The sequence below is a fragment of the Akebia trifoliata genome, chromosome 15 (assembly GCF_017979445.1).
Source record: "Akebia trifoliata isolate Shusen 1 chromosome 15, ASM1797944v1, whole genome shotgun sequence".
Lineage (NCBI taxonomy): Eukaryota > Viridiplantae > Streptophyta > Magnoliopsida > Ranunculales > Lardizabalaceae > Akebia > Akebia trifoliata.
The window spans coordinates 24,018,991-24,091,079 of NC_141389.1; the positions used below are offsets into that span (position 1 = coordinate 24,018,991).

General features: G+C 33.4%; 4 protein-coding genes, 1 non-coding gene and 1 pseudogene across 16 annotated transcripts; 3 read left to right on the forward strand and 3 right to left on the reverse strand.

Moving 5' to 3' along the window:
- Positions 1 to 3,804: 3,804 nt before the first annotated feature.
- LOC147384691 (E3 ubiquitin-protein ligase UPL4-like) lies at positions 3,805 to 12,786 on the forward strand. The gene is given in 16 exon segments (XM_086426367.1): positions 3,805 to 4,574; positions 4,668 to 4,778; positions 5,457 to 5,573; positions 5,670 to 5,828; positions 5,938 to 6,102; positions 7,388 to 7,543; positions 7,632 to 7,753; positions 7,950 to 9,391; positions 9,394 to 9,980; positions 10,072 to 10,302; positions 10,399 to 10,503; positions 11,050 to 11,130; positions 11,218 to 11,286; positions 11,364 to 11,492; positions 11,596 to 11,682; positions 12,388 to 12,786. Coding segments are annotated over 16 exon segments (4,299 nt in total). The 5' UTR covers positions 3,805 to 3,902; the 3' UTR covers positions 12,454 to 12,786.
- Positions 12,787 to 19,595: 6,809 nt separating this feature from the next.
- On the reverse strand, positions 19,596 to 25,162 carry LOC147384692 (uncharacterized). 11 transcript variants are annotated; one of them, XM_086426582.1, is made up of 11 exons: positions 24,869 to 24,984; positions 24,666 to 24,769; positions 24,005 to 24,208; positions 23,660 to 23,898; positions 23,455 to 23,540; positions 23,190 to 23,323; positions 22,946 to 23,061; positions 22,558 to 22,830; positions 20,819 to 22,461; positions 20,548 to 20,659; positions 19,596 to 19,772 (listed from the first exon to the last, which is right to left on the reverse strand). In XM_086426582.1, the coding sequence occupies exons 3-11, from the start codon at positions 24,201 to 24,203 to the stop codon at positions 19,611 to 19,613; spliced, it is 2,964 nt and encodes a 987-aa protein (XP_086282708.1). In that variant the 5' UTR covers positions 24,204 to 24,208; positions 24,666 to 24,769; positions 24,869 to 24,984; the 3' UTR covers positions 19,596 to 19,610. The 11 variants fall into 11 exon arrangements, with proteins under 11 accessions (XP_086282708.1, XP_086282702.1, XP_086282701.1 ...); XM_086426576.1 differs by lacking the exon at positions 24,666 to 24,769 and having other exon boundaries at positions 23,211 to 23,323; positions 24,869 to 25,162; XM_086426575.1 differs by lacking the exon at positions 24,666 to 24,769 and having other exon boundaries at positions 20,548 to 20,653; positions 24,869 to 25,162.
- A 13,063-nt stretch (positions 25,163 to 38,225) lies between these two features.
- LOC147384693 (anthocyanidin 5,3-O-glucosyltransferase pseudogene) lies at positions 38,226 to 42,165 on the reverse strand (annotated as a pseudogene).
- Positions 42,166 to 51,731: 9,566 nt separating this feature from the next.
- On the forward strand, positions 51,732 to 55,654 carry ARP1 (RNA-binding (RRM/RBD/RNP motifs) family protein). 2 transcript variants are annotated; one of them, XM_086426692.1, is made up of 6 exons: positions 51,732 to 52,174; positions 52,275 to 52,413; positions 52,496 to 52,619; positions 52,693 to 52,735; positions 52,849 to 53,077; positions 55,403 to 55,654. In XM_086426692.1, the coding sequence occupies exons 1-6, from the start codon at positions 51,992 to 51,994 to the stop codon at positions 55,453 to 55,455; spliced, it is 771 nt and encodes a 256-aa protein (XP_086282818.1). In that variant the 5' UTR covers positions 51,732 to 51,991; the 3' UTR covers positions 55,456 to 55,654. The 2 variants fall into 2 exon arrangements, with proteins under 2 accessions (XP_086282818.1, XP_086282817.1); XM_086426691.1 differs by having other exon boundaries at positions 51,733 to 52,174; positions 55,383 to 55,654.
- A 12,460-nt stretch (positions 55,655 to 68,114) lies between these two features.
- On the reverse strand, positions 68,115 to 68,185 carry TRNAG-GCC (transfer RNA glycine (anticodon GCC)). Its single transcript has one exon. It is a non-coding gene; the product is annotated as a tRNA-Gly (tRNA).
- A 2,280-nt stretch (positions 68,186 to 70,465) lies between these two features.
- On the forward strand, positions 70,466 to 71,706 carry LOC147384696 (non-specific lipid-transfer protein A-like). Its single transcript, XM_086425941.1, has 2 exons — positions 70,466 to 70,884; positions 71,512 to 71,706. Exons 1-2 carry the CDS (start codon positions 70,544 to 70,546, stop codon positions 71,519 to 71,521), a joined length of 351 nt encoding a protein of 116 aa, XP_086282067.1. The 5' UTR covers positions 70,466 to 70,543; the 3' UTR covers positions 71,522 to 71,706.
- Positions 71,707 to 72,089: the final 383 nt, after the last annotated feature.

Here is a 72,089-nt window from a genome sequence, read left to right on the forward strand (position 1 = left end):
TTTTTTTTTTTATCGCTGTTGAACCTGTCCCATCAATTATTTGGGTACAGATTGGATGAGACCTTGTCAAATTAGTTGATTAGATCTTGATGGAGAAATGTTTTTAGTCTTACTGAGAGTCGTTTTGCTCAAATGGATTATTACGATAGTAATCTCGAACCACAGCCCTATGCATTTTATTGGAAAATCTCAGATCCAATATTTAAAAAAAAAAAAATTACTTAGAGGACTTTCACGGGACTTCTTTCTAAGTAGTCTCTAAATTTTCATTAGTTGCTTGGCAAAGACATTTAGTAAACTTTTTCTTTCTAAATGGTCCTTATGCCTCATCTCTCATATTTATTACGAGTGAATGTTCTAATTATCTGAATTCATTGTTTCTATTTAAAATTTAAATTTCTGACACTTTAACCGAGTTTGGGAGACTCCATTCGGCTAGAAATGATTTAAGAAAAAAGAAGAAGTCATTTCCAAGAGTTTTTTCAAATATTTTGAAGATGTATGTAAGAAAAATTATAATTTTTTTACTTTTTTTTTTTTTTTTTTTTAATTTTTGGATGAAAATCGATCAATAACGATTCTTTTGGGTTGAAATTAATTAAAGAAGTCATTATTTTAGTTGATCATTCCATGTATTTTAGTCGAAAAATTTTGAAAATTTAAATGGATAAGTTTTACTAGTGTTGAGTTCACCACTTTTCTTATTTTAAAAAACAGTGAACTCGATAGTAATTAAACAAGCGTTGAGTTCGACAGTAAATAAAAAGTTGTGAACTCGATAATAAATAGTGGTGAGTTCAATAGTAAAAAATGCAAACTTGACACTAAATAAAAAAATGTTGAGTTCGACAGTACTCGATAGAAGGATCATTAAAAAAGAAAAAAGTTTACTAAGTGTCCAGTCAAAGTTAACGAGCATCCCTTAAGGACTATTTAGAAAGAAAGTCTTTTGCGGGGGTTCTTTAAGTAATTCTCTTTTTCTAATAAAAAAATAATTTTGACTTTGAATATGACCAACCTTACTTCCACCTAACTTTAAAAAAAATAAAAGTAAAAAAAATAATAATAATTTAATTCAATGGTGAAAAATATTTTTTTTTTCGAAGTTCATTGAATTTTGTCCACTACAACCTTTAGTTTCTAATCATGTGTCATTTTTATTTTATTTTAAATTCATGGAATTGTGTCCTCTACAACCTTTAGCGTTTAATCATGTTTTTAGATGTCATAAGGGAAGCCCAAGGACCTTTTCAAAGCATGATTTTTAAACTCGTCTGAGACCGAGATGTATCGTCCGAGTTAACTCGATATCAGAGCTGAACGAGACCAACTCACAAAGCTATTTTTTGATCAAGTTTTACGTCTCACGTACAAATTTTTGAGTTATCTCACGAGACGTCTCAAACGTATCGAAAAACTTGTCCGAGACAATTCGGTATCGGACTTGAATGAGACGAGATGCGATTCCAAGTTTAAAAACCATGTTTCAAGGGTGAAATCCTTACTAGTTTAGTAAGGCTAGTCGGACTCATCTCAATATTAGGATCTTTTTCAGATTAATAACAATGGATCGGGTCAGATCGGATCCAATTTTATATGCAAATACAAATAAACTTCATATTTTCTTGAACCGCCCCGAAACCCATTGGTTGAAACCGTTTCATTATGGACATTTATTTTCATCCGTCACTCCAACGTTTTAATTGATTGATTGCACATCTTTTGATGATCGTATCTTAGTGACCAAATATGTCGGTACTGATGCTAACAAGTCTGCCACGTGTAACTCTATGGACGTATAGGCCCCTCCATTTGTACACACTTTTTTACTTCTTTCTCAGAACTTTTAATAGAAACAAACAAATAGAACTAATGGACAAAGAATTCGCCGTACCAATTTAAAATCTTCTCCAGAAAAGTCATTCCAAAATTCAAGTATATTTACAAACTCATCCCTGAAATTGTGAGAATTGCTTCAGAACCTTATTTTTTTTAATTTCATTACAAAATCTCTCATTTACATTTTAAATTATGATTTTTTTTTTGTTTTAAAGGAGTTGAACCTGGTCATGGGTTCAACTCTCGTCACAACCTTTACCACTTAGTTAAGTGGCACCTTCTTTACATCATGATAGTTTCTATTGACACACCAAGTTTTACTAATGCCACACTAATTTTTTTATATAAATCATCAGAGAATTGCACATAGTTGTTGTGACGTTAGTAAAAAGTTGGTGTGGCAATTGTAACTTTTTAAATTATGAATATAACTCTTATTTATTGAAGATAAAATACAAATGAAAATTATAATATCCGGCATAAAACATTCGACACTATTAAAGTTATATAAAATATTATTTTAATTAAAAGATAAAAATATCGTTAATTAATTAAAAAGCAAGTTTTTTCTTTTTTTAACAAAAACATTAGGATTTTGTTAGACTAAAAAACTGTATATTTTACATATAAAAATAGGTAGATGTCATTTTATAAATAAATTTAGGGAATGATACTATGGCCTCGATGTTATTGAGTATCAATTTCCCAATAAAAAATTGTCACATCGCATAAATGTTAGCCCATTGATCAAATAAACTTTTTTAAACATAAGAAATCAGTTTTAGTGATAATGTCTAGTCATTTGATTTGATTATTTCCTAGAGTTGTGCTGGAGTAACATTAAAATTGACATCAATTCACGCATTGCTGATGTGGAGATGAGCTCAGAACCATAAATGATTTTCACTCATATCTTGATGAAAAACATCTATGGCTCCGTACATACATCTGCATCAGTCATCGATGTCAATTTCAGTGTCACTTCAAGATTTTCCTATTTCTTATAGTAGACTTGAAATGCAATTATTCTTAATTATGCAAAAGATGAAAAGTAATTTGTTCCAATAATTAAGAAAAATTATAATCAATTTTAGTACATTTTTTTATAAAGTGTGGTGAAAAAAAAGAAAAAAACCAATGAACTTCGATCCAATTGTCTTTCTATGTTCACTTGGTGATGATTATATTTTTAAAAAAAATGTAGTTTTGGTCAATTAAGGTCATCTTTCCCTCTTGAGAGCTACTATTGGCACCACAACTTTTACTTATTACATCCCAATTTATTAAATTATTTATCACACCCTACTTAAAGATTAAAATACACCATTCAAACATTACAAAAGTTAAGTTCAAATTATTACTTCAACATTACATAACATTATAACACATTCAAACAACTTCAACAGTTGCTTAATAGAAATCTAAAAAAGCAAAAGTGAGAAAGTTTCTATTGGGACCCCAAATTTTACTTATTCTCACTCATTGACTTATTTTTTAATTCTAATTGGGGTGTAATAAGTAAAAGTTGGGGTACCAATATCAGCTCTCTAAAAGTAATTGGTGTACAACGTTGGACTTCTAGTCTCTATACAATTATAAATTATAATTATGCCCTATATATTTTATCAATAGCTAGGGATATTTCTGCCATTTAACAATAAATAAGATTGCCAAGGGAGATTATGCAACTAAGTTTAGAAAATAAAGTTACAAAATAATTTTTCTAGTTTCAAGGGAAACTATGTAAATTACTTGAGCTTAGGGTCTCCTCGATAAAAGACACAGAAAGTCCACACCAAACACGCCCAATTCACTTCAATCCAATGGACCATCAATCATCGAAAGACTTTATAACTCCCAATCAACGGTTGTGATCAAATAGCCAACTTCACTCAGTGCACCTTAAATGTACAATAAACAACACTCCATAGAAGAGTATAAGAACTACGAAATAGAAACCTTTTAGGATTCTAATCTCGACTTCCCGAGAGATACTCTCTCACTCCTATTAGAATTAGAAGTTTCAGTTTTACAGAATTTGAAGCTATATTAGCTTCTCTTTAATGGAAAATCGGAATCGAAAACGAACCGAACTAGAAATTCGATTACGATCTGATAAGAGACCTTGTAGTTCCTCTGATTCCAGATCAATTTCTTCTTGTTCATCTCTGCAAAATCACACAATTTGCGTTAATTCAATCTCAAAACCTCCAGATTTCAACAACATGGAGGCTTCAATTTCTTCTTCGTTCTCTGATCGATCCGAAACCGAAGAAGATGATACTGATAATGATAATTTTAATGATGATGATGATGATGGTGATTATTCTGTTAGTGATACAGAAGAAGATGAATCGGATCAAAACCAGAGAAATTTGCAAAATCAGGATAGATTTGGTGGTGATGAGGAGAAATTTCTAGCGATTTTGGCAAGTTTGATGGATGGAAATGCTGGATCTGATACTCATCTTGTTGCTCTAACAGAACTCTGCGATTTCTTATCTTTTAGAGTGGATTTCGTTCTCACTGGTTTCATGTTGGAATCTCTTGCTCCAATTCTGGTCGCATTGGCTAAGAACGAATCGAATCCGGATATAATGTTGCTTGCAATTCGAGCGATTACTTATCTCTGCGATGCGTTTCCTCGATCGGCTAGGTTTCTTGTTCAGAACGATGTGGTTTCTGCTCTTTGTGCAAGATTAATGGCTATCGAGTATTTGGACTTGGCGGAGCAAGTATGATCAGTAAAAAAATAAAAAATTTGCTATAAGCTTTATGTAATTGTTACTGGGAAGTAATTTTAATTTGTTGAATTTTACATTTTGTAGTGTTTGCTAGCATTGGAGAAGATATCTCATAATCATCCAGTTGAGTGCTTACAAGCCGGGGCGATCATGGCGGTTTTAAATTATATTGATTTCTTCTCCATAAGCATTCAGGTATAAAAAAAAGTTTCCATTTTGTTGTGATTTAGTTGAGCAAATTGTAGCATAAGGTGTAATTTCTAGTATGTTGGAAAAGGATTTATTTTTATATTATTGAGTAGATTCTCATTAATGAAGTGGATTCTCTTGAAATAAAAATACAAAACCTTGGTTTTATTTGTTCATGATAATTTCTTGAAATGGGTGTGATTCAAAGAAGCATTTTAGTGTTGATGAGTGCTAACTTGACATGCCCTGTGATTTCATGCCTGTCAACATGGTTTAAAATATTGGAATGTATTTGTATCGGCTGAGACTGATACGGAATATTGAGATTGAAACATTGAATGTTTCAGGGATGTATCAGAATGTATCGAATATATCGGCCGATGCCTTATCATTAACCGAAACATTCAATCGATATAATATTTTAAACTTTGCCTATCAACATGTACCCAAATCACAGGGTGTATCGGGCACGTTTTATAAAACTTTGGGTGGATGGGTGCATCAATGTTCTCTTGGTAGGGAGGAGGCATGACCCTTTTATGGCAAGTTCATGGGATCAATCCTGTTTGCTTACCATGCTTTGCGACTTAGTCCACAATATGTTCCCTACCAAAACTATAATAATTGATAAACGCTTAGCGGATTGGTACTAACTTATAAGACTAATTTTTTCTACTTCATCAGAGGGTTGCACTTTCCATTGTTGTGAATATATGCAAGAAACTTCCATCTGCGTGTTCTTCACAATTTGTGGAGGCTGTTCCTGTTTTATGCAATCTTCTCCAATATGAGGACCAAAAGGTATTCATATATTACATTAATTTAATTAGTTTCTTTGTTCCTTGATATTAATTTTTCCACTCATCGTTACATTTTGTAAAAATGTGAATCCCACAGCTAGTTGAAAATGTGGCTACTTGTTTGATACGAATAGTGGACCGTATGAATCATTCTTCTGAGATGCTCAATGAACTTTGTAACAATGGCCTGATTCAACGAGTCATTAATCTTATTGCTATGAACAACGGGACCACCCTTAACCAACCAATTTACACGGTACGTGAACCTCTGTATACTTTGTTTATATTTTCTTTTTTGAATTAGCTTCTACTTGTCACGTGAGGATTTTTTTTTTTTTTTTCATTTGGTTCATAATGGTTTGCAGGGTTTGATTGGACTCCTTTCTAGACTTGCATCTGGTTCTGCTGTAGCTGTCACGAGTCTTTTTGAGCTCAATATAACCAGCACGCTGAAGCATATGTTGTCTAGTTATGACATTTCACACAGCATAGCTTATTCTCTTGTGGGTGGTGATGTACAATCTGATCAGGTTTCTAGTCCTACACTTTACGAGCTTCGTACTTTGTCTGCTTTTATTCTCTTAGTTATAAGAAAAAACAACCAAAATCAAAGCAAGGAAAAAAGAAAAAAACAAACCAAAACCAGCCCAACTACATTACACAGAACAAAGCTCTTCCCACTTGAAGAAGTCCTCTAAAAAAACCCTTCGAAATCTTTATTCAATTTGCTCCAAGGGAATAGCAAGCCCAAAATCTTGAGTATGACATCATAAGATGATTTCTCCACTCCCTGGAAAACCCTTTCATTGCTCTCTTTCCAAAGCCCCCAACAAATAGCAAATGGGAGAATGGACGAAAGATACCTTTTCTTCCCAGAGAATACATTAAAGCTCCAACCCGAGAACAAATAAAGAACTGAATCAGGAAGAACTCATTCCAGATTTTCTTACTAAAGGCACAATGAAGTAAAATATGATTCCCTGACTCACCATTCGGCCTACACAGAAAACAAATGTTTGGCATAGGCAAACCCCTTTTGATTAAGTAATCCAGGGGTAAGATTAATTTTCTTACTTATATTATACATAAGGAGGGATATATTTAGAATGCTGTCCATAAATGAGAGCTACCACCTCAGAGACATGGTGAAATCTTAATACCTCAGACATGGGATCAAACCTGCTTTTACAGTTAAACCTATATATATATATATATAGATATAATAAAAGAGAACTGGGAGGCAAATTTGAAGAGTTTCCTATGGGGTCTTTTGTGACCAATGCATCCCAATCAAACTGAGGAAACTTTTTATAAAGTGATGCTAAAACCTGCTCTAGAGTGCGAAATGTGCAATCAAGAAACAATATTTCATAGAACAGGTGTAGTCGAGATGAGGCCATTAAGATGGATATGGTAATCAAAAAACAACATTTCGTAGAATAGGTTCAGTCAACATGAGGCCATTAAGGTTGATGAATGAGGAGAGTTTGATTGATATGGTTTTAGTCACCTTGCATAGAAGACCATTGATGGAACCAGTAAGCAGGAATGTACAATTCATCATCTATACTTTATCCCAAGAACTGGGGTGGGGTCAGTGACATGAATCCTATTTTTTGTAGTGTCGTCATTGAATTACTGAAGGCACAAATTTAGATAAGCAACCTAACTATTGAATGAACTATAAAGCGGTCCTGAACAGGCAAAGTGGTGCACTACAGGTTGCCTAGGCAAAGCTTTGCTACACTACTTAACGATTGCTATTAGGTTTTCTATATAAGGTATCTGAGAGATAACAATACTATGTTTTTACAGGTTCGTGAAGTTCTGAAGTTAATTAATGAGCTTCTTCCTCCTATGGTGAGAAAAGATGAAGATAATCAGGTGGTGGAAGATAAGGAAAATATTTTATTGCGTCAGCCTGAACTACTGCGACAGTTTGGGATAGACATTCTTCCTTTATTGATCCAGGTTGGTTCTTTTATAGCTGAAGTATTCACTGTGATTTTATTTTTGTTTTCCACAGCATAGTAACATTTTCATTTATTTTTTGCAACAGGTGGTTAATTCGGGTGCAAACTTACATGTTTGCTATGGTTGCCTTTATATCATCAACAAGTTATTTTATTTCTGCAAATTAGATATGCTTCAAGGCTTGCTCAAAACCACCAACATATCTAGGTGAATGATATCTCCTTGTCTCAGTTTCTGTGGCTAAATATGGCATTTTTTTAGAGTTGCAATCCAGAACGGTGTCCCATTCCTATAGCAAAATATGACGTCTATCATTTTCATATATATATATGGTGTCTATGTGGCATGTGTTTGTTGGACAATATGTCGAACCTAATCATTTTCATCTGCAATTATTTGGCAGTTTTCTGGCTGGGGTATTTGCTAGGAAGGATCACCATGTTTTGATTTTAGCTCTAAAGATTGTCAAGACTCTCCTGGAAGATCACTGTGATCTTTTGTTGAACTCTTTTATGAAAGAGGGTGTCGTTTATGCTATCGATGCACTTCTAACACCATCAATGTTTAGTACCCACCTCTCATCAAGCTCAAACCAAAATTTAGCTGAAAAGGACGACATTAGATGCTTATGTTATGCTTACAGTAGTGATAAGCCTTCATCTTCAGGAAAGGGAACTTGCAAGCTTGAGAATGATTCTGTTCACTCTATGGCGAAGCACATAAAGGTCACCTTCTTTGCTACAGAATCACATAACTCTAAAATAGGATTGACTCAAATTCTTCAGAAGCTAAGAACCTCATGTGGAGATTTATCTGAAATGGTGAACATTTCCATGAATAGTGATATTTGCACTGAACAAGAAGAGAACATGTCCCACATACTTGGTCAAATAATGGCGGAACTTACGGAATCCATGTCCACGTTTGAGTTTATTGAAAGTGGTATAGTGAAGTCTTCTGTAAATTACCTAACAAATGGCCGATATCTGAAAGAAAAGGAGGATCATTGTGAGTTATTGAATCATTTGCGTGTTATACCAAAGAGGTTCGAAACGTTCGCTAGGTTTTCTCTGTCATCAACAAGTCAACATTGGGAAGACATGCCTCTAGCTGTATTAGTACGGAAACTTCAAAATGCATTATCGTCCTTGGAAAATTTCCCTGTTATTCTTAGTGATGGTTCCAGATCAAGAAACAACTATGCTACTATTCCAGAAGTACATCGTTCGAAGGTTCCTTGCATAAGAGTTCGTTTTGTGAAGGAAGACGGAGAGGCATCCCTAAGCATGTATGATGGAGGTGTTGAAAATCTTGAACCTTTTTCTTCTTTTGATGCCGTTGAAAGTTTTCTGTGGCCTAGAGTTAGGTCAGCAGATCAACTTCAGGGCGTGTCAGAAGATACACAGAAATTGATCTTTTACTTAAATGGGAGACAGATCGACCGAACATTAACAATCTATCAAGCAATCCTCCAACTACAATTGAAGGCAGAACAAGATATGATTGTGGGAGAAAGATTCTGGGATGAAGTGTACAAAGTAACATATAGAAATGCTGTGGAACCTCAACAAGTTAATCATCAAAATCTTCTTCAGAATGTTGGACTTTGTTGCGACTTGGGCAACTCAAGCGATTTGTATGAGATATTGTTTCTGTTGAAAATTTTGGAAGGCTTAAACAAATCGGCATTTCAACTGATGTCTCGTGCAAGGAGCAACATTTTTTCAGAAGGGAAAGATGATGACTTGGATAATTTAAGGGTGACCGTCCAAACAGTTCCAAATACTGAGTTTATGAGCAATAAATTAACTGAAAAATTAGAACAACAAATGCGGGACTCTTTGGCCTGTCAATTGGTTGTATGCCTTCATGGTGTGGCCAGTTAATGGCTTCATGCCCATTCCTATTTGGTTTTGAGGCAAGATGTAAGTACTTCACGTTGACATCATGGCCAAAATCAGCTAACTATAATTCAAATACTTCAAATGATAGGCAATCACTTGTTGGTAGCTTACCACGTAAAAAATTTCAAGTTTGCCGATGTCATATATTGCATTGTGCCTCAAAAATGATGGATTTTCATGCCCATCATAAGGTTATTCTTGAAGTGGAATACCACGATGAAGTTGGTACGGGCCTGGGTCCTACAATGGAGTTCTATACCTTGGTTAGTGCTGAGTTTCAGAAGATTGATCTCGGTATGTGGAGGGAAGATCTTAGTGTTTGCACTTCAGAATCTGGACTTGTGGTGGCTCCTTTGGGGCTTTTTCCTCGTCCATGGTCAGATGGAATGAATATTTCAAATGGGATAGAATTCTCCGGAGTTATAAAAAAGTTTGTCCTTCTTGGACAAGTGGTAGCAAAGGCACTTCAAGACAGAAGAGTTCTCGATCTGCATCTATCGAAAACCTTCTATAAACTTATTCTCCAACAGGTTTTCTTTCGACTATTATTTGAAACTTTTAGTACATTTGCATGTAACTTTTCCCAATAATGCTAACTTCGAATTATGTTTGTTTACATAGGAGCTCGATATATATGATATCCAGTTATTTGATCCTGGACTCGGAAAAGTTCTGCTGGAGTTTCAGGCTCTTGTTGGTAGGAAGAGAATTTTGGAGTCAGTTTCTGGGACGAATACGACGCTTATATCTGGCTCATGTTTCCGGAACACTAGAATTGAGGATCTTTGTCTTGATTTTAGTCTTCCTGGGTATCCTGATTATTTGGTTACATCTGAATATGAGCATAAAATGGTAGGCATATGTTCCCCTTGTGAGGAACGTTACTTTCTTGAGCATTTCTTTAGTTATTATATACAAACTAAAACATATTTTGTGCGTCTTTGCTAGGTAAATATGATGAACTTGGAAGAATATGTTTCAATGACCGTGGATGCAACCATTAATAGTGGGATTGTTAGACAAATGGAAGCTTTTAAATCAGGGTTTAACCAGGTCTGTTCCATTGTATGTGTTGTTCTATTAGCACAACCTATCAATATGTCAAACATATACCACAATTACATGCTACATCTGATTAACAAACAGGTATATTGGCATGTAGACAGTCCCTGTACATAACAATGAACCCTTTAAGCAATAATAGTAATAATTATATATAAAAAAAGAGAATTTAATAGACAATATACATGATTTTGTAGATCGAAACATTCAAAGTAAATGTACATGGTTATTATGGATTGTCTAATGAGATTTGGAGCCTATTTATATAAACTTTGCATGTATGATTCTTATCAATCACCAAGAAGTAGCAGGAAGCTTGTACCTAGAAACAATGAATTATAATCCACAAATGTGGTTAGATTTGTCCATAAACAAAGGAATCTCTATAAAACTAGAGTACTTTCTCCACAAATTACTAACTTTCTTGTGGGATCGAAACCCTGCCTTCACTTGCTTTTATTACTTGATACTGGATTTTTTAATTAATGGTTTGCCATTTATCATGCCAACTCATTTGAGAATTTCTTGTTTTTTCAGGTCTTCCCAATAGAAAGTCTTCAAATTTTCACCGAGGAGGAACTAGAGCACTTGTTATGTGGCGAGCGGGATGCATGGGATGTATGTATACTAGTGGTTTTGATTTGTTGACATGTGTCATATTTGAATGATACTAACATGTGATGGTTGTTATTTTTTTTTCTTCAGTCCAAGGAACTCTTCGATCAAATCAAATTCGATCATGGCTACAATGCTAGCAGTCCTCCCATTATTAATGTCAGTATCAATCTATCGAACTCCTTTCCTCCATCTATTACACATTGAGAATTACTCATTTTCACATTATATTGCAGTTTCTAGAAATTATACGAGAGTTTGAAGGCGACCAACGACGAGCATTCTTTCAGTTTGTGACTGGAACACCTCGGCTCCCACCCGGAGGCTTAGCTTCTCTGAATCCGAAACTAACAATTGTCCGCAAGGTCCGCTTCAATGGCCATCATTTATTAATTACATTGATAATGCCTACTTTGTTTACTAATCTTATCTAAATATATCCTTTTTTTTTTTTTTACATTTCAACAGCATTGTAGTGGTGAATGGGCTGATGGGGACTTGCCTAGTGTGATGACTTGTGCTAATTATTTGAAGCTCCCTCCTTATTCTTCCAAGGTGACCTTCCTTAATCTTTATTCCTGAAAAGAACTCAGATCTGTAATTAGGAACTCAAACTATTGATTTTTTTTCCTTACCAACATAGTAAGATTTTAAGCCTTACTGAGAGTTGTTTTGCTCAAATGGATTACCACATTAGCAATCCAACACCACAGCCCTCATCTTAATGAAGAGTGATCATCATAATTTTTTTGGATTTTTTTTTTTTTTCCGAAGTTGATAGAATTTTCTCCTATACAACCCTGAAGCATCATATCATGCTTTTGGATGGTACAAGGTGAGCCCAAGGCCCTTAGTAAGGCTAATAGGACTCTTTTTTCTATGGTATTGGCATATGTTAAAGGGCATTAAATGCGCCTTTGGAATTGATTTAACAAAAAAACTGTCCTCAATTTTTTTATTATTACCAACTAGAGTTGTGCTGGGGTGACACAAAGGTGACAAAAACTCGTGGTGTCGTCCACATTACTGTAGATGCTTTTCCGTGAGATACGAGTAAAAAGCATCTACGGTTATGTGCGCACGACCACATCAAATTTGTCACCTCTGTGTCTCCGTTTGTGTCATTCCAGCATTTTCCAACCAAAAGTACATGTTTCCAAGGTGCATTTAATGCACCTTAACATGGCCCCCAAGGGCACACATTAACAAAACCCTTTTTTTTTTTTTCTATTACATTCTGATTGTGGGGACGTTTTGCAGGAGATAATGAGGGAGAGACTCTTATATGCTATAAAGGAAGGACAGGGTTCATTCCACCTCTCTTAGCTTCTCTCAACCTCTTCTTTCAAGGTACATAAACATGTAATTATTAGTGTAGGCAGCTGTGTAGATAAAATTAATTCAAGGAGTAGGGCAGTGGCAGCAGAAGGGCTGATTGTGTGACCCCATCTTACAAATTGGTGAGATGTGTAATTAGTTAATAAAAAGTTCGTGAAGAAGAGAGCCTCTTGTGAGATCTCCATCTCACATCTTTTTGATCTCTTGTGTACCAAACTTTGATTGTTGTCAAAGTAACTATTCTTGAAGCACATGACCTATTCTTGAATCAATTTATTTAAGAAAAGATAATATAATTAGTTCATCTTTGTTTTGTTTCCATTTTCTACTTCTATATTGTACTTTTGGACTTCCGAATGTTGTATAAGAGATGAAGGTTTACACGAATTCGATATTATATTTTTAGAACAACTAACGAAATTGGGAATAATGGTGCAGTTTGGTGACAATTATCTAAGGCTGTCAAACGATGCTTAACGGTTCGAATACAGTAATATTTGAATCCTATCTGAATCCGAAATTTTTATCTGATATCCAAATTCAATTTGAATCTGACAGATGTTCTAAAACTCTATTAGAATTCGAATAATTTGTATATAAAAAAAAACATAATTTTTCCTTATCCAACTGATTTTTCATTATTAAAAAAAACTTATTACATATTATACTATTTATATTATTTTATTTGTATAATAAATAAATAAAATAAAATAATATATATTATATATTATTTCGAATCAGATATTATTGGATTCGAAATGTTAATATCCGAATCCGCATCCGATTTTTCGAATTCAAATTCGAATTGGATTCGAATTTTCAACTATCCATTGACACCCCTACAATTATCATAATCAATTAATGGGAATTAATAATCAATTATGGGCCTCATAATACATTATCAATTTTTTTTTTCTTTTTGATTATTATAAGAAATGAAAAATCCATCTATTTAATTATAACAAGAAATCTCTCCCTCTTTAAAAATAAATAAAAATCCTACTGTACATTGGATTTTCAAAAGACTTGGATCTAACACCAATTTGACTGATCCTGATACAATCCTATAACTTGGGTTGGATCTATATACTTAAGGTTTGGATCACTGATTTGGGATCCAATATTTTATCACCAAGTTTGGATCTCAATATATCTGACGTGGACCCGATCCAACAAGTTAGTGGATTAATAATGATCTAATCCAATTAGTACTCGATTTCTTATTACATCAGTTCCAGAACTAATTGCCAATAGGCATTGGATAATACTAAACCAAATATTGGGTTCCAATCAAATAATTTACCAGATTAGACCCAAATCAGATACCACTCGTTATCAGTTTGGTTTCAGGTTGACAAATTCTATCCAACAACTCTCTACTAATAAACCCAACACTGAAAACCCTGTTTCACCATTTAATTCCAATCCCATTGAAATCTGTCCAATTGTTTTTGAAAGTGTGGATGACGATGGATTATCCCTCTTTTTTGTTCACTTAAGTCTCACTCAGCACATTATCCCTAAACATCAATCACACTAATATTTGTTTAAATTGTTAATTAAATTTGATTTATGATTTCTATGAAACAATAAACAATGATGGTCTAAGTATTTTTTTTGAATTTTTTTTAAACAAATGATTTTCAGACTATAAGTAATTATTATATATCATTAATTTTTAACTAATGGAAAATAATTTGGGTATTTACAAATTTTAAATTGAAAACAAGTTGGCCAAAAAAAAAATTATTTCCAAAGGAACGACAAGTTACAGACTTATAGATCACCTAGTACCAATTGCACTCCACAAAAAAAAAAAACATCCTACATTCCATATGTACATATGATTAAACTTCAAAACAAAAAAGAAAGAAAGAAAGATTGCACTCCATCTTTTTCTTGATCAGCCAAAATCCACAATTGAAATACATCGCCCTTTTTCTTTTTCATCACTCCAAAAAAAAAAAAAAAATAGATTGCTCCCATTCATCATTGAATTCTTTTTTGCTATTTTTTTCTCTTCCACTAAAATATTTAGGGGTCAAACTCAAAATCAATTGGCAATGAGTGGAGAAACCTAGGAACTTATAAGGAAAGAGACAAAGCAATGAGCGTCTAATGTGGGACTAAAACCAACATGTCCCCGCATGTGTGGGTCAAAGCAAATGAAGCTATGAACTGGGTGACGTGGAAAAGAGAAAGGTCTCACTTGGATGCCATGATAAATTTGAGGGTCTATCTCAAAACCAATTGGCAATGAGTGGAGAACCCCAAGAGCTTATAAGGAGAGAGACAAGGCAATAAATGTCCAATGTGATGGAACTAAACTCAACATCTACCAATGGCACTCCCTACATATGACACGACAAAGAGGATGAAATGCTCTTGTAAGAGACAGTAAAGAATCCTCTGTGGGGTGCAATTAGCACGATTGAGATAGGGATTTTTAAAAAAGGCTAATCTTGGCACCATGGCATGGGTGATCTGAAAGTAGTATGGCTCTTTCTATAGTTACTATTAGAGGAGATGACTGTAATGAAATAACGCAAGCTCATTCATCAAAATGGAAACAAATTCCAATACACAACCACGTAAAATTATTTATATTTTTAATTTCAAGAATAAAACATCCAAATCCCGTAATGGCTTCTCCATTACAGCTCAAAATATATTATTTTGGCAAATTTTGAATGTCCATTCTCAGACAAATGATCCAATAGAATGGGAAACAAGATTTCTTTCTTTCATGTCTTTGAACAAAGGCACAGTAGGTAGGGTGGGTTAATGGTTGGGAGGTGGGAGATTGGTGTATTTTGTACAATCAAACGGTCCTATCTCTTGATTGCTCTTTCTCTTCACCTGAAAAATATGTACAAAATTGAAGATATTAGTAAAATAATAAATCCATTGATTACAAATGAGTGTTATGTGCATAATATAGAATTTAAACACATTTCCACAATTGACCAAAATGAAACATTAGTGGCATACTTCTATGTTTATATATTTTTTAATTTAATCTTTAGCAAATTATGCATCATTTATAGAAAATAATAAAATTTGTAGTAAATAGATGTAGAATGGAAAACCAATGGGTTAATCATATTCATGATTTAATATGGGATCAACTAGTTGCACACCACACATTACCAATTGCACTTCATCACTTACAAAATTACCCTTTGCACTCCATTTGAATGATTACACTCCAAAAATAATTTAAAAAAAGTTGCACTCTTTTTTTTTCCTTTCTTCCTCAACCATGGCTACAAAAATTATTGTTGGCTTAGAAAATTTTATAAGAAATATGTGGTCGTTTAGGAACCATGAATATTTACGAAGTTGTAGGTTTTGAAACCATTTTCCAAGAAATACATTGGTGTCCCTTAAAAGTTGTACAACTTTTAAAAGAAACATAAATAAAGGAATAAATAATTGGTAGGAGAGTTACAAATTTTCTACAAAGTGCTTTGTCCACAATTATTACAAAAGTGGATATGGACTTGAAATCTGCAACCCAACTATATAGCAACATAAAAAAGATTCAACTAAATAAAACCAACATACACTGAACACCTAATCATATATAAGCAATTAAACAACATATGTTCTTTTCCCATTGAAAGTTACATGGAAGTGAAATAATAACAATAAAATGGAGAACATGAGAAAAATCGGTCATAAGAAAATAGAAAACAAGTAGAGATCATGAACAAAGTATAGTACGAAAGCCTAAACCCTGAAGGTTACGTATTGAAGTGAAATAAGTAGGTTTAAAAAAATCCACACAAAAAAAAAAAAAAAGATTTTTTTAGGTTGGTGTGCAACTAGTCGGTCCCTTTAATATTTGAAATTAAGACCTGTTTTAATCAAAACCAAAATTTAAATTAGAGAAAAAAAGGGCCCTAAAATTGTGGGTCCATGTGATTAATTTTTTGGGATCATTTCCAAAACTTTTAAAAACATATTTCCCACTTAGAATTCACCCGTGCGGTTCGGGGTTAAGGGGGTAAAAATGGAGAAAAAAAAAAGTACAAGAGATATTATTAATTTTTTTGAACTTAAGAGGTAAAAAATGAAAAGCAATAAAGTGAGTTAAAGAAGAGATATAATAAAGTTAGATGGAGTGAAGAAAAAAACAAAAAAATGTGATTTTTTTTATTATTTATGGATTCCACATATTATTTTATCATCTAAATGGATCAAAATATTTGCATTTTCAAGCTGACTGAAATATCGACCTTGGAATCTATGAGCTTCCCCTCATGATTTTAAAACTCGTTTTGGTATCTCGTCTCGTTCATGAATGAAACCGAGTCATTTTGGACGAGATTAAAATTATAACAACCCTTGTCTTTGAGACAAGTTGTCAACTCGTCTCGGTCTTGGACGAGATTTAAAACCATGCTTCCCCTTGAAACAGAAGGAAGATATAAGTACAGGTTTTGCAGATTCAACAAACATAGCAAGTTGATGTCTTCTAGTTCAGCTTTATGTCTGAATAGGGAAGAGATTAAAACAAAATAGATCGGTTTACTCTTTTTATTTTTGGTTCAAGAAAAGTAAAATTAAATCCCAAAGCATTGCAAATCATCTTCAATTGTGCAGAATGACAAGCATAAAAGACCCTTGAGACCAATAAACAACAAATGCAAGAAAAGAGCAAATTACTAATAACAGTGAACCACAATGGCCACATATTTCCCAACATGCACATCTACAATTACAAAGAAACATGCTTTACCTGAAAAATTGTGTAGTGGGCTCAATAGAGATACATTTTATCTATGTTAATGCTTTAAAGTAAAAAATGCGTTCACAATGATGCCTCACTCACTCCTAACAATGATGTATACAAGATAATATTGGTATTTTACTGAACCATTCACCTTTATAATATTGTTTCTACTACTTTAATTTAATGAATCCAAAAATTAATAAAGAAATAAATAAAATCTATTAGTTACTCTTACTTAAGCATCTTAATGAAGAGTAATCATCATATGTATGTTCTACAATTCACCTTAAGATCCTGCTTGGTACCATGGCAGCACTTTTTGGACTGCAAACTATTTGCTGAAATTTATGAAGGGCTTGTAGACACCCCAATTTGATCGAACAAGCCTAAGAGCTCGTTCAAATCCATGCATTGAGGATCAAATCGAGAGACTTTTCGATAATTAAAAAATATGGGATCCACTTGGACCTATTAAAGATGATCAATTATGATCATTAAAAATTAAATTTTGCTTGGCTGCATGGCCTGTACGACCAAATCTTAAACCAAGGTCTTGCTTAGTCCCCACTTAAGACCAATTACCTCCTCTAATCTTGGTTTGTTGAGACTCATCAAAGGCAAATCCCTCTTCTACCCTTCTAACATTTTTCAAAGATTAAAAGGATTCCATGTAAATTGACCACTTTCCAAATCCTATGATCATTTTGTCTACCCTAGAGAATTCACTAGAATTTCTATCCAATGACCTTTGTATCCCTAATTTATTAGAGAGTTATCCTAGAAAAGTGACTAAAGAGGCCAAAATCCAATAACTTATTTACATGTCGCTTGGCCTAGATCTCTCACAATTAACCCAAATCATAAGGTCTAGGACCATTTTACCCTCCTCAAAGAATTCTCTAGAATTATGGGTGCAAAGACTATCCTAACCCTTGATGATCAAGATTGGTGTGACTCTACAAGAGATTAAAGACCATTAAGGCCAAAGTTAAAAGGTGGAATTGATATTTTTCATGAAGGTTTTTCCTAGAATATTTGGGTAATCAAGGTTTTAGGACAAGTTTACTCTCAAGGGTTTCCCAAAGTCCTATAAATAAGAGGCTCTTCCAAGACAAATGGAGAAATTCATTTTGGTGATTACAAATTCTGCTCAAATCTCTCCCAAACCTTTCTAGCCTTCATATTCTCTCAAAATCCATAGAAGAAAAATCCAAGAACAAGAAAAGACCAAGGTGGGGTCAAACCCTCCATTTCCCCATCTAATTTCCCCTTTCTTAATATTCTCCTCATTTAATTTCAAGCAATTTTTCTTTTTTTACATGCTTTCTAGTTTAGGAATGTAGATTTACATTTCCTTATCTAGAGGCTTGGGGGGAGAGAGTAATCCCTCTTAGAGGCAATCTCCCCCTATAAATCCTTAATAAGCTCATTGAGAACACTAAAATAGGTTGTCTTTAATTTATTTACTTATGCAATTTAAATTCATAATTTAGATGCTTTATTTTTTTTACTTTCTTGCCTTCTAAGTTTCCTAGTTAATGGTTTTGTTTGCTTGATTTGATGGTAATAAAACTAGAGAGTAAACCCTCTTAAGAGGTAATCTTCTCTCGTTAAGTACATCCCATGCATACACATTCCCACACACACCACATTTTACTTTACAAAAGGGTTAAGAGTCGAAGGTGATGATCTTTTAGATTCTCACCTAACTTTCTAAACCAATAAAAAATAATCCCAAAAGGGATACAAATCATACATGAAGGTCCCTAGTCTTTCCAATGGTGGTGTCCAATCCATAAACACCTCCTAAAGACTAAACCAATAAAAAATTACTCCCAAGTAAATACATAATCTTCTTTTAAAGCCTAAAGACTCAAAATGGTGGAATCCAAGTGGATTCCCACCAAAGTCTTTGGCTCACAAAGTCTTCTGGTAGGGGATTGCTCATCATTTTAATTGTCCCATTTTCTAGAAATAAAATAAGTCAATTTTCCTTAACTCTCTTTATTTTCAAAATTTGGAAAAAAAAAAATTTTTTAACTTTATTTATTTATGGTTATATTGGTAACCATCTTAGGATGAGAGGGACAAGGTGCCTAACACCTTCCTTGTCCTTCAACCGAACTCCCTTACCTAGAACTCTAGATAGACCTTTACCTATCCTTTGGATATGAGAGTCACTACAAGTCAACAAAAATGAATTTCAAAATAATTTTATGGTGCCCATTCACACCTTAATTGAATGGTGGCGACTTCAAAAACCCAAGTAAAAGAGTTCAAATTCACAAAGGTTTCGAAGCCCACGCATCTACAGGGCTTAATAGGTTCGTGCAAATAATTGCAATGCTAAAAAAAAAAAAAATCAGAATGTAACCAAGCATCTGTAAATTAGATTCCAACAAATCATTTACATTTGCAAATGATTTGCTTCATAATAAGCAGGGCCTAAGCAGTGAAATATTGGCATAATAAAGAGAAATGGTTCATACCGGGGACCAGGACCAGGCTCTGGAAGAGACTTTTCAGGTGGTGAATTTTGTACACTGCCAGTCTTCATGGTTAGAATGTCCTGCAGAAAGCTTTGAAAATAAGATAATATGATACTGAACTCAACATAAAACATAGTAAAGGGAGCCACTGCAACTACTTGCTATTGTCTGCCATGCTTCAAAAAATATGAGAGCTGCTATTAACACACCAACTTTAATTTCAAAAGGATTGGTGTTTTGTGCCAATAGAATTTCTCAAAAAGATGATGATATTACCACTCACATTTTTTTCCATCACCACACCCATATTTTTGTCTTCTTCTTTGACGACAGAGATCATTTCTCCCCATTTTCGTTTTTGCTGTTGAATGGAGTTTCTATATCCTTATTTGATGTGTTCTAAATAATTTCGTAAATTGGGTGTCATTTTAAAAATGTTTGTGTAGCAGTAACAGCTCTGTTAAAAAATCCAAGTTTTGAGCCTTATGGTACATTAGTTTGAATTTTAAACACGAAAAACATCACTAAAATATATATTCAACAGGAAACAAGGATGACACTTGATGATGCCAACAAGGACATCTTCACATGCAAATATTTCAACAGCAATAGAAGGTTACATCTACTAATTTGCACACATTTGCTAAGTGGACTCCAGAACTTAATCTGTTCATCAGGCCACAGTAGAATGCAGACTCATCTAGAGTACCCAGATGTGGTGTATCGTAGTCGTAGAAGGATCAATCATCAATGACCCATGTAGACAAGAAAATCGAAGTGAAGTACCCATACTTACTTATAATGGATTACCAGTATCACCTATTAATGAAAGTAAGATCTTGAGAGTGAAATTACCTCTCCAGCAGCCTCAAGAGCAGCTAGCCATTCATCAGAGAATGGTGTGGCATTCAGCTTATATGTCATTGCAAGAGAATCCTGTTTCGAATCATCCAAAGATCTTCTGTTGCTGCCATTGAATCCAGTTAGAGTTGAGCATCTCTATGACCTTTTTTATGCATTTAACAATAAGGCTTTTTCTGAATAACTAAGACATGCAAACAAAATAGTGTCTAATAAGATTTGAAAAAAAAATAATAAGAATTATGCTATAACTTAAAATTCTTACATTGTTGAATCCGTATCTTCTGAAGGAAACACACCATTCTGGAGTCCATCTGGAATCTTACTATCTTCAGACAAATGAGTTTCAGTTTTGTCAAATGACATATTATTCAATCCATCGTTTCCCATACGCCCAGGGACACTTTCAGTAGATCTTGTCCGAACTGATAAACCTAATATATTGGTTGAAGAACCTGTAGCTTGATCCTTGCTAGACCTCACAGATGTTTCAGATCCCAAAGTAAATAGGTCAGTATTGTTGATGGCATGCCTGAACAGTGTATCATTGATAGAATCATGATTTTCAACTGAGAGATTGATATCTAAAGACTCCAATAGCACATCTTCCACAATTGGTTGATTTGTTGTGATTTCTGTTCCTTCTATCATTTGCATTGCTGGTTTTATTTGAGAAAGAATGTGGAAACTATTGGATTCACTTCCTCCTCTTTCTGAACTGTTATTAGTGACATTTTCAAGATCATTATTTTTACCTGATTCTTCAGAAAATCTCTCCTGCTTGATCAACAAATTACCACAATCTTTCGGTGATTCTCCAGAAGATTTGCTTTGTTCAAGCAGGGTGTTATCATTCATCTGCTGTTCATGGTCTTCCTTACGCAAAATATGTTCAATTTCATCAAGGCAAGGTTTCATCGGCTCTGCTTTTTCCCCAGTTTGATCATCAATATGATCACAAACTGTTGAGAAGCTATGTGGGTTGCCATTATCAGTGGCATCTATAAACAGTGTATCAGAGATCAAATCATGATTTTCAATTGATGAGTTCTTATTTAAAGACTCGAACTGTGTATCTACTCCAGCACCACTTTCATTCACTTGAATTTCAGAGATTACTGGACGTAGATCATCAGAGCTTCCCATCTTACTTCCACTAGAATCTCTACTTTCCGGATTAACCGTGGTCTTCCCAAGGTCATTACTGCAAGGGGATTCTTCAAAAGATCTGCTTGTTTCAACCAATATGCTATTGTTCTTCTCTGGGCAAGTTTTTGTAGGCTCTGCTTGTTCATCAGCATCATCACCAAGTCTTAAACATCTTTGATTGCAATTAATGATGCCATCTCTAAACTGAGCAGAGAATAAATCATGATTTTCAACTGATAATTTACCATCAAAAGACTCAAATTGTGAATCTTTGGCTCGTGGGATGTTGATCTTGTTATCATTTCTACAATCACTTGCTTTTACTTGCATTACGGAGCTAACTAGAAATAGAACATCAGAATTTTCCATCTTGCTTCCACTATAATCTCTACTTTCTGGATCGACAGTTGAATTCTCAATATCATAATCTTTTGAGGATTCTTCAAAAGACCCGCTTTCTTCAACCAATATCTTATTGTTCATCTGTGGTCTATGGTTCTCCTTAGGTTGAATTTTTTCAACTTCATCAGGACAAGGATTTCTTAGCTCTGCATGTTCTCCATATTGTCTGCCGACACAATGATCATCATTGCCTACTTTAGTCCGTCTCCCAGCCACAACTGGTGCATGTAGAGACTTCAACTCATCAACATGGTTTGAACTACTAAGTTTCCTAAGATTAGAAACACTAGACTCACGACAATTGCTTGATTGAGTATTTCTCAGAGACTGAATATTGGGCGAAGATGAAGCTTTTGCCTGAAAAATTCAATCATCACAAACCATACTAACAAGAAAAGGCATAAAATTTTCATCGCGAAATTTTGATTGAATATAATTAGGTTGTTATAATACCTGATCAAAAAGTCTCAGTGATGGTGAAGGCATCCGCAAACCTGATGGTTTTGTTGGCTGGAATTTTGCATGCACGATATTTGCACCAACATTACGAGCATTTTGTGAGAGAGAAAAATCAGATTTGCTAGAGCCAGAATCACCAGTTGGAGCATGTAAATCAGCACGAAGTACAGGGTCCGGATTCACTTTCAAACTAGTCGAGGTACCTTTGCTAGCCTTTGGAGGCCGTGGATTGGTTGATATATTAGTTACCGAAGATGAGCTTGCCTGCTTGTTAGAAGAAGAAGTTTTCACCATCAATTAGGGAAGAGGTTTTCAGATTAATAATGAAGAAACTGATCATAGAATAGTAACCACTTAGGACAAAAGATGTTCCAGTTCTCACCATATTTTTTCCAGAACGGAGTACAAAAGATTTAGCAGATAAAGATGTTGAATTAGAAGCAGTTTTGGAATTAATTGTGGACCCTTTTAGTCCACGATTTTTCTCCACATTAACTGCTAAACAAAAATAAAACAAATGTCAGTCTCGCTTGATGTAGATATGAGTAGTTTAATTCCACGAAGAAACATGTAAAGCTTCCAGATCAAACCCTTTAAAAGATAACAATATAGTTCAGAAAAAAAACCTGATGGAATGTTTTGGTTACATTTTGTGCGCTTTGAAACTGAAGAAGACTCTTGCTTTGAAACTGGGAACTTAGGGATTTTTGAGTCTTTCACTCTAACGTTTGCCGTGTTGGTGTTAGGAAGCCTCTTTTGAGTAAAACAAGGTTAAGTTTATACTTTCTTTCAAATTGTAATCAATGAAGAAAAACAGATAAAACTCTAAAAGAACCCTTGAAAACTATCAAATTTTTAATCAAATTATAACAACATAAAAGAAAAGGATATGAAGATGAACCCAAGGGTCGTGGATAACCTCCTCCTTGAGACACATTTCTGTTGACAGCTTTGGCTACATGAACCCTTCGAGGGGCCTTGGAATCACATATTAACATACAAAATGAGTCAAATAACTTACTTATTAACAAAAAATATGTTTCATCACTGACACGAAAAACAAAGAAAGCTTTTCAAAAACTTGCAAGAAACTAACTGCAAGTACTGGAGCTTCATCTTTCTGAGCTAAGATTTCAGTCTTAGACAATAAACCTCCACCACCACCAACCTTTTGGTCTTTATTTAGGGACCTTTCAGGCAACCCATTTAATGAATTTTCTTCAAGAGCCAACAAATCTGATTCATTGCCTTCTTCATGTATACCAGACAAGAACTCCCCTCTAAACTTACTGAGTGAACCACTAAGCATAGATAGCTCTAGTGGATTTAGAACACCTGAGATAGTAGAAGAAAGCCAACAAATCTGATGAATTGCCACTAACATCAACTGATGTATATAAAGAGAGACATTAAAAGAGAAAAGGTTAGAAAAGTGCAATACCTTCTTCAGTAGAAAAAGCTTTGTTCCAAGCTAAGCTTTTCCTTAAATTGTACCCTCCACCCTTTTTCCTCCTCTTTATTTGCTGTGGTTCATCGTTAGAGCTCTTCATTCCTAAATTGTTCTTGTTAAGATTCTCCTTGTTGTTTGCTTCTATAGGTGATGAACAAGAAGGTTTCTCTGACTCGACATTATTTTTCATAAAATCTGCAATTTAAAGTACATAGATAAGAAATATTGTCCGTGATTAATACCTACTCTTTAAGATCACTTCAAGTCTCTCCGGAAAATAACAAATTCCATATCATGTTAATAATGGATTTTATCTGATGGAATTAAAAGTTTTCAGAAACTACCAATTCAAATAAAAACCACACCCTAGAAATGCCAACTGAGAAAGAAAATTAACAAAATGGTGCTAAAAGATCGGACTGATACAGAAAACACACTGGTTGAACGAATTTGAGAAGCCTCAGTGGACCCTTTAGATCTGAAGTTTTGGCGTGAAAAAACAAGAGAAATTGACTGTGCTATTACGGAGTTCATGATCATAATAGTCAATTTTCTCTGACATAATTCAATTTTTTAAGAAACTACCAATTCGAACCAAAAAAAAATCCCTAGAAATGCAAATTGAGAAAACAAACAAAGATCAAAAGCTTACTGGTTGAATGAATTTGAGATGGATCTGAAGATTTGGAGTGGAGAGCAAGAGAAATCAACTGTACATTATCGAGATCGAAATCATAATAGTCGATTCTCTCTGACCTAATTCAAATTTTTAGAAACTACAATTCAAACAAAAAACAAACCCTAGAAATGCAGATTGAGAAAGCAATCAAACATAAAGATAGAGAAAAATCTTACTAGTTGAATGGATTTGAGATGGATCTGCAGAGCGTTTAGATCTGAAGGTTTGGAGTGGAGAACAAGAGAAGTCAACTGAACTGTGATTGATATCGAGATCGAGATGAGGATTGTTGTTGTTGTTGTTGTTGTTGTTGCACTCTTCCTTCGTAAACTGTAGTAGTAGGGAATCATCTTCTCCGCCAATCTCTATGAGAGAGATATCGGTTTCCATCTCTCTCTCGCTCTGTCATTCAATTTCAGGGCTCTGTTTCTACCTCTAAAGTCTAACCTCCTTCGCTTGCTGTTCAAAACTTTGCCGAGCGGGAAATGAGATTTGAGAGATTCGTTCACGTGATGTATCACGTGAGTTAGTGTCTTTTAGTGTTTTGGAAACTGGACCGAATCGTTGGGCAACCGTGTTCGACCGGATTTGAAATAAAATCGGTTTGCTCAGTGAACTACCGGTTTTTTTAAATGTTGTTTTTATATAAGAGATAAATTAAGGTAATTTTATGAAAAATGATTTTTATTTATTTATTTGATAAATATTAATCGGTCCAACCATAATGGACCAATTTAATAAATTTTTGATAATTGAGTGTGTCGATTGTAGATGAATAATGGTCTGAAATATTAGCCCATGCTAGTTTACTCTGCAAAATCCTGCAAACGTAAAACTTCGTGCTTGTGGTGATTTACTCTCTCTTTGCAAGAGAGATGCTTGGCAGTAACAACCGAAAAATCTTGCGAAACTTTTCGGGTCTTTGGTTGTCAAAGGAAAATGCAATATATATATATATATATATATATATATAGGGAGCGGTTCATGGGACATTTAAGAAACCTGCTGAGAAACCAATGGGTGTCCATCGTTGGATTTGGAGAAAACAACGGCTTGGATCGCCTAAGACGTCAATTCAATCTTTATAATATTTATATATAATTCCCAACACCTCCCTCCTTTTTATATTTTTATTTTTTTAAGATAAACTCTCTCTCTCGTCACTGTCTCTCTCTTCTCTCTCTCTCTATCAGAAATCAAATGAAACCAATGCTCTCTCTCTCTCATCACTGTCTCTTCTCTCTCTCTCTATCTAAAATCAAACGAAACCCACACTCTCTCTCTCTCTCTCTCTCTCTCTACCTATTGCAGATCGATCTGTGAAGAAGATATCAGGTTGGGCTTTGCCAATTCAGAATATCCATTGAGGTATTAGAATTGATGATTTTTTGGAGGCATGGAAGCAAAATGAGACACAAAGCTTGAGGCCCACATCTTGGACCATCTTCGCGAGATCAAGGTAACCTGATCAATCATACTTTCCCATGTTTTCCTTCTCAATTATCCCCTACCAGATCGAAAGCTTAACGCCTTCCAACCCTTAAGAGTTTCAAGGCCTTTAAACCGAATTTGATTTCTCTCGCATGGTTCAGCTTATTGTAGTTAGAGATTGTATCCAGAGGAAGCCCAACATACAATTGCACACCATCCTTCTACATAAACGAATAATCATATTTAGAACAAGGAAATAAAACGAAACCCACAAACAATTTTCAGATATAAGAAGGAAGATAAGAACATCATCAAGAGGTAGAGAGAGAGAGCGTGGGTTTTCTCCAAACTGTTGACGTCTTCATGGGAGGATGGTGAGCAATTGTAAGAGATAGAGAGAGTGGGTTTTCCCCAAACTGTTGTGGGTTTTGTTGATTTCAGAGAGAGAGAGAGAGAGAGAGAGAAGAGAAGAGACAGTGAAGAGAGAGGGAGAAGAGAGTTTTTTTTTTTAAATCATGTTAATAGAAATAAGGAGTAAGTTTAAAATAATAAAAAACTAAGGAGTTTTTTTAAAAATTGTAAAACTTACATTCTCATTTGAAATGACAGCAGAACACGTCTCAGTAGTTGTTATCTCAAAATCTAACGTCTCACAAACATTGTTTTCTTACATGGTTTCAAAGACGTCCGTCGAACCGTCCCCATATATATATAGGGTAGCGTTCAAAGGCCCTAGAGAGAGTCAAACATTTTTCAAAATATGGGTTAGAAGTTTTAGAATTGGATGATTTTTTGTGTGGATGATCTCTATGATAAAGAGATCATCCTCACCAAAAATCAGCCCATTATGAAACTTCTAACCCTAATTTACAAGTTGAAGAATCGTGGACTATCCAATTTTTTATAAACCACTTTTGATAAGGTTAGAAGTTTCAGAATGGGCTGATTTTTGGTGAGGATGATCTCTTCATCATAGAGATCATCCTATCAAAAAATCATCCAATTCTAAAAATTTTAACCCATGTTTTGAAAAATGTTTGATTCTCTTTAAGGCCTCCGAACGCCACCCATATATATATATGGAACGGATCAAGGGACATATGAAAAAACATATGTAAAAACAATGTAACATTAATAAAATTTTAAAATATAGGTTAGAAGTTTCGGATTGAGCTGATTTTTTGTGAGGATGATCTCTATGATAGGAAGATCATCCGAAAAAAAAAATCAGTCCAATCTAAAACTTCTAACCCCATTAAAAGTGATTTAGAATGTTGGCCGTTAATTTTTTGCCAATAATTTGTAAATCACTTCTGATGGATGTAAATCAATTTTTGCCAAAACCTCTAACCCATATTTGAAAAACCATTGTCCCATGAACCGCCTATATATATATATATATATATATATATATATATATATATATATATATATATATATATATATATATATATATTATATATATATATATATATTCATTATATGAATTACTAAAATTAAATCCAAGATTTTACATACATGCTGACAATGTTAAAACGATAAAGTTTTGAATAAAAAAAATCAAGAGATTTTGGCAAAGTATTGAAGATGGTATTTCAATCATTTTCTTGTGAAAATAGTATGTAGTCGATTTGGAACATGGTTTTCTCAAATATTCAATAAGATTTTGAGGGGTAAATTACCCAATTTTTGACTTGGGAAACCCAAGTTCGTGACACAAGAGATACCAAATGACATAGTCTTGGGTAGTGGTGTTCTGTGCCCAAGGGATCATTATCTTGAACCTCACACCATCACCAACTTTACTTCCAAATAAAACTTCTCACTTTAACTATTAACAAGTTATACAATCTATATTATAAAACACAACTAAGTTTTAACAATTGTGTGTGTGACACAAACGTCCAATCACTTACAGTGTTGTGGGAGATAAATCTTGTGAGACAAAATAGTGGGATAAACCAATCAATGGGATCCATGCATTTTACCATTTTATACAAAATCCTTCCCCTTCCCTCACTTCATTTTTGGTGCACACACATACACACTATCTATCTCAACTACTCCCTTTCCCTATAACTTCCCCTCTCCTCTCAACAACTTACTCACTCTCTCTGATCAAGGTTTTCTCTCTATTCTAGGTTGATGAAAAAATCAACATAACTTTGAAGAAATCAATTAGCTGCTTTCGTCTATGTCCATTACCATTTTCTTGATCTACAAAGAAAGGGTTTGGATCTATGTTCATTTGAGTTTCGATGAAGAAAATCTGTGATTTTTCTGCATGCTTTGACAACACCACCATCACCTTCTTGTTGTATTCTTCTGTAAAAGAGAGGTTCATATTTTCTTTCTTTGTGCTGATTTTTTTTTTCTTTTAATGGCTTATTTATAATTTCTTTCCTTCCCTTGGTGTTTTGAGTTTCAATTTATGGGTTTTTGTAATAGTATGTTCTTTTAGTTTCTGATCATTCTAGGATTATTCCCCCCCCCCCCTTTGTATTTCTTTTGCTACTTAGGTAGTTAAATTTGTAGAAGTTTTAGTTTTGCCAACTCAAGGGCTGCATAAAGGTAAGAAATACCTAATACTTTACAACATATTTGTTTTGGTTTGGTTTGGTTTCTAAGGACTTCAACTTTAGATTCTCATGGCATCATAGAAGTGTCCTTCTACAAAATGAGCAAAGTTCGGGGGGAGGGGGGGCATTGTACCCATCTAGCCCTATATAAAACCCACACTCATTTAAATTAGGATTGTCCTTCACATTTCCCTCTCCTTCAAAAGAAGCATGTTTTTGTACACTACAGACACTTCATAAGGGAAACCATCCATTGTATCCTCTTCAACATTGCAAAAATCCAATGCCCAATAGATAAAGTCACAACCTAGTGAGTCATACCTTCACTTTTGAAAAGGTGCTCAAAAGCTGACTTATTTTTCTTTGTAACACATTGACTTATTTTCCTTGCATGGTAATGAGAAAAGATTAAAAAAAAAAATTGGGAAATGTGCATTTTGTAGATTTGATTATTTAAATGCATTTGTAGAATATTATCATGTTCTTTCTAGAGTCAGGTGACTATTCTACCGTCAATAGTCTTTGAATGCCACTTGTGAACTCATGGATTATCACGCCCCAAAATCCAACATGAATCCTAAGAATTTCTATGTTAGATCTCAAAGAATGATTAATCATCCCATCCCATGATAACATATAATAATAAGAAAAATAGATCATGATAAACAATTATAAAACAACGAAAAGATATAAGTAATACCAAAGATTAACAAAGTGCAAAAGCTAATAATAATCAAATTATGATCTAAAATCCTTAAATCTCAAAATAAGAATCATACTAAATTAAACAAGACAAAACTAGACAACGATATTGAATATAAATTGGCACACAGTGCTTTAACATAAGAGTTTCAATCTGAAACATAAAATAAACAATTACTAAGATTCTAAGACCACTCAAACTGACGAAGGTAACTACTCATCCACATACTCAACCTCGGGTGCCTCTTCATAAATCTCATCCTTAATAAATGTCTTCTTGACAACTGCAACATCTGAAAGGTGAATGATAAGATGAGAAACGAGAGTTACCTAGTAGGAAATCTATCATTCTAACACTAATTACAACATGCCACATATATCATTCTAAAGTTTAAATCATGCAGATTTTGAAATAATATAGCATTTGAATAAAGACTAATTGAAATAAGAAAAACATAACAAATTTAATAAATAACAGTATATCGACCAAATCACTTAACAAAGTAATCATCTCATCATGCTTTCAATGTAAAATTCTCATCCATCGACATACAATAAGGAGTTACATATATATATACATGATGATGCAATCGATAAAATATTAAGGAACACGTCGATATAACTATCTTGACTATGAAAAATCAATATTTCAATACTTAATCTTCAGTGTAAAATCTCATCGTTCTTATTTGATTTTGTAATTAGTATAGCATACTACGATTAGATGAACATTTATCTAGCTTAGACTGGCCATTGACCAAGAATCTTATACTAAGTTCAACTAATAGTAAGGTTGACCATTTGATTACTAGAAACTTTTAGTGATTATTAACTAGCTCAAAAGAATTTCCTCGCGTCTAAGCCTATCAAGAGGTAATACATGTGACCCTCAGATTATCTCTATATTATACAAAGATTATTTTTACACAGAAATGTTCCTTACGAAAAAGTGAGAAATTCTTAGATCTCACAAGTTATATTACTTTCTCAGGTAGTTCATATTACCCAAGAGAATATAACATCAAGTATTATCCTAAATTGATCCGTGGCTTTTGAAAGTATAGCAATGCGTCTTTTTTTCTAGATTTTCTACGACTCTTTTCTAATAAACAAAAATTGTTTTGTTTCTATATACATATATATAGTTTATTTATATTGAAAATACAAATAAGATATGACAGTGCCCTCCAGTGACATCCATCTATCAATCATTCCATCAATCGATCATATTTGTAGAATATTTTGTGAGGGGTTTTATCGCGGATTAGATGCTAAATCTTTTCACTCTCGTGGTTTCATTTTTTGACTCTCTCTATTTCTCACGAACTTTTATCTACATGTAAATTCTTTTCTTCTTTGACACATATTCACATTTTTCCTCTCTCTTAACTTTCGTTCACATTATCTCTTTATCATTTTTTACAGGATCACGAACCTAGGATTTATCTGTTAGGATTTCTCAGATCGCACAATAAATAATTTTTCTTTGACTTTGGACTCACAAGTGATTTCCCTATTAAGATTTCTCAAATATAATATTTCAAAATTTTCAAATTTGTTAGGATTTAGTGATGCTTATAACCCTCATTAACGAATGATACTTAAATGAATTAGCTAAGTTATTCTTAGTATTTCAGATAATTTTTTAAGATTTTTTTAGACCTATGAACCAAGTAGAATTAGAGAAGAGTGATTTGGTTTTCCTAAAAAAATAAGATAATTCTTATTATCACAGTTGCTTGGAAATAAGGTTGGCAATGAGTTATATAATACACATCTACTCGACTCATCCTACCCAAATAAATTAGATATGGGCATGGTTTTTCTACTTGATTAAGAATTCGAGTAATATTACCTACTACCCAATTACCAGTTTATCTGGCATCAAAAGTATAATTTTCTGTTATATATATATATATATATATATATATATATATATATATATATATATATATATATATTATATATAAAATTAATTTTTTTACTATATATTTTTTATTATTAAAGTGAAAAAAAAAAATTGGAAAGGGTAAAATTTAGGTGATCCAATAATCAATTAAAAAATTGGGTATGATTATCCACCTAAAACTTGGGTAAAAATTTGGATTTCGTTATTATCCTGAAATTCGAGTTAGAAATCAGATATGGGTGTGTATGTTTCAATTGGAGTATAGAGTTTAGAGAAGTCTGACCCGTCTCATTGCCAGCTCTATTTGAAAATTTATAGTCTTTTAAGGGTGCTGAAATGTTAGTTTTGTGATATTCCATTGAAAATTACAATGCATTTTTATTATGTTTTCACCTTCAAGTTGTATTTGTTATTTTAATGACATCATGTTATTTTGATGGTATGACAACAATGTATTTTATTTTAATGGTATCATCTTAAAATATGCCTATATTAGTATAAGATGAAATAGAGTGATACCTCATTTTTTATTTTATAGTTAAAATACCAATAATTACCTCAAAGATTGATTACTCTTTTCTCTAAAACACCCACATGTTTTTCTCCTTCAAGAACGTCAATAGATTTATGAGAAAAACATAAAAATTAATAAGACTAATAACTCATCCAAGAGATACATATCCTCTATCTTCTATGCAAAAAACATTAACATTTCCGACCAAAGCTCTTCATCTCATCTCATTTATGAATCAAGTCATTCAACACTATTTTAGGTATGTTTTAAATATTTTTGTTGAATCTCATTCAGTCTTGATCCATTTGATTATTTATTTTAAGTTGTTAGATAGATAATTTTGTCGAATATATTACAGAAACTCTTGAATTTATTGTTATTGTTCTACTATTTGATTTGAAGATTTGTAGAGATGCTGAAATCCATCACTGATAAAAATAATAAAATTAATTAGTATTGTTATATTATTTAAAATTTAATGTAAGAATGATATGATAACTATAATTTGAATTGATTTAAACAGAATGTACTTCATAAATGAAAAACATGGTCTAGATGTTTATTGATGAGCATGATTTTAACGGTTATACTAATAGCATGATGTATTTTGTAAATAACACTAATAGTACTATTTTAAACTATATGATTATCTCTATGACTTTGTAACAAGGTAAATCAAGTTGTCATCTCTTCATTTAAGTTTGGATTTGACCTTAATGTTCTATTTGCTTCATTTATTATAGATTGATGAGTTGAATGTACAATATGTGTGGGGGTATTGGTGAGCTTAATATTCAACCCAAGCTAATGAGTTGAATGTGCAATGTAGGTGGGAGTATTGATGAACTTAATGTTCAATCTATGTTAAGTGTTAAATGTGCAATAAATGATTATTGTTATACTATAATATTTTCTTATTAACCGGTACTAGTACAATAACATGTTATTTCCAATTTAGGTATCAAAGTAATCAAAATTGTAATTATTCTGATTTTTATAATAAGAGCTGGTCTTCAAGCTATTCACATTGGATAGCATTGTCAATTTTCTAACCATGAAATTCTTATTGCCTTAGAGCATTTTTTTAGTAATGCGATGCCTGACTGAAATTGATATTAATAATTTTCTTTGTTGTCATAGAAAATTAATAATATCCTTATCTTACATGTATTCTTTTATTTTATTTTTTTTTATAACACTTAGAAGTTTATATATGAGTTGAGAATATTTATAAATATAAGAGTCCAAAGTATTCTTGAGGTTAAGTGGAAATTTTAACATATTCAATTATTAATTATTCATGTATAATGACATATAAAATAAAAAATTATGGATTTATTTTATAACTCATCATTAATTTAATAAAAAAATATAAAAACATTTTTTGGAAAAATTATAATTTTTTAATGTTTTCTTTTAACAATTAAGCATTTAAAAAGTTTTATGAGACTTTTCAATTGTTACTACCAGGCATATCAATACATAAAATAACAAAAATTATGACAAACGTAAATCACAATAAATACAAAATTTTATGATTTTAGAATTTTGTTGAGTAGACAAATAGAGCCTTTATTACAAAGTAATAGAGATAACCAAAATGATAATAAAATACATCATGCTACTAGTACAATTATTGAAATCAATTCAAATTATGGTTATCAAATCGTTCTTACATTAGACAACTCACTTTCGTACGATCAAAGTATGTAAGTTCAAATTAAGAATAATAGAAATCAGACAATACCTACCATCATATTAAATAAAAATAAATAACATAAATATGAATAAAATCATACTGATAACAACACAAAAAACACATGATATCATATACTTCTATTCATTTTCCCTTTTAAGATAACTCTACTTTGAGAATTTGATTTGGACAAGCACCACAAACTTGATGGTAGTAAAAAAATTGTTTCTCGATATATTTTAAGGTCTTGTATACCATGCTCCATGATAACTATCAATATATATATATATATGACATTTTTTCAAGTAGAATAAATGTTTTATTTGCATCCAACAAACACGACATAGTATTTAATCATCAAAATTATACCTAAATATCGATGTTGTAGTGATATTAAAACACAATATTTTTACAAATATGCATAAGTTTCAACAAAATAAAGTTTTTTAAATATAATAAAACCATCTAACTGATAACAAATACGTCAATCAAACACTTAATCATCCAAATGATAACAAAACTAAATAAAAAAGATAGCAAAACATGTTCATTAATCAGAGTTTTCAATATGTATTTGATCTGATCCCTCAATGACGTTAACTTCATTATTATGAAAACAATAAATTCGATGTGCTTATTTGAACAATGAAAATAATATTGTATAAAAAATTGATCAACACTATTAAGATAAACTATTATTATTTTTGACTTCTCCATTATGAGCATTAAGCTTGATGTTATGCATCTATCATACAAAAAATAGATTTTTTAATTTTCACAGATACATGATAAAATAATAAATCTTTAATAAGTTATACATGATCAAGTGATGCATGACATATTATCTTATTTAAATAATTCAAATTCAAATGAGTGGTGCAAATTAAGCTTGATGCAACACTCAATATTATAAAATATCTACTATCTTTTTTTTAAAAATTTAACTAAGTGAATGTTCAAGCAACCTTGATCAAATTAGCAAAACAAACCACTTGGTGGACTAACAAAACACTAGCATCATAGGTAAAAAAATCACTATAAATTATATTAGTTCATATACTTAACTATTATTGGATTCAACTAAAGGTTAATAAAAAAAATAGAGAAATCACTTATTAAGAAAAACATATTAATTAATAACTTCAAATAATAAACGTTGAACTAAATAAATTTTATTATACATGGAATAAATTAAAATTTAGAAAAAATTCCAAAATTGTAATGAAGAAATAAAAAAAAATTTTGAAAGATTCGATACTTTTCAATCATACCGTAAATATTCAAGTATTGACCAAATTTCAAGTGTTATATTTTTTGTTTTGGTTGTTATTTCTTAAGACTAAACTTGAAATTTTGTGATTTCTAGCCAAGTTCAAATTTTAAATTTTATAAAGTAAAAAAATAACAAAATGATAGATATAATATAACTCAATAAAATTCTATCCAAACTTCCTTAAATCTAAAAGAAAAAATTGTATAAATTTATTTTAGAATAATTGAAAGATATATCAACATATCATTGAACTTTTTACATCTTTCTTCAATATAGAGAATAATAGATTGTTTGGCGTTTGACTTTACTTTTTTTTTTAAAGAGAGTTTTACTTCTATGTATTAAAAGTAAAAAAGTAGGTAGTTTTAGGTAGTTAAGTTGGTATTTGTGGGAAGTGATTTAGATCGTAAGATCTTTTTCAATATCATCTTAGGTTGTCAAATGTGTTTATGACTGCGAAAACCCAATATTCTGTATAATAAACTGGATGCCCTTGTCTACGTCACCGGTCATTTCGTGCATTTTTTTGTTTTGAAAAAAAAAATTCTTAAAAATTAATGTGCTTACTTGAACAATGAAAATAATATTGCATTAAAAAAATTGATCAACACTATTAGATCATTTTTATTTTTTTTTATTTTGATTTCTCTTTTGTGAGCATGAAGTTTGATGATATGCATCCATTATACAAATAAAAAAAGATTATCTAATTTTCATAGGAACATGATAAAATAATGTATCTTTAATAAGTTGTGTATGATCAAGTGATGCATAACAAAACATTTTGTTTAAATAATTGAAACTCAAATGATTAGTGCATTAAAACTTGATGCAACACTTAACATTATAAAATATTTACCATCTTCTTCTTAAAAACTCCAACAAAGTGAAGATTGAAACAACCTTGACCGAATTGGCAAGACAACTATTCGATGGATCAGCAAAACACTAATATCATACGTAGAAAAAAATACATAAATCATATTATTTGATGTCGTCAATTACTATCGGATCCAAATAAAATCCAATAAAAAATAGAGAAAAATCACTCATTAAGAAAAATAATTAATTAACTTCTAGTAATAAACACATAACTAAATAATTTTTTTTCATACATGGAATTAATTTGACTATAGAAAAAAAAATTTCAAATTTGCAATGACGAAATCTTGAAAATTTTGGAATATCCGATAATATCAAACCATACCATAAATATTCAGGTGTTGTTTAAATTCCAAGTAAATGCTATATTTTTTATTTTGGTTATTGTTTCTCAATAGTAAACTCAAAACTCTATGGTTTTCAGTTAACTCTAAATTTTAAATGTGAAGTTTTATAAAGTAAAAAAATAATAAGATTACATATATTATATAACTCAATCAAAGCTTACCCACACTTTCTTAGAATCTAAGAGATCAGAATTATATTAATTTATTTTAAAAGAGTTGAAAGATATATCTACATATCCCTAAAATCTTTACCTCTTTCTTCTATATAGAGAATAATGGGTTGTTTGACATTTGACTCTGATTTCTTTATGTAAAGAAACTATAAATAATTTTAGATGGAAAAAATGAGTAATCTTAGGTAGTTAAGTTGGTTTTAAAGTGATCTCGACTATCAGATCTTTTCTAACTTCTTCTTAAACTGTAAAATGTGTTTATGATTGAAGCAAAATCATGTTTTGTATAATAAATTTTCAAATGTTTATTTTTTTATTTTCATAGAAGAATGTTTATGTCTAATAAGTTTATATTACTTTCTCTTCGTGGGCAGTAAAATTTTGAAACGATCTCCAAAATTTTTATAAATAAAAATAAAGTCCTTAGAAGTCATAAATGAACCCATACATCTAAATTGGGCTTTGTTGATTAGGAATTGACATTCTAAAGATTTGGACTTTTAGCGTTTATAGACAAAACACATAATCCAAATAAATCTAAGTAGTCAACTTTAAATATTAACCATACACCTAAATAGATGAGTTTGGGCCACCAAAAATCTATAAAGTCCTCAAAATTGATATTAAACAAACTTAACAATTAGACTAACTAATCAAAGCTCACTAAATTATAGGTATAATTGAAAAGTTAAATTACCCTAAGTCTATAAATACCAAAGTTTCTCTTATTTGGGGGATTCCTAAATCACTTTCTCTCAAAAAATAAAAACACTTTCTAAAGAAGAAAAAACTCCCAAACCCTTTCTTTAGAGACGAATAAAGATTTTTTAAGAAAAACTCAGACTCCAAGTCAGGAGAATATCAAACTTAAAAGCTCTTATCCGAAAGTCAAGAAATCATTCTCAATCGATAAAATACAAAGTTCAGAGAGAATAAAAATCCACATAAAGCCACTATAGAAGATCAAACAATTTAAATAATTTTCCACAAGTCTAAAGGTCATTCTTAGTCGATTAAGCATAAAGTCCAAATGAAGAAAGTGATACATCACTATTTTCATTGTATTTGACTGTTAATCAAAGGAAAACATCAATTAGTAAAGTGTATATCATTTTCATCATCAAAATCAATAAAATCATTTTGCAATATAATTTTTTACATCTCGAGATAGATCGTGAAATTTGTTGTTGAAATTTTCAATTGTTATACTTTAAGGGCCTGTATGGATACATGAGCCAGAAGTATTTAAAACATAAGTACTCTCATAAGTATTTTTTGAAGTATTGCCTAAAATAGCTGGATACGTATTGTACATTTGGATGTAGCTTCTAAGAATTATTATCAGAAGTACTTCTGACAAAATTTTGTGTTTGAGAATTATTCTGGATTATATTAATATGACAAGAATTCCCTTATATGTAATAATTACTATTTTTAACATTATAACTCAACAACTTATGCTCCAAAAAAGTAATAGTTACTATTTTTATTCAATAAAAACATTATAACATCATTTTAAACTCAAAATGTATATTTAAAAAAAAATATTTGACAGAACCTACCCTAAATATTGGACATATGAAAAATAAAACTTATATAAAAATATGACAACTATCATATAATAAAACATGTATATCCCCATAATTCCTTTCTAATCATGAGAAAACGAAAATTGTAGGATCAGATGAAAAAATAATTCCCATATAATTTGATTTGAATGATATTAATTATTTTAGTCATTGTTTAATTATATGCTACCACCACACACAATAAAGGTAACACAACTAACAATGACTTGTCATTTTCCCAAACATCTAAATCAATAGCAAATGGTATGTCGTCATTGTTTAATTGTATTCTGTCATCACACACAACAGAGGCAACACCACCAACAATAGTTTGTATTCTTTTCAAACACCTAAACTAATAAAAAATCTCCAAACAAGAGTTTGTCTTATCTTTTACCAAGCAAATTTTTTTATAAATTGCGAATAATAAACATTTTGTAAATCTCGAGGCCGATGAGATTACTTATCATCATTCCATAATTCAACTAATTTGGCTAAGGGCCTACGAGACGACCTTCCCTTACTCATTGTAGCCTTAACATCATCACTCATTTTCTTAATTTGTTCTCTTAGCTTCTTTCCTTTTTCCGAGTCCATCAACTCTCTCACACGCTTCTCCACTTCACATGTGCTAACAAATCCATCTTCAGATTCTTCTATTGGTAAAGCCACCTTCATTTCCTCCACCAACACCACCCTATTCAACCTTTGCCTAGCATAAAGTGGCCAAGCAATCATATGCACACTAAGTGGCACCCCGCCAAACGCTAACACAAATCCCCATGTCAGATCTCGAGGTACTAGGTGGTACCTCGAAATTTCGGCATGGTCTCCTCTGTTAATGTTAGCATTCCAAGGCGTTTAACCTACACCTGATAAATGACATACAATCCTGCATACATATAAAAAATATAATACTAGTAGAAGCCTATATACTTCTTATAATGTACGAAAGATCAGAGTGTAGAAGAATAACCATAATACAAGATTATACAAAATTCCTCACTCTAACAGAAATCCTAACACTCAAGATAGAACCCATAAGACTACTTGGGGGAACTGACACCACTAGGGGGTATAACCCTAGTATTTATCAGGTCACGGACTCTGGTTGTCTATCTGACCAACCAGATGATATTTATTCGTGCTCTATACCTGCATCGCCAAGCTCTGAATCTGAAATTAAAAAAATAGATAAGGAAATGGTGAGTAACAATGGTTACCCAGTAGGAAAATAAATAATTTCTGTCAATAACCCCTCCTAGCATGAACAAATAAGCATATTAAATCATTTTAACAATATAAAATTTTATAAAATAAACTACGATTAACTGGTACATATAGCCAGGAATGAGCAACTAAACATTTTAAAACTGACATTACATCAATCAACAGTACTCACTATAACATTTTCTTTATGTACAAATCTAATTGATCAAATTGAAATATTAAACATGCATTTCATTTTATATATCAAAGTAAGGCAGCATATACATAATACACTATGGTGGAGTATTGGAATTAGAGAGTTGGGATTCACGACTGGATCGCTTCCAGTCGGGATATGATGTTACAATTCTTCTCTAGATTTTAGTTCCTGATTTTGTGGCCGGTCGCTGCACTTACCACACTTGGTTGACCATTTATCCGGCTCAGGCTGGCCGTTTGACGTGACAGTCAACAATGGGTCTCTTTTCGATGTGTCAGAACGTTCAACTACTATAGATTGTTAGTGATCACTGACTAATCATCTTCATCTATGCCCATCAGGCGTGCATGTGATTCCCAAATATACAAACCATTCGTATACGACTACCTTTACATTACAAGTTCACTAGTAAAGACAGAGAGGAATAACCCGGATTCCAATTGTGACTATACTCTCATACGCGTCCCATATCACGTATGAGCTTGGTGGTCCCTACCGTACATCCCAGGATAGTACACCACTCCGGATGATATGACGTACTATCCCTTCAGGCATTCACAGACTCTTTAACAGTTCACAAAATAGTTATATATATATATATATATATATATATATATATATATATATATATATATAATTTTCATTTGAAAATAAAAGAGAAATTAACAATAAAGGATTGAGAATGGATATCCAGTTTCCTACCATGCAAGTGTGGCCACCTGGCCTAAAATAAATAACATAACGGAAAGGTACACAGCGCCTCGCGCTAACAGAAATTTAAATAAACATGCAACCAACAATATTATCACTGGATATCTGTTCACCAACCTACACACAACACAACAACGTAAAATGCAGACATCACCCCTCGGGTATGACTCTGACATTTTACCGTTTCATACCCTTTTTCCCTTTTTTCGATTTTTATAGTTTTCAATCTCTTCAATAAAATATTCATTTTCTGATATTCATCAACTCAATATGAGTACATTGAATATTAAATCATATTTTTCAACTATAGAATTTATTTTTATCAATAATATTGAAAAAGAATACAAATTTTATATCAAAACGGGGTCTGAGCAGTGCATAAGACCCAATTGATGAAAATAACCCGTTAAAATACCCTACCCACGTATAATTTGTTAAAAAATACAATTAAACATATCAAACATGCAATTTCTAGCGTGAATTTTTGAAATAACAAAAGAATTCTATATTTTGGAAATACATCCAAATTTTTTTCGATAAAATTCTAAATGCAATTTTCATAATCTACAATTACTAATAGAATTTGAGAGTTCCTTACAATGTCTAGGCAAAAGGATCGAAGTGTGTGTGCGAAAATCGAGGTGATCAGCAAGAAAATCGAGACGGATCGAACTTCAAAGCGGCTGATTTTCGAAATTGGCCCGGTGGTTTCAAAGATCTCGACGTGGTCGTCCTTTCTCCCTTCTGCGACGGAGGACAGTTTGACCCCGAAACGGATGAAATCCGAGGTCGAAGTAACGAAATCTCAGTATATACGTACGGCTGATTTTCGACGATATCGGGTGAAAAAGAAGATGAAATGAAGGGATTTTGGGTGGGTTTGGTAGATGTCGAAGCTGCGGATCTTTTTTTCTTCTGCGACGATCGTCGAAAGTGGACCGTTTGCTACGAATCGACGTTGGAAGAACGAGAGAAAAATAAATTTTTTTAAGAAAAAACGTGGTTGGTTTTGTACGCCTTGGGGAAGATGAATAATGAAAAAAAAGTAAAAAATTATTTATATAAGGTCTCGAGACGAAATCGATATTTTGGCTATTGTTTTGATCGACGATAACTTCACCATCCGGACTCCAAAACTGACAAATGAATACTCTATTTCATCTAATTTTTCGTTCCGAATCTAATGGTATGGTGAATTTCTACAAATTCTATCTCTAACAAAAATTTATATTTTTGACCTGAGGTGACCCCTAAACTTGACGTCGTTTTCGTTTTTGACGATAATTCGACTTCCTGATCTCCAAAAATGACAAATAAATAGTTCATATTCAATAATTTTTTGTTACGAATCCAATGGTGTAATCGAATCTTAAAAATTCTTGCTCTAGAAAAATGTTACTATTTTAGCCTGATCCGACTCGGTAATCGAGGATTTGTAATTTTTTTATTCGGACTCGCACTTGAGCGTGCTTACAGGCTAAAATATGTTTTTCGATCATTTTGAATCTAATGGTAAGGTCATATTCCATTATAAATGATCAGAAACATCCTAAAGTTTTACCCCTAAGTCCCATTTTCAATATTTTCTTAAAATTCTACTATTTATTTTTTTCTCGAGATACGAATTGAAAATTCGGGGTTTTACACACTAGAGCACACAACTTCCAAAATCGAGTTCCAACCACAATGAGTCACAAACCCACCCACCGATTCACAACTCAATACTTTCACTTGTGGGACCCATGACTTTACCACTAAACCTTTGTATTTCGTCCTATCCAAGAACCCATCTGGTAGTAAAGCATCCAAATCTGGATCCGATGGTTATAAAAACTTCTTGATTTTATCATCAACAGGTGGACTCCGTACAACCCACAAGAATCTCTGCCCATTTTTCTCCAACCCAATATATATTTCTTTCAATTATGACTCAGAGAACAAACCCAAGCTTTTAAAGCACAAGAACACAATGCTTCAAATAGGTTGTGAGTCAAGCCAAGCCAAACATTCATGTGTATATCCCTCATCAGCACTATTTCGATGATCAAAAGCAATCAATGGTCCAATACAGTAAACATGTGGGGTCGGACACAATGCTTTAGAATTTAGGTTTTAGGGTTTATGGAGAAGCAGGTTGCAACAAATAAGAAGAAGAAGAAGAATGACAAGAATATGCGATAGATAGTGTGGGTAAGGATGCCAATTGAGACCTTTGGCCTGACCCAGTCCGCCTGCCAAAACAAAGGTTAAGGCCTTCATATTGAGCTTGCAAGGGTAGGACAAGCTCAATAATCAAGGGTTTTTGGGAAAAGCTTGTGAGATCTAAAGATGAAGCAAAGATCACAGTAGCAGAACCTACTCCAAATGTATGCTATATAACAAATCAAACATGTTGTTGTGCGTTGAGTAAGAGAAAGAAGAAGAAAGATTCGATCAGGGACATTGGATGTAATTTCTTATATTTTCAAGGTGCATATTTTTCCCAAAACCGCTGTTTTGACGGAATCGAAGTGCTCCCTGCAATTTCGTTTTTGAAAAGTACCTATTTTGGTGTTCCGCCAAAAACCTTCTTTTCTACTCTTAGGTAGAGTAGTTTTGTGAAGTACTCAACCATCCAAACGAACATAAATTACTTCTGACTCCCCGCAAAAGTCAGAAGTACTTGGAGAAGTGAATCCAAACAGGCCCTAACTTTCTAACTATTTTGTTTCTTTTCTCGCACCTATATTATTTTGCATGACTTTATACGATTGTGAGCCATTTTTTAGTAACTCCACCCTCCTTTAGTCCTTGTTTTCGAGAATGATGCTGGTCTTCTTGATGACTCGGTCAATAGTGAAATCAAGAAAGGTCGTCCAGTGGGGCAACTATTCATCCCAACCCTCTCCCCCTTTTCAAATTTTCTTAATTTTTTTAAAGTACCATTCAATGTTTTGATCAACATCAAAGATACCTGTCTTTTTTGCCCCTTCTAATTTTTATCAAGTTTTAGAGTTACTCCTCCATATTTTGATTAATATTAGAAATACCTCATATTTTCAAACCAATGACATGCCTCTTTGACTTAGGTTTTTGTTTTGGAGGTTATTGTAAAATAACTTAAATGCCCTTGTCTTCAATCTTTAGCCATTTTCCATATGATTTGTACCTACTACTCCTCGAGTGAAAGGATTCAATCTTTTGTAACTTAGGGGAGTGCACTTTTCAAGTACCTTCCTCAGTTGTCTCTGACTGGAACTTGATTTATTGATTTTCTCTTGCTCTCACAATAGTGATGACTAAATATCATAAACAAAACCATCTTGTCCGTACCTTATTTTTATTCTATGTTTAGTTATGATGAATTTATAATTATTTACTATATCTTTATTATTATTATGAGAGAAAGCGGAGTATAAGTGGTTTGACACCAAAACTTAGATTTCAAAAATGCCCCCACCTTAACATTTAAATTTAATATGATCAACATTATTTTGGTAAAAAATCGAGAAAATTGAAACGTATGACACTGGAGAATCATGTTGGTTAGTATTTAAAATTACAAAAATATCTTTTCTTATTATGTAATATTTACAAACCCTCTAATCAATGTATGAATTACATATAAGCTCCGTTAATTCATGTTTATTTGTACATGCCACATTCTAGTATTTCTAATAAGAAGACAATAGAGGAATTAATGAGGTCCATCAATATTCCAAAGATAGAACAAATGATCTACATGGGGATGCTAAGGTGAACATTTCTTACTGCATACAAGGCAGAGCCAGTAAGGGATAAGGGATCAAGGGTGGCAGTTCCCCCCCCCCCCCCCCCCCTTCCTACCTCAACCTTTTGTTGATTTAATATACCTTCTACCTTTTGTCTTTTGATATTTTGAGATATTCCTTGGGCTTTCAATTTTTTAACATGCCCCTTTAACCTTATAACCCCACTCTTCACTCCCTCATTCAATTTTGCCTCCCCCCCCCCCCCCCCCTTCTCTCGTTGGAAATTTTGGGTGATTAGAAACCTCTCTACACTTGTTAGATTTTTAAGATATTCTCACCTTTGTATTCAAACTGATAACATACCCTCATTGGCCTTATTGCCCCCTTCCAATATTTTGGGTGATTTACACACTCCTTCTATCAAATTTGGATATGTTGTGTCTTTAAGTTGATATTCCTTCTTTGACATTTTCTTTTATTTTAGAATAAGAAAAAATAATCCAAATACTCTTATTTCATTTTGTAACCTAAAAAACCTTTTTTTTTTCTTCGTAAAATCATTCATCTTCAAGTACTTGAACTTCAACATAAATTTATTTTTAATCTATTCAATTTCATCTTCAATCCATCCTTTTGAGCATTGTCTTAGTTTCCTCATATAATACCTAAGAATGCTATAAAAGAATCTCATCATCATCTAGTTAAAAAAAAATCCTATATTGTTATTTAGATTTAAAGGTTGAAGTAATTAATTTTAATGTTAAAAATTAAAAACATTATGTAAGAGATTAAAGATAGACTGATTTTGGGAAAAGAATTCAAAGGGCTTTTAGTTTTAGATTGAAGACGAGGGTTACGACGTCCTTTTGCATTTATCTATTGGAGAATACTAAAGTCAAGGGGGCATGTAGGCGGCATTGCATCACTTGACTTAGGTCTTCTCTCAAAGACTAACGAGAAATGACTTAAATGCTTTTTTCTTCAACCTCTAACTAAAAGCACTAGAATTTTCTTTCTAAAATCGATCTTCAAGCTCTTCAACGTCACACTAGTATCGACTCTCTTTGGACCCCATCCACCAATAATGTTTGTCCCCATCATGATTTTATTTTGAGCCCCACTAATCAACAAATAATGACGTGGGCAAATCATTAATGTTTGGCAAAGATTTTTGCCATTTGGAGTAAAAAGAGTCTGGGAGTTGTTTTGTGACCTAACTCCTTGGAGTAGTAGAATTTCACTTCTTCTAGAATGTATTAATAATCACTATTTCCTCTGCCAACTTGCACCACTAAAGCTCCAGCTCACACTAATGTTCTACGGGTCCTCGTGCCTGGTGAAGCATAAAATTACCAAAATAGCCTTTCTCTCAGCTGATAGCTGATGCTATACAGCTGGCCACGTTGTGATACAAATCAGGTGCTCCTCACGTGGGCCTGCGTTCATGAAACCTAATTGCGTATACACTATCAAACCATGACTCATTTATTCCTTTGCGTTCATGAAACCTAATTGCGTATACACTATCAAACCATGACTCATTTATTCCTTTTGGCTCACGTTTTCTATATTTCTTTTGGTCCGGCGAACCGCATTTAGTTGGCAATAAGGTTGAAAATAACTAGATCTGGATCAAGGATTTAGATTCCAAAAAAAAGATCCGATCTGGTAAAGATTCTGTTTGATAATCTATCAAGCAGGTTCTACATCAACCATCCTCCATCCAATATGGTCCGATCCAAAAAATAATAAAAAAATTTGTTATAAAAATATCCGTAAAACCTAATCCAAAAGGTTTTGATCCATTTCTTATGAATTAGTTCTAAATCTGATTTGATCCGTTTCTTATGAATTAGGAGTGTCAATGGGTTGGTTCCGACTTGGTTCCTAAGATATGTAGAATTAGAACCATTGTGGTTCATGAGACATATGTAAAAATAATGGTTATTCAAAATATGGGTTAGAGGTTTTGGATTGAGCTAATTTTTTGCGAGGTCCTCACAAAAATCAGTTCAATATGAAACTTGTAAATCCATCAAAAATGATTTACAAATTATTGGCAAAAACTCGATGGTCTACATTCTAAATAACTTTTAATGGGGTTAGAAGTTTTAAGTTAGACTGATTTTTTTTTTCGGATGATCTTCCCATCATAGAGATCATCCTCACAAAAAATTAACTCAATCCGAAACTTCTAACTCATATTTTGAAAATTTATTAATGTTATATTGTTTTTACATATGTCCCTTGATCCGCCCCCATATATATATATATATGTTTTAAATATTTTTTTGGTATGGATTGATTATGAAAACCATGAATTAGATGGAAAAAAAGATACCTCGAGTGATTATAAATTTTCATAATCTTTATATGCAAGTATTTTTTTTTTTTTATTACAAAATATGAGAAAATGCTTTCTACAAATAATTTTAAAACTTTTTTCATTTATAACACAATACATTATGTAAACTCTGAGGGGTTGGCTCAATGGAGTGAGTTTGAAGTTCGATACCCAGTAATAGCATTAATTTCTCAGGGACCATTTGCGAGGGTGCACCCTCACTTGGTGTGTGCGATGTGCGGGTGTTGCATGTGGTTCGAGACTAGTCCTTGGACAAGATCATGATCTATAGATTGGGCAAAACCTAGATACGAGCCTAGTTCGTTGTTTACAGGGATACTTGGTTATCAAATATATATATATTACGTACAAAAATATCAACAAATAATTATATTTTTTTTATCACAAATATATGAGTTGGTTTTTTTCTCTCCCTAAAATCAAATTCATATTCTTTACACATAAAAACTTTTAAGAAATTAAAGTTGTTCCATTTAAGTTCAATTCATATTTTATATGCAAATTAAAAACATTATATTAATATCTATCAAATTTTAAAGGTAAAAGCCTTCAAAGCCTTCAACCACCTATGATATAAAAAGAAATCACAAAATTAAGGTAAAAGCCTTCCAACCACCTAACTGAATCAAATCAAATTGGACTAAAGTTGGTTTGGTTTGATTCAGTTTTATGGGTTGCCAATATTCTATAAACTTGGTTGGAAACAATATATATTTTAATTAAAAGATAAATAATAAACATGAAATATTCTATATAACGAGTCATTAATTTATATCCTAACTCCTAAGCAGTAAACACAATGAAAAATCAGGGGAGAAAAACGTAGGGGATAAGAAAGAGAGACGATAGTCTATTTCTTTTAGAAGTTTTCAATTATAATTTGGACCAAATAATATTATTTTGGTTGACTAGTCTAACATAATCCATATAAATTAATATATATTTCTTTTATAAGGATTTGATTTCTAGTTTGATTCAATTTTATAGCGACCTTGAACCAAGAACCAAATCAATCGAGTTTGTTCTATTTTACATTTTGTTAAGTCAAAATCTAATTTTCATTTCTTCTAAATCAAATCAAACCAATCCAAAGCTTTCAGTTTGTTCGGTTCTTAGTTTTTGAAATCGACTAAGTTGCATTCTTAGAATAAAGGAGTGGGTCCAACATTTGGCCTACCTATGGGAGATAATATTAAAAAAAAAAAAAACCAAGATTATGTAAATGATATATACATCACTAAGGGAGAAAACTATTTTATTTTCAATAAAATAAGAAATTATCACATATTATTACATGACAGTTCGTCATAGTCACGTGACCATGGGACCAATAGCAACTTTGTTGGGGATGATAGCTTGCGAGTGGCCCAAGGGATTTGACAAGGAGGGACAAATGTACTTGAGCTATCCTCACACCACTAACGTATCTCACTATTCTTTAAAAAATTTACAAGATAGCCGTCCAGGCAGACTCGCAACGCATTATCATTATATTTCAATGGTTTAATTGTAGATGAAAACTAAACATCAGACATCAACATTAGATGAAAATCACCATGTTCATGTGTCCACTAGAACCATTAATGTTGTGCCCACCATTGGGTGGACATCAACAACAACAACAACAACAAAAAAGAAAGATCTTGATTGGTAATTTTTAAGAGAAGAATTAAAGTGGCACGCCAAATGATCATAAATTGTTCATAAAGATTGTGGGACTCCGACAAAGACTGCCCGAGGTAATATCAAGAAAAAGCCCAATCAATATTTCAAGTCCAACTTGTAAAAGAAATCTCGAGTCCTATAACATTGGAATTAGGTAGGTAATTACTCTTCGACAAGTCCGAATTTGAAATTTCAGGACTAACGAGTACCTATGACAGGTGAGAAGATTTGACAAAAGACCAATCAACATTAGAAAAGAAGAATGTATCGTGCATGAATCAACAAATTAAGGAGATAGGGTACCATGATCCTTGCATATGTGCCTAAAGGACCAACCTCCATAATCGTCAACCACCTTATTCAACATATGTGATATCATGAAAATAAATAAAAGTTGAAACATAATATCAAATCTCAGACCTCGTGACATAGACGAAGAAACTTATAAAATTAGGCAAATTGATGATATATTTAAAAACTCCCAAAAATCGATAAATAAAAAGATAAATTATCATTTTCATGAGTTGAATATGACAACATTCTGATTTTGGATAACCGTTCATTTTAATTCCCAGAATGTGAATAACGAGATCACAGGTTCTTCAAGTGACAATCTTTAAAGTGACAATCTTGCTAATATTTTTCTTTCACAGTGACAATGTCACTGATTTATATATAGTGACGATCTCACTGAAAGTAGTAAATCTCCGAGATTGTCACTTTAACATGTGAGATCGTCCTTTGAAAAACTTGCAATCTCGTTGTTCACGCTTTGAGAAATTAAAATTAACAATGAGTTGGAATCGAAATTTTGTAAGAACTTAGGTCATATTTTGATAATTTTTCTTAAATTAAACACGTTAGTTGATAAAACAAGTTCGAATTTTTTATAATTTTATATCAATATTCTGTTAAATTTGAAATTGACTTAATCGTGAGGGTGATTGCAAAAAGATTAGCTACAAGATTTAAAATCTAGAAATCACCAATCAATATGATTTTCCTAAAGAATGGGATGACTAAAATGTGGGTCCAACTTCCAACTGATGGTGGAATCCATGATATTGTCCAATGGTCATGTAAAGCAACACACGTGCATGTCATCTATCCTTTTCATTTGATGGGCCCACCTCTTAGATGTCATCCATTTTAAAGAATAATAATAGATCCCACCCAACACTTTCTGAAATAGTCTGTGGTTAAGATTAGGTGATTGGCTTGTCCGATTTAGTGGTGGCCCACCAATCTGAACTGTCCATACCAAGAAGATAGTGGGCCACGTGGTTCCGTATGGGATAGTAGGTTGCATCGATGATGATGCCGTTGTCTGGATCCTAATTAAACTTTGACCAATTAATACCAAAGAAGAAGAAAAAAATGGAATCTTATACTTGTTGTTTCTTTAAAGAGTCGTACTATGATGACATCTGCGGTTATTACATTTCTGACGTGAAGGTGCGAATATAACTGTACATGCTATTTCCTCGTGATACGATTACACACGTGTACGGTTATCTACGCACTTACACGTCAGAAATGTAAAAATCGCAATAAACCTGTTGTCACTCCAGCATTACTATTTGTTTAATCTCTTAAACAACTGGCCTTATCGCTTTCCGTGATTACGTTCAAAGACTGCTCGTTGTGTACGATGAATCCGTTACAGTAAACCATACTAACGGTACGGTGTTAGGTGCCACCTAGATCACATAATTAAATAATAACTTTAAAGATAAATAAGGAACAATGTTGCAATAGTTCCAGAGGTAAGTTAATATAATACCACCAAAATACAGGTTATACATCATTAAGTTACAAATTTCTCCATTTCCACATATATTATGAAAAATTTTTTGCTCACAAAAACTGGGATCCACCAATCACATGTACTCACATGAATAGAATGGCTATTCCTATTTTATAAAAGTACCCTTATTAATTACAAAACTACTTGTAGAGGATATTTTTCAACAAAACGACACGTGGTAATCTCGAAGAACTTTAGTGGAAGGATCGAATTACATGGCAATCTAATCGAGTATCTGAATTACCAGTGAAACCGATCTACATTTAACTGAGCTGCAATGATGTGAAGTTTGATACAAATCCCGTAAAGTATGGAGTACAGAGTATAACTATTTTTGCGGAAATCAAGGCGAATCCCTAAACGGGCGTGATTGCTAGAACGAAAATCATGGAAAAAATCTGGAAAATCTAAGGGAAGAAACCCCTATAAGTATGAAGGTGCAACACATTGAAAAAATATGAGATTTCTCTCTAAGAAAGGCCCTATTCTACTTTCTATACTAAATCCTAATTTGGGCGTTGAAATGGTTTGTTGCAGACCTACTCAAGAGCATAGGGAGGTGAAAGATCTTTGTCAAAGAGAATCACAAGGTAATACAAGTTTTTGCATCTACACTACTCATGTATGCTTGACGTGACAAGGACCGAGGAGTTTATGAGTAAAAAAACAACTCGTATATTATGAACTTATCATATGATTTAGGGATGTCAATTGGTGGTTGGATACCCATATGATGGGAACCAAATTGGAATCGAAGTTGAGAAGATAATTTTGGGATCCTTTTTCGTTGGAATCAATGAGTGTCAATTCTCTGGAATTGAATCAATTGAGAATTAAAATCATTTTAAAGAATTTTTTTGACGGTTTAAAATCAATAATCATTCATCCTTTTAAGAACCGAACCAAAGCAAACCGACACATTGACAGCAATACGAGTATGATAGATGTTGTACATTAAGTATAGCAGACTTTTGTTGGTCCACTGCCCATGAATACATGGTCCATCGCTTGGTAGACTAACATTCCAAAATTTTACATGATTTTGTTTCCATGGGCTTGGAATGGAATCTGACCATGACAATCGTGTAAAGGCCATGATATGGCACACATAGGAGAGTGGGAGTTGGATTGCAATCGAATTCCCTTGAGTACAGGATTGATTCTCTAATAAATTTAAGGTATGTGGTAGTAATGATTCTTAAGTGGCTATTAAACTAACTTAACAGCTTAAACAACCCTAAAACATAGGTTCTAGTTGAGGCCTCCACGTCAATAAAGGCTCGAATTTAATGTGTCGTTTGATATTCTCTTTGAGAAAATTAACTGTTATATACATGATAGGAGGCACGAACCAAATGATATTAAATTCTGTGGGAGATAAGGGTTTGATGATGTATTTTAGTAATAAAAAATTATTAAATCAATAGTTATGAATCAACCCTAGAAAAATATCAAATTTATTGATTATAAGTCACCCACCAAGACATTGGCCTTCAAGCTTCTAAGAATAAAGAAAATTTGTTTCTCTAATGACTTGTCGATTTCTACGTGCTTCTCGTATATTTTATTAATAGCAAACCACGATGGCTTCATACAACACAATTTTATCACAATAAATCAGGGCCGTCCATCGGCCCAAGTTTTCTCGATATGTTAATTAATTTATGAGCTGCTAGTGGTATCCCAACTTTTAGTTATTACACTTCAATTTCTTAAATTATTTATCACCCCCAATTATAGATATAAACACACTTTTCAAACATTTCATAAGGTTGGGATCAAATTATAATCTCAACATTGCGACACTCCTTCTCGATGTAAAATCCTAGAGTCGTGATAACCTGACTTACCCACGTGGCATACTCAATCAATACCCTTAACGTTCTATATCTCGAGGAGTGTATATTTACGATTCTCGAACATGTCACGTCAGGGGTGCCGATTGAGTATGCCACGTGGGAATGTCAGATTATCACAATTCCAAATCCTAATAAATCAAAAGATAGAAATCTAGTGAAAAAAAAAAACCTGAGAAAACTTCAATTGGAACCCCAACTTTTACTTATTACTTGTTCTCAATCATTCACTTATTTTCTTTATTTTTAAAAATAATTGGGAGGTAATAAGTTAAAGTTAGGGTGCAATTAATTTCTAATGCGCTGTGTTCAATTTCTTTGTTGAGTAATACGAAGGGACACAATAAATAGTACCACCATAGGGACGTTACTTACATTAAGACCATATTAATTAAATATAATACATACTTACACAACACAGATAGAAAGCCTAGAGACAAAGCTGAGAGAAAAAAAAAAAGATTTAAAAAGGTGCCCAAGCACGTTGAGGGCTCCGTATGTCTCTCTCTGTTTTCTCTTTTATTTATTTCATTCTCAAGCTGTAACACTTGTGCCCATTTCGTCTTCCCTTCTTCTTCTCAAAAATCAACTTTGGTTTTCCAGAGAGAGAGAGAGAGAGAGAGAGAAAGAGAATGGAAGAGTAGAGTTTGTAACGGAGAAGAATATCGGGTATTTATTGCAAATGACAATGAGTAACAATATCGGGCAGTTCGGTGATACAACGCTCATAAAAGTTTTCGTTGGAGGGTTAGCATGGGAGACTCAAGAGGAAGCGATGAGAGAGCACTTTGAGAAGTATGGTGAGATCTTGGAGGCTGTGATCATCTCTGACAAGATCACTGGTAGATCCAAGGGTTACGGATTCGTAAGTGTTGGATAGTACGATAGGCCGATATCTAACATATCTCGTTTATGTATTTAGTTGGTGTGAGTTTGCTAAATTACGCCGTGGGTTGGTCTTGTAGGTGACGTTTAAGGAAGCTGAAGCAGCGAACAAGGCTTGCCAGGATGCGACGCCTGTGATCAATGGGCGCCGAGCCAACTGCAATCTGGCTTCGCTAGGTGCACGACGCCCGAGGTCTTCTTTGACAACTCATCATCATGGTATGTTTATAATCTGATGATGATATTTCGTATCTTTTCGTTTATGTTTCGTTGATCTGAAATCATGATTTTTATTGCGAAGGATCCAACGTTGGACAGAGATCCACGTCATCAGCACATGCGAATCATGTGCAGTGGTATTACCCAGCTGGGACTCCAGCTTCTCCTTTTCATCATCATCAAGCCGTTCCCTTCCATCCTTACGGGTATGATTTCTTCTGTAATATGTGAGTTATCTACCAAATATGAGCCGCGATTTACACGATCAGTTCTCTTCAGGTACTCCCCAACCTACATTGCCCCTGATATGAATTACAATCAGGTAGGCCCCACTTCTTTAGCTTCACACTGATCTTCAAATTATACGGTTCAGATTACCTTAGATTTGTAGGGTCAGTATGGCTAATGTAGGTTTACTTTTGATGAGATCCACAGAAACTAAGCTACTCTAGTGGGTCCTACATGAATGGGCACTTCTCACACGTGTATCAAGGGCAAGGGATGATGAGTGGGAGTACGATGATGCCGGTGTACCCGGTTTATCATTATCACCAATCACAGACGATGGGAGTTCCTGGACACATCTTCCCACAGACAACTGTGGGCCCAATGCCAACTGTACCAGCTCTCATCTCTAAGCCTCCTTCAGTGGCTACTAACACAGGTATCGAATCATTTTGACGTGCACATGGGGTTGATTTTGATTTTGATTTTTTTTCAAAAAAAAAATAAAAATAAAATAAAAGACTCTTGAAAGTTGAAAGGTTTTTCTTGGGTAGTAATGTTGATGGACGCATTTCCATCCAACAATTAATGAGTCAGTTTCTTGGATAAGATGGCGTAAGTTTATTGGTTGTCGGATGTTTTTGTGTCCAACGCAATTACACTTGTAATTTGCAAAAATGAAACTTGAAATGGGTTGGATCCACAAGGATCCAAATCCACTTACATGAAGAACCCAATTGTTCTTTATTTAGGCAATCCGAACCCGCCTTCTAAATGACGTTCGGGGTGGGTTCTACTTCTCAATCAAACATTCGGCTGAGATATGCGAGACCTAGAGATTAGTAATATGTTTTAGATTACTAAATATTTTCTAGAAAAAATCAAATACTATTCTCCAATCTCGACTGGGTGTTTAATTAATGTATTCTTTTACTATATAATAAGGGGACGGTTCAGCAGCCCTAAAGTTTGCTAAGTTTGGTGCCAAATTTTTTTCAAAATATGGGTTAGAAGCTTTGGAATGAGCTGATTTTTTGTGAGGATGATCTCTATGATGAGGAGATCATCCTCACCAAAAATCAGCCTATTCCAAAACTTCTAACCCCATCAAAAGTGATTTACAAAAATTGGACGGTCCACGATTCTTCAACTTGTAAACTAGAGTTAGAAGTTTCAAAATGAGCTGATTTTTTGTGAGGACCGTAGAGATCATCCTCACAAAAAATCAGCCTATTCCAAAACTTCTAACCCCATCAAAAGTGATTTACAAAATATGTTTGGCACCAAACTTGGCAAACTTTAGGGCTGCCGAACCATTCCCATATAATAATGCTGGCAATATCATTTTATATCTATTTGTCCCTTATTCAACGACAAGCGGAGGGCAGTTGTGGTATATAAATATGGGATAGTAAATCCAATATAAATATACTAAATGAGATGATCGTGATCAGTTTGAATTTTAGATGTTTTATAAAAGTGCTGTGCTAAACTGATTGAAAAAAAACCTTAAATACACTCAACCGACATGGTATGTGCATATAACCATAGATTTCCTCGAGATACACAAGAAAATTATGATTCTATGCTCATTCTATGCCAATTAAGTATATATGAGTAATTTTTTTTTTTCCTGGAAAATGATGGATTGCCTGCATTGGACACTGTGTCCAACGGTTAATTTTTAACTTGTATCTGGAAGAAAACAAATCTATAGCTATCTGTGCACTAATACGTCAACTCAGTGTTGGACATAGTGTCCAATGCAGGCAATGTAGCACGACTCATTTTTATTAAGTCAATTTTGTTTTATTCTTATTAACCTAACTTTGTATTATTCTTACTAAACCGTTATATATATCCGATGGTCACATATGTTATTTATTCATTGACCCTTCTTGTGATCTTACATTCAACTCAATGGTATTGTAAATTCATCAAATTAACCCTACAAATGACCACACATCATATAACCAGTTTTGTAAAACATATATAATTACAAAATCGGATATTTATCCATTTTTGTAAATATTAAACTACTTGTCTGCTTCAATAAAATGCATAATTGTTTCCTGATTTTTTTATAGGGAGGATATTGTAACTGTGTCTGTGGCCCATTGATCCCATGCTCACTATAATTCTGTTTTTCAGTGATCCCAATATAGATAAACATAATGGCCCACACGATGGATCCAACGCTCGTAAATCTTACAAGCTTTATTATTACAAAAATTAAAATTGGAAATATGTCCATTTCATTAATACTAATAAATAACTGATTGAGTAATTTCATTAAAATACATAGTTGTTTATATTTTTTGTAGGGAAGATATCTTAAGTGGGACCATTGAACCATGCTCACAATAATTCTATTTTACTGTGATCCCATAAGATAGAAACATGATGGTCCCACATGATGGCTCACATGTTCATAAATCTCAATGAGCTTCTATTATTATCAGGATGCCTGTGGTGTCTCCGATCTTCGGTTGTAGTTGGTCTAGGTCTGCCTTAATTCCCTTGATCTTTCAAAAAAAAAAAAAAAAAAAAAAAAAAAACAACTATTATTATTTAAAATATTGTATCTTTTGAATGTTTCCAAGACGGTATCGGTCGATACAAATCGATACATCCCGATAGATATCCAAAACATTCAATGTTTCAGAGTCAATGTTTCATATTAATCTAGGCCGACCGATACGTTATTATTATTATTAAAGCTTATGACTGATATATACAAACAGTTTGTTTGACTGTGGAATAGGTTCCGGGACGCAAGGGAAAGTTGCAGAAAGGGAGGCTAAGAGTTCAGAATAACAAAATGGCTGATGGGGTGGTCAAGATCAAAACATACTTATCAGATCCATGATACCTCTCTCTGTCTCTAATTATTATTTTTTAATTCTTATTAGAGTTTGATAAGATTTATTCATTTTCTTTGACTCTATATCTCATCTTGAGATAACCCTTTAAAACAAATTTGCAAGTTAATTGCTCTTTTGCACATTTTCCTAAATTTATGAAGGAAATTTTTAGCCATAGATCTATAGATTCATACATCTCAATCGAAAAAAGAATTAGTAGAAAATAGAAAAAATTGAAGTTGTTTTCTCATATCTATAGGGCTATTAGTGGACTGATTGTAATCGGCCTAATTCTATTCAGGCCTATTTATGGGTCAATCACAATTTCCAACTGAAAAACCTTCAAAGAAGCAAAAGATTTGTGTTTTTTTTTACTACCCTTCACTCAACTCTAAAAGATAATACTATTGTTTATGGATACCCACATGGTGTGAGTGATGGTTCTATATCGCCTGGGTATCATGACCTTGGGCTATATATGAACCTGGGGCTATCCTCACCTTACAAGCCGGTTTTGTGAGGATGAGTTTAGCCCATGGGCTTCTACATGGTATCAGAGCAGGTAATCTTAGGGATGTAGGAGACACGTTACATGTGAGGGGGAGTGTGAGTAATAGTCATACAATCTTAGGGATGTAGGAGACACGTTACATGTGAGGGGGAGTGTGAGTAATAGTCATACATTGCCTGGGTATCATGACCTTGGGCTGCATATAAACCTGAGGCAATCCTCACCTTACAAGCCAGTTTTGTGAGGATGAGTTAGGTCCGTGGACTTATATATTTAGTACTGCAATACTAGATCGCAGAGACAAGTACATGGTTTCAATGTTAGTATCATTAAAGATAGTTAATTATAATAATATAAATTTCTTAAAAATGTGTTTAGGGCCGGTGTGGAAGTTTATATATAAAATCTTATACGTTCTTTCTTGTCATTTTAGTAAGTTATGATTCAACTCACTTATGAAAATTTTTAACCATATTTGATGGCTTATCTCAAATCAAGCCAAAGTAATCTGCTTGGTGAATATAGGTAGAATCATGAGCTAGCTCTAAATCACATACCACCAAATCTAAATCAAGGTCACAGAAGAAGAAACTAATATTTAATTAAGTGTAATCTATAGCATACAAGAAACTTCTTATAATTGAAATTTAATCAATATCATTATCAATTTATTTACTTTCGATTTCGATCTCATTTTTAGGGTCTTGCTTAGGTCTAACTTAGTTAAGGACTTATGGTTTTATGTCCCAAGCATATAAATATCATTATTGATCAATGATATGTCATCTACACATTGTAGCTACGTGATTTTCGAGTCTAAAGATCACCGTCATGTGGATTTGGAGTCGTTACCATTCTTTTTTAGAAAAGTGTGTGCATGGGCAACCGGAATGTATTTTTGAAAAATTGACGTTTATAGTGACTCTCACACGTATAGAAAATCGATCTATCTAAGATCTAGGTAAGTGTTTGATTAGAGAGAGAGGAATGTGTTAGGTCCCTTCTTTTTCCACCAAAAGGTGGTAACCTTAAAATACATGGTCATTTAAAAATAAAAATAAAAGAAAGTTGGAAAATAAAATTTGTACTCCCTAAGCAAAGGGGGACATTACTTTCAGTCTAAGTCGCAAGAATCACCTCATTGAGAGAGGGAATCTCAATCGTAACTTTACCTTAAAGTCGAACAATTTTTTAAGACTTTAGGTTTTGATGGTTATGGGCCCATTTTTATGAAAGAATGGCCCAATTAACTTAGCTTTAAAACTAGTTTTTTATGGTGTGTGCAAGTTATAAGTAGGGATTAAAGATGATAAGATTTTATTTTGAAAAATGGTTTTAGCCTCTACATTTTCTACTGAACCGAGGTTCGATTTACCAGAGGTAGAGGAGGGGTAACATTACATCCTATGGCTATTCTAAACCAAAAATAAAATAACAAAAATGAGAAAAATAGAAGAGGGAAGATGGAGGGGAGAGAATGAGGGATTTTTTTTATATCACTTTGTCCTTACTCTACCTTGTCTTTTGAGTCATTTTTCATTGAATTTTCTTCGTCTTGATATTCTAATATGCTTCTTGATGTTGTATTTGAACTTGATGATGAAAGTGAATGTATTTTAGTGTAGGGATTGTGCGTTGAGGATTTTTCAGAGATTTAAGAGGGATTTGAGAGAGATTGAGAGTTGAGAGACTTGAAAGAAGGGATTCAAGCATGAGCCTTTTCAAAGGGTGATGGAAGTTTTTATAAGAGTTGGTGATTGCTTTTAGGGTTCGAATGGTCACATAGAGTTTGGGCATGAAGGATTTGAATTTTGAGGTTAAAGAGGGGTAAATTTGAAAAAGAAATTAAGTGAATTGCTTTTGACCCATACCCATGGATATGATCCAAATGGGTCGATTAGACAACCCATTTTTAGGTGTGGGTGTTGGGTTAAAAAAATAGTTTATGTAAGAAATTAGTTATTTTGATTTTGAGAGGGTAAAGGATGTTATGACATGTGTCCCAAATATGGTAGACATGTAGCTTTTTGATGGGTTAGTGAGGAGATTAAGGAGAAGGAGTGTGGGGATGACTTATGATGAGGGTTTGGAGAAAGTAATGGAGGTTGGTAATGACAAGTGGTGTGTATTGAGGTATGTGTTGTGTAGCTTTTAAAATGATGATTGAATTAGGTAGATTGATTTTGAGAGGTGGGTTGTGGTGGTGACAAGTGTCTACTTTGATTATCTTGAGTGGATCTTGATTGGTTAAGATTATGGACATGGGTAGGGTTTTGGGCTTGAGTAAAGGCTTGATTTAGAATGGATTTTTGATGTTGGGCTTAGGATTATTTTGTAGTTTAGGTTAGATTGTATTGGAATTGGAATGGATTTTAGGTTAGATTGGTTTATTGATTAGGGCTTTGGTTAAGATTACGTTGGGTTGAGGCCTTTTAGGGGTTGGATTGATTTAGCGATTTTGAGAAGGGTGGTAGTGAGTTAGAGATGGCTTAGGGTGTAAGGACAAAAGTAATGAGTATGAAGCCTTTTTCATAAGTTTGGGCTAAATTAAAAGCCTTGGGCTTATTTTATTATAAAAAGCGAGGAAATTAAAAACATTGGACTACTAGGCCCTTAATTGGAAATTCGACAAAATGTTATTTTTATGGGCTTGTGCAAATTGGGATGTCTACACACATTATAATACAACTCTAGTTCATAGTGTTTTATGTTATTACGAGTATAATTTTAAGAGAAAACTCTTCATTAAAAAACAGTCCATTCAATTCTGATCAAAGCCACAAATTCTATTATTAAATTGGATGAATGTTGTGGATTTGGAGATCTCTGTTCAATACAATTAGCAAAAAAAATTAAGAAACAAACCAAAGAACACCAAGATTTACGTGGTTTGGAAAATATGCCTATATCCATGGACAGATTCAATCTTCTTCACTAAGAAATCAAAGGAGAACAGAAAAAGAAATAACCACTCAAGGTTTTAATCCTTAACCTAAGACTTGAAACCCCTGTACACCCCTCGCCTTTCTCCTTTAAACTCTTGAAGAATTGACTTAATACATAATACAATTCAATACCTAAATATATAAGGGGGAAGACTAAAGATCAACTAGGATTTAAATTACAGGTATAGTGGAATTATAAACCCAATGGGATAGTGGTTGGCTATCAATATCCTAATATAATTAGAAAACCACTTTCACAAGAAAATCCAATCCTAATATAAAAATCCTGAACTTATCCTAACCTTTAGTTTGAAAATTAATCTAATGGCTATGATAAAAGACACATAAATATAACAATTTCCACATTGGCTTTTATCACAGTCACATTGAAGATTACATGGCATAATAATCTGTCACATGTGCGTGCTACTTCACATTGGCCTAAATACCAGAACCACCTTGGAGATAAATTGCACATATCTTCTGTAGATGCAAATATTCGCTCAACTTCGAGATACTCTTCAAAAATAATCTTTGCCCGTTGGGACCTGCAATAAGTCCACTCCGACGATCAAGTTAGAATCAATGTAGTGTTATTGAAGAATCCTAGAGTTAAAATTTTTCTAACCTCTAAATTGAATTGCTCTTCAGCATTTATATGAATCTTGACCTGTGGATCTTTTGAGATATCAATGATGATTAGTGTCATCGTGGTTGTAATTACCCTCTGATCTGACGATTATAGAACTGGGCACAACTGCTCTGACAGCTTCAGGACAGTTGCAACTAACTAGTCGGGCTATGACTTGTTACATCTATCTTTTCCTGGTCAAGACTACTACCCGTCATTTCACCGCCCATCTTGTCATTCCAGGGGGGGTATATTCGGTAGGACGAATGATGCTTATTATGGATGCCACGTGTCAGTGGGGGGTTGGGGGGGGGGGGCGAGAAATGCCCTCCACAATACCCCCTTTCAAGGTCTTGGAAATTAGTTCGAGACTTTGAGATCAATTACGCTGCCACGTGGCCTATCTGCATTGGGTGTTGGACTTCATAAGCGCATTTAAATATATTGATTTGAAATACCTGTCCGTTCATTTTTCGAGGTCGAAGGGATGATTGCCCTCGCGAATTGTGCTCCCAACAGTTGAAGTGTGTGGCGCATTTAACGCCTGCTTACACGTGGCACTCAATGAGTGGTTGATTTTGCACGCGTTTGTGAATGATCGCCTTGCTTCTGACGGTATCAAATGCGCCGTATCTGTCATTAATACAACATTTTTCCTTCGATTCTTGATTTGAGTACACATCTTGAGGCACCTTCTCCCTATATATACCCCATCCCTTCTCTTTGTTGCATTTTTACATTTTTATCTCTTTACTTTCCCTCTTGTCTTTGTTTTCGCCTTTTGTTTTCACTTAGCGTCCATGGTTGTTTAGTTGCAGTTGAAGGTTTTGCGCAAGCTTTCAATAGTCCTCTCAAAAGCTCCCAGTTTTTTTTTTTAAAAAAGGTAAAAAGGTCAAGGCTCCCTCACCTCACCTCTAAATCTTTTTCTTCTAGTCCTGGATCTTTCGCCTAACTTTTGCCTGAGTTCTTCGTTTTCCCTCCTAATGGCTGTGATTTCGTCGTTTTGCTTCTCCAACCCCTTGCGCACTCTTCTCTCATCTCCGACAACAAGTTATACATTGCAAGCATGGGATCTTGCGATGTTGGAGGTGAGTCTGTTGGTAGGGGGTTTGACGGTTCTCCACGTGTTTCGTCTCTAGCTTTTCCCATCTTAGTTGTTTTTTTCCCTGTAAGTTTCCCACAGAAGGCGCCAAATTGTAGATGCAAATATTCGCTCTATCTCGAGATACTCTTCAAAAGCAATATTTGTTCGGACTTGCAATAGGTCCACTCCGATGATCAAGTTAGAATCAGTGCAGTGTTATTGAAGAGTCCTAGAGTTAAAATTTTTCCAACCTCTAAATTGAATTGCTCTTCAGCATTTATAGGAATCTTGACCGGTGGATCTTTTGAGATATCGGTGATGATTAGTGTCAGCGTGGTTGTACTTACCCTTTGATCTGACGATTACAAAAGTGGGCACAACTGCTTTGACAACTCCAAGGCAGTTGCAACTAACTAGCCGGGCTACGACTTGTTACATTTAATCTTTTCCTGGTCAGGACTACTGACTCGTCATTTCACCGCCCATCTTGTCATTCCAGGGGGGTATACTCGGTAAGACGGATGATGCTTATTATGGATGCTACTTCACCTTAGCTTAAATACCAGAACCACCTTAGAGATAAATTGCACATATCTTCTATGACAAACTTTGTATCACCTATACCTGAGATACAACTCCACCTCAAACTTGAATCAACCCGAATCAGTCATCTATTTTCTAACGTCGCAAATAACCATTAGCCTTTTAAATCACCAGTTACACACGTTATCAAATCATCCTAGTCTGTCTCAACTTGATCACCCGACCAATGCACATGTGTAGATGCCTCGAGTCGATTGCCTAGTCAATTCCAAAAAAAGACCTTGACTCGTCCTCTCGAATCGTTGGAACTTCTTCACAATCATATGCAATTTAGAAACTCAAATCCATATATCCCCATCTACGAAGAAGACTCTTTGTAAGCATCTACTACTTTGTATACCCCATTTTCAACTACTAGTCGAGGTCTTGAAAATATCATACATTATTGTATTTCCTACCAGGCATTATTGTATTTCCTACTAGATGATACAACTCACCATACATTTCTCCTCTCATTAAGACCATACAATCACGTATGATTTTCATAACTCAATCTCCAACTAAATACTTACAGCCCATGGAGTCCAACCTACCAAGTTATATATTAGATTCTTCTGTATTTTTGGCATAAAAGTCACACCACTCAAAATACATTTCATTCCATCAAATATTTTGATCTTTACCATACCAAATATTGTGACCTCACAAATAGATCCATTATCTAATGAAACCACACCTATCTTCTTTTCTTGGAACGTATCAAAATATTATTTTTTAGAGTATATATAGACAAAACAACCCGAATCTAACATCTATTTATCCTTAGAAAAAATGTGCATAACTTGGGAGATTGTGAGAACATCTCCGTAGTAATCTCCACTTCCCACTGTAATAGTCGCATTACCAGAACTATCCTTACTTTCTTTTTATTTCTTTTTCGCACGAGCAGGACAGTCATTCTTGATGTGAACATATTCCTTGTGGTAGTAACATTGTATGTTACCATTTCCTTTCAATTTAAAGTTACTCTTACTATTTTTAGATCCCTTATTTGAAGTCCTTCCTCATTGATTCTTTCTATAAACAATAAATCCATAACCATTACTTTCAAGATTGGGTCTTCTTCTAATATCATTATATAGGAGTGCTGTTTTGACTTCTTCCAACTTTATTGTATCTTTTTCATACATAAGTGTTGTCACAAGATTGTCGTAAGAATTTGAAAGCGATGTAAAAAACATGAGGGCCATTATCCTTCCTCTAACTTAACATCAACTTTGTGCAATTGATCTAAGATCTGATTGAGCAGATTCATATGATCCAGGAGATTCACACTCCCAATCATCATAAAAAATAATAATTACCTTTTTAAAAATAACTTTTTGGTCAAACTCTTACCCATGTAGAGATTTTCCAACTTCTCACATAGTTTTGTTGTGGATTCCTCTTCCATAATATTAAACAATTTTTTTCTACAAGACATTATTGAGTCTTATTAATCGTTCTCGCCTTAATGTCTTCCAAATCTGTATCGCCTTCTTATCTGGTTTTCTAGACTTCCTTTTCAATGTCATAGCTAGGCCTTGTTGAACTAAGAAATCTTTTACCATTCTGTGCCATATTAAAACCACCACTCCCCTCGAATCTCTCGACTTCGAACTTCATGTTTGAACTCTTCATTACCATCATATTAACCTTAGTTTGGTGGTATGTTCCTCCACAAAAAAAAAAGAGATAAAAAAATATCAAAAGTACAACTGATCTCTTACGAACTTGGTGCTTTGATACCAATTGTTGTGAATTTGAAGATCCTTGTTTAATACGACTATAGAGAAAATAACAAATAAAATTCACAAGCAAACCAAAGAACATCAAGAGTTACGTGGTTTGGCCATGATGCCTACGTTATTGTACATATTCAATCTTCTTCACTAAGAAATCAAAAGGAGAATAATATAAAAAATAATTGTAGATACCTTAATTTGCACGAACCCATTAGAAAAATCCAAGTTTTTTTAAATTGATTTTAATTAAGAGCTTAAGCCCTTCAATGGGCCCGCATTGTCACTTGGCACCATTTTTATGCATACATGCATAATCTAATATTGTTTTGCATGCCCATACCTTGTTCTTAATCCAATCTAATTCCATACCCGCTTCCCTAACCCACATTCCTAATTATGGACCGACCAAATTTCATATCCACTCTCCATTAACCAACCTATTACCCATACCCTAACTTCATACTAAGCTCATTCTCAAATCAAACCATCCCAAAGCCATCATAAGTCCATACCTAAGTTCATTAACCAACCCATTATCCATACCCTAACTTCATATTAAGCCCATTCTCAAACCAAGTCATCCTAAGACCATAACCTAAATCCATAACCCAAGTCTGAGATAAAGTCTATACTAAATCATCCTAAGTCCATAACTTAAGTCCATGAGCCAAGTCCATTCTAAGTCTAATACCAAAACCCATTATCAAGCCCATTCTCTTATACCTCCTTAAAAGAAGACATATGGTGGTTTCTCATAAGCTTTTAATACCCAATGCTCCAACTTAACTGGGAAGTCAACTCCATTGTGAAAACCCAAGAATACCTTTATCAAAAAGTGTAGTCAAACAAAAAAATACTTTGATTTTTGGTAAAAATTTCTAAAATTGAGAGAATTTTCAATCCTAACCTCAAAAGGTAGGAATCTTCAAGTACATACATAGAGTTTTTCCATTAGTACATTTCAAAAATATACATCCACAATTTATTTTATGAGTTATTTACGAATGAACCAATGTTTACTTTTTACCTATTACTTCATCTTTATACACGTCACTCCCCTACTCACTTTCTTAAAAGTACTTTTGTTCTCTCACCTCTATTTATTAAAAAATCAAAAATGCTTTTAGGATTTCTTCTCACAAATTTTACATTTACCCACATAAAAATAAAAAATCCAAAAAGAAATAACTTAAACATCATGTTCATTCTCTTTATTTTTATGCTTGGACCATTTTATCTCCAAAAGTTTTTCAAAAATTCTATAAATAGGCTCATTTCCTATAAACAATTGATTTTTTCAAACCCTCATTTCACAACTTCAAACTCTACCAAAATCCCTACTCACCTTTCTAACTTTTTCTCAACCTTCAACCAACAACTCCCATCCTCTCTAACCATCCACTTTACCATCAAATTCACCTCTCAAGATTCAAGCTCATTAAAGAACATCAAGGGACAATGTGAGTTATATTAAATTTATTTTCAAACATTTACACTCTCTACTTCTAACACTCCATCTATTTTATGTTTTAACCATCCTTTAAGATGTAATGTACACCCTCTCCCACCTCTGGTAGGTTGGACTTAGGTTCGATCGAAAGGGTGGGGGTTGAAGCATTCTTTCCTTTATTACATATCTCATGCATCATATTGTGTATCATGTACCCACTCCCATATACTTGATCATGATGAAGATATGTGTTACCATTTTATTGGGATTGAAACACTAAATTTCTAGTCTTGTATACATGCACTAAGGTTATGGCATTAAAGGAACTCCATCATGGAGTCTCTCTAAAAAGTTCTAAACTAACATTCCTACTTATAAAAAATAATGTAGTTATATGTGTCATCTTTTTTCATAAGATGCCCCTAATGTCTCACATTAACATCAAATCCCTTTTCCAATGGAACATTTTCACATATTGCATACACTACCTCTAAACATGCATTTTTTATTCTTAAGTATTTTTAAAAAGATTGGTGGAGAGTATAAAATACCTAACACCTTCCCCATCCTCTAACTGGACATCCTTACTTAGATCTTAGATAGACTATGTCTTTTTTATGTATGAGAGTCACTACAATGATAAAATCTATTTTAAAATCATTTCGGATGTCCATTCATACTCATTTCCAAAAAAAAATGGTGGCGATTCCAAATATCGTAACGTTGAGGTTCTAGGACGAACATCTCATGTCTATAATAATCACTCAAAGTTTTAATCCCAAACTTAAGCCTTAAAATCCTTATATACCCCTTTCCATGTTTCTCTCAAATCCTAGAAGAATTGACTTAGTACATAGTACAACCCAATACCCAAATATATAAGGGGTAAGACTAAAAATCAACTAAGATTCAAATTAAAGGTGAAGTGGAGTTTTAAACTCAATGAGATAGTTGTTGGTTATCGCCATCCTAATATAACTAGAAAAACCAATCCTAATATAAAAATCCCAAACTTATCCTAGTCGTTAGATTGAAACCTAATCCAACGGCTATGATAAAAGACACATAAATATAATAAATATATTAGTATTCCACTGCTTATCATTTTTCATTGTTAAAATCATATTTTGAAAATTTGTTGAATTCTCAAAGTTCGATTGATTTGACTCAATTCAAAATTATTGAATCAACTCAACTTGATTAACTTTTGAGTTCAATTGGCTCAAAACTTGATTGAATTGACTTGTCTAATTAATACATCAACTGGGACGGGTCAACTTAATGTTCAAATTTTAGTGGAGGAAAATGGAGAAAAATGAAGATTACTCTGAGGTATTTAGTAATCTACGTTGTCTTATAAACAACAAACGCCCCCACTCTAGTTGAAGATGAAGATGCAATTGAGTTGCTGGTGAATTTGTCTTTAGGATACAACAGAGCCCAGTTTAGTCAAAACTGTATATTCTTTCAAAGTTAGCACTAATTTTGAAAATAATTTATCACACAAAATCTCTGATATACAAATGCATCCTTTTGTTGAAAATAAAAAATAGTTTAAATAAGAAGAAAATTAGAAAAGAGAGAACTCCTTTCTTTATTTCTCTTTCTCTTTCTTTTATATTAATTTATTATAATATATATGGTCATCGATTAAAAAAATGTATTATATAGGATCAATTTCAAAAGCCATATACAAAACCAAATATTGTGTTAGACATTTTTTAATATATGGGTTTGAAGTTTTGGAATGGACTGATTTTTTTAAGGATGATCTCTATGGTGAGGGGATCTTCCTCACAAAAAATCAGTCCATTCTAAAACTTCTTACCCAAGTTTACAAGTTCAAGAATCCTGGATCGTCGTATTTTTGTAAACTACTTTTAATGGGGTTAGAAGTTTAAGAATGGTTTGATTTTTGGTGAAGATGAATTTCTCGCCATAGAGATCACGCTCATAAAACATCAGCCCATTCCAAAACTTTAAACCTATATTTTGAAAAATCTTTGGCACAATGTTTGATTTTGTATATGGCCTTTGAATTAGGACTGTACCTTATGCGGGCCAAACCTAAATCAACTGGTTTGAATTCGACACTAGGTCATGTCTGGGCATAGTTATCTAGGATTCAACACATGTTCGAGTAAGAAAAAAAGGCGCTTGGCTCAAATCAGATTGGATTTGGGCATAGGTATCAAGCAATCTGACGAACCCAATTTGCTCGTACTCGAAATTTATATGGTTATAATTTAAAAATATTTCTTTTATCTTGGTTTCTTTCGCACACACAATTCATATTTTAATATGTTTGTTTTTGTTTGTCTTAATATCAAAATTAATGTGTGATTATTTTCCATAAATAAACAATTTCTGTCATTAATGCTTTACTTGAAGTGCAATTCCATATTGTCATACAATGATTATATTAATGCTTTAAATATTTTTTATTTTATTGAAATTACGATTAATAGTAAATAAATTATTATTTTAGTTAATCTTCTTCTTTAAATTTTCTTATAATTTAATGTTTATAAAATTTCAAAACACTTTTTTAGGACAAATTAATAATTATACATTTAAGTTCTTTTACATGCCACTTATCTTTATATAAACCCTTAACACTACTAGATTAACTAATATTAATCAGGAATGAATTAACCCAAACAACCCGATTAGAGTTGGGTTCGGGTTGAGCATTTCATGCCTGAGGTTAGGTTGGGCACGGGCGTAGCTTGGTGTTTGTAAAGTTTGGATTGGATACGAGTTCAAGGGCCATATACAAAACAAACATTGTGCCAAACATTTTTCAATATATTGGTTAGAAGTTTCAGAATAGGCTTGATTTTTTGTGAGGAAGATCTCTATGTGAGGAGATCATCCTCGCAAGAAATCAGTCCATTCTGAAACTTCTAACCCCACTTTATAAGTTGAAGAATTGTGGATCATTGTATTTTTGAAAATCACTTTTGATGGAGTTAACAAATTCAAATGGGTTTTTTGTTAGTGAGGATGATCTACTCACCATAGAGATCATCATAAAAAAAATCAACCTCATTTTGAAACTTCTAATTGATATATTGAAAAATGTTTGACATATTGTTTGATTTTGTATATGGTCCTTGAAATTGACCCATACAATAGAGAGCGTTTTAGGACTAAATACAAAACCAAACATTGTGCCAAATATAAAATATTTTATTTTTCTCATATAACTAAATAGTGAATATGAGCTTTCAAGGAGAGAGTCTTGAAATGAAGAATAAGGGGAGAAAAGGCTCTTATTTATACGTTCCAAAATCCATCAAGAATGATTTATGAAACAATGTGAGATTGATTTAGAAAATATTTAAAATAGAGAGCCAAAACCAATTTTTCATAAAACAAACTTTAATCCAAGTGAAATGGCAACAACCAATAGGATTTCTCCAATCCAAGTCACGTTGATTGAGTTCTTTTTATCTAAATTGGGTAGAATTTAGAAATTTTGGATTTTTAAAGATGAAATCAGAGATTTCTGAACTTGTCACGTTGATCGAGTTCTTTTTATCTAAAATTAGGTAGAATTTAGAAAATTTAGAGGATTTTTTAAGATGAAATTAGAGAGATTACCTTGTTTTGTAACTTATTTTAGGATGATAATTCAATTTCGCAAAAAAGATATTTTTTATGCACCAGCCGGGAATCGAACCCGGGTCTGTACCGTGGCAGGGTACTATTCTACCACTAGACCACTGGTGCTACTTTGAGTTCATAGTCTGCAATATAAACTCATTACAATTCATTATTCATATTGGTATGGTCCACTTCCACTGTTCAAAGCATAAAAATGTTTATTTATTTATTTTTAAATCCTGGAATTAAGAGGATGGTCATGCATCGCACAATCAAGATTGTTGAATCAGGATTTTTTCGAAAATTAAATCAGGAATTTTTGAACAACAATACATGTAAAAGATAACCCAAGATTAATACTAATTTGATGGCCTACATCAATGCAAGATAGATTTTCTTGATGTTTTACTTACATATGATTAAATCATTTTCTTTCTTAAAAAAAAACAAAAAATGCTTATAGATAGTTTAAATATAGTCTAATGGCTGAGCCAAAGATGTAGTCTCATTGAGATCATAAAAAATCCGAAAGAGACAATGTCGAATGATTGAGCCCACGATGAGTACAACAATATTGAATGGGTTTTAAGGTCCGATAGAAGCCATTTGATGTTGTTGCTTTTCAGAGGTATCCATTTAATTTGAGTTGATTTGTTGCATCTTTATCCTCTTCAATTCATAGGTATTTTTGATAATTGACGACTCCTCGACGACAATTACGTTCTTGTACGCTAATGAGTTCAACTGTGATTTTAAAGATTATATATCTTGATGATTTGCCAATTAATTAGCGAATAACCAATTAATTGGTGGTGATCCTACTCAGCAAATTTTTATGAAAATAAACCGATTAATTGACTAGTACTCTCTTTGGCAAAATTTTCCACATTTTCGGAAAAAAAATATGTTGAATTTTTAGACAATTGACACAATGAGAGAATAATACAGGAAATTTCATGCTGTGATTGGTTTCATAGGGAGGAATTCAAATGTTTTTTTTTTAAATCTTTGGGGGATGCTCAACTGTGATTGATGTTGACATCATGTGCATTGAGTAAAAGGCAATCAAAGAGTCTCAATTATGCAGAAATCAAGGGTTAACAATACATCCAAGTGAGTTTGGATTCAATGTATGCACTGAATGTTATTAATAAAGTGAATGAACTCGGTTGGAAGTATGAAGAATCAGTCGAGGAGATAAGGAACTTGGCTTCGAGATTTACAAGGTGCAATTTTGAATTTTGGTGGAGGGAGGCGAATAGAGCAGCAGATTATTTGGCAAGACTTGGAGCTTATTTAGGGGAATTTAATGTAATTGAGAATGTGTCACAAATACCTCAAGAACTTGCGAGAATTATAGTAGAAGATCAAATTTTCTTATATTCTCGTTAGTTATTAATAAAAAGGGAGGGTCACAACCATGGATTTTAAACTAGCTCGAGACTGAGACATATCGCACAAGTTAACTCGGTATTGGAGCCCAACGAGACCAACTCACAAAGTGTAATGAGACGACCGCGTATCGTGAAATAAGCGAGTCGTCTCAGACGATATTTTCTATTATCTCGGGCGATACGAACGAGACAACGCAGTAATGGTTTAACTCGCGAGTTAAAGGAGACGTATCGGACGAGATTTTTAAAATCTCGTCCGAGTTAACTGATGCAAATGAGTTAAAGCCTCAACCCTCTATTCTTTCACTTCAAATCGATTTTTTATTTTATTTTATATTTTTTTGGGTTCATTTTTTAATAGGAATCATTTCTGATTTTTTTTCAGAATTTTTCAGATTTTTTAAATGGTTAAAAACCATTGTCTCAATGTCGAACAAGACAACTCGAACGAGATAAGACGTATTATCCGAGTCAACTCGGTATCGGAGCTGAACGAGACGAGACGTAATATAGAGTTTACAAACCATGGTCACAACAACCCCAGCTTACCGATCAAAAGAAAAAAAGAAAAAAAAGAAAAAAACATTTTCCAAGGGGGAGGTTGGGAGAATATTTTCTCCAAAAAATTGCTGTGCGAGGGAAAGTGATATTACTTTTAAAATGTACAAGGATGCACCTGTAAATCTCATTCTCTCACGACAACCATTTTTCCACCAATTTTCTTCAATAATCATAGAGACTCTTAATTACCTATCTCATCAGCTTGTATTCTTCTAATAATGGAAGGAAAACGTCACTCACCCTTCTAGTGGCCAAACCAGCCCAACTGCAAAGGCCTAAAAGCTGAACTTCTAAACAACCCACATATCATCTTTACTATTTTGAGAAACTAAGAGCTGTTTTAAGCTAAAGAAGAGTCCAAAAGCTTGTAACGGCCACTAAAACTAGACCCCATCTGCCTGAATGTACTCAATTATTCACCTTCACCACTATATATATATATACCCCTAAACACTCCCATATAAAACACAAGTAGAAAAAACATATATAAAACACATACACAGATATTGTTCCATAGAAGCAAATTAAGATGAACAAGGTGATCATCAGTGTGTTGGTGGTGCTAGCCATGGTTCAACTGATGGTCGAACCTTCCCAGGCCGTGAACTGTGTCGATGTCGATAAGTCTTTGGTGAAGTGCATCTCTTACTTGACAGGCGCTGTGCCTCTGCCGGCTGAGGGATGTTGTGATGGAGTGAAGCAACTCAAAGGGATGGTGGCAACCACAGCGGATAGGCGCCAAGCTTGCACTTGTGTGAAGACAGCGGCGGCTAAGTACCAGAACATAAAGGATGATGCAGTTAGTGCACTCCCTACCAAATGTGGCACTCCTCTCTCCTTCCCCATCTCCAAGAACATCAACTGCGACACGTGAGTCCCGCTATTGTAGTTCATTTTTTTTTTTTTTCTTCTGAAACTAGGATATCCGGGCAATTTAGAGCACCCGACTAATCCTTGGGCACATGTGGATCCCCTCCCTAGTACGCGACGAGTAAGTTCTGGAATAAATCCCTGATGGTGGCTCCTAAGGGGTGATTCGAATTCATACCCTCCTTGATATGTCGAATTATCCTTTTCTTCAACCTCTTCTAAAATTTCCTATTAATTTTTCCTAACAATAATCCATCGTGTACAAAATAAACAAATGAGAAGAAAATAATGGAACTTTTACAATTGGTGTGTTTGGCATATAAATCAAGGGTAGAAGATCATAGATCTTTTGGAAAGAAAAAAGTTACTAAGTTTTTTGAAGGGAAAAAAAGAAGATAAGAAGAGTCAAACATATCAAAATTTCTGCTGTAAAGGATGATTTTATTTTTTTTGGGGGAAAGGAGTTCAAACACAAGGGTATTTCAGCCATCTTTTGTTAGTCATTCATAGACTACCGTGGTCAAGGTGGGTATGCCATCAGTTTAAAATTTATGCTCTTTTGAAAAAATAAAAAATAAAAAAAATAATTTTTTTTTTTTTTTTATCTAATATATTTCTCTTGTGCAGGATCCCATAAGCTAGAGGCTTTAGGATCGGAAGGGAAATAATGGGAGGAGAAATGCTTTTGTACTTCTAGTGTTTAGTTGAGAAAAATAAAAGGGTTCTTTTTGATGCAGTTCTTATGTAACGGGTTGCAGTCTGTCTGAACCGTTTTGGCCTAGTAGCCAAAAATTATATATAGTATGAAACAAAATTCTCTAACGTGAGCTTTGGTTGGTTGATGGTATTTTTAATTTTTTCTCTGCACACATCCACGTCAGCAAAGTGTTAATTTATGTCATCTCAGCCTTATTCTTTTTTTTTTTTTCCTCTAAGAATCCACGAAGATTGTAATCGACTATGTTGAGTTGGAGGTCCAAATGATTTCCAAGCGGAAAGATGAACTACAAAAGTAACCTGGCAAACCCAAATGCCGAAGAGGTCCTTAAAAATTAAATTGGCATTACTTTAATTGAGTTGGGATGTGTGTTCATAAGAACAAATCCCATCCCAAAGTTATGGGGTTTCCCTGCCGAGATATTTAAAAAAAAAAAAGAAAACAAAAAATATTCAAAGAGTCATATAGGCTAAATATCCAAGGCCTA

Coding starts and splice junctions, on each gene's coding strand:
- LOC147384692 (XM_086426571.1), bottom strand. CDS start 25,082: ATGGAAACCGATATCTCTCTCATAGAGATTGGCGGAGAAGATGATTCC. Junction 24,209..24,868: donor ATCTCAAATCCATTCAACTA/GTAAGATTTTTC, acceptor TTTAAATTGCAG/ATTTTATGAAAAATAATGTC. Junction 23,062..23,189: donor TAACCAAAACATTCCATCAG/GTTTTTTTTCTG, acceptor ATTTTTGTTTAG/CAGTTAATGTGGAGAAAAAT.
- ARP1 (XM_086426692.1), top strand. CDS start 51,992: ATGACAATGAGTAACAATATCGGGCAGTTCGGTGATACAACGCTCATA. Junction 52,175..52,274: donor GATCCAAGGGTTACGGATTC/GTAAGTGTTGGA, acceptor TTGGTCTTGTAG/GTGACGTTTAAGGAAGCTGA. Junction 52,736..52,848: donor CTGATATGAATTACAATCAG/GTAGGCCCCACT, acceptor TGAGATCCACAG/AAACTAAGCTACTCTAGTGG.
- LOC147384696 (XM_086425941.1), top strand. CDS start 70,544: ATGAACAAGGTGATCATCAGTGTGTTGGTGGTGCTAGCCATGGTTCAA.